This window comes from Chelonia mydas, chromosome 2 (genome assembly GCF_015237465.2).
Source record: "Chelonia mydas isolate rCheMyd1 chromosome 2, rCheMyd1.pri.v2, whole genome shotgun sequence".
Lineage (NCBI taxonomy): Eukaryota > Metazoa > Chordata > Testudines > Cheloniidae > Chelonia > Chelonia mydas.
In genome coordinates this window covers 216,567,241-216,639,329 of record NC_057850.1, presented here as the reverse complement: position 1 = coordinate 216,639,329, position 72,089 = coordinate 216,567,241, and the positions used below count along the sequence as shown (strand labels likewise).

Genomic DNA, 72,089 nt, shown 5'->3' with positions numbered 1-72,089 from the left:
GGGAGCTGGAGACAGAGCAGCAGCAGCAGTGCAGAGACAGAGTGGTGCAGCTGCGGCTAGAGCAGTCTGGAGCTGGGTCTGCAGCTGGGGAGAGCGAGGGGGACCCTGGGCAGCGGGCCCAGCACAGGGATGTTGCTGGCACCCAGTGCCGAGAGGCAAAACAACAGCAGGGGTTGGTTCGCTACCCGGTGTGCTTCACCCAATAATCCCAACGGGGTGGAGAAGCAGAAAAGTTTATTTGCAGCTGCAGAAAGGTACAGGGAGAATAGAATCTCAAATCCTGCACACAGAGCAGGAAGTTACACAGGCTTTTATACATCCTTTTTCCCAGCATACTTATCCAATAGCAAGCTGCCCTAAGTATCCATATAGCCAGCCAATCCAGTTACCAGCTAGTTCCCTTGTTTTTTGTATCATTTGTTAAACTATACATAAAGCTGCTTTATTCAGCATTGTTCTTCCATATCTGCCCTGTTTAGCCTTGTTTAGTTTCAGGCAGTCTGACTCTGCAACATATTGTTGCAGATCCTCAGCATAACTGCTGCAAGTGCCTCCAGGCGGGAGGGGGGGGCCAAGGACACTTGGGCCTAGTGCGAGGGGGCTTCATCGACACTCGTGGTCTTCCATCTCCTCGAGTTACCTAGTGGCCATGCCCCAGTGTCCCCAACAACTCCCTCCTTTGAGAACACTCAACAGCCTTGGCTCTGAGTTTTCTCACTTGGGCTACTTATTTCTTTACAATAGGACTTTGCATAAGCACTTTGTGATAGCCCTGAAGAGAATGACTTATTAACTTTTGCAAAAGGGCCTGACACATGATACTGCACAGCATAATACCATTAATACAAGCAATACAGGAAAGAGAAGTTTCAATAACAGGCTAAATAAACCACCAAGCCAAAACGACAAACCCGAGCCTGAAAACAAGGTTTGCAACCAATCGCTCTCGGGGGCAGTATAGGCAACCTGTGCTCCGGCTCGGGCATGGGCCTCAGCCTGTACTACCTTTTCATAGATTTCATAACTGCTATCATTTACATATACACAACATCGGGGCCCGACGAGGGCACAAACCCCTCCTTGGGATGCCAAGAGATAGTCCAAAGCCAGCCTGTGTTGGAGGGAAAACGTCCTGAGCTGCTGTACCTCTTTATTTAATGTTTTTACTGCTGACCCTAAATCACTAACCGAGTCCTTTAACTCTAAGGCAACTTTCTCAAGTACCATTTGCAGCCTTACAGTATAGCGGCCTATGCATGCCATGGCTGGCCCGGAAAACAGTGGCGCTATTCCCAGTACAGAGCACCCTACAAGCTTCTCGGTTGTGAGGGAATTCTTCATATTGCCCTCCAACGCCGTAGTTAGTCGCCGCAGGGTCTTTTCTCGTGACCCAACAGAGGTGTCTCGGGCATTTCTAATCTTTCCTTTGGGCAGTGTGGCAGTTATTGACAGATGAGGAACTCCATGAGCTATATAACAGCTACCTGTCCAGTTGGCTGGCAGCACCCTGTAAGCCTTTCGGCCACATACAAAATAGTGACCCTGTAGGGCCCAGTAAGGACTGTTTCTTAAGGGGATTCCTGGGATATTTAAGGCTGCTTTGGCTGCTTTTCCAAACAGTTCATATGCCCCTAAGGGGGCATCCCATCCTTCTGATTGGGTACAAGTGGGGGCGTTTCTAATTGTGCCGTTCAAATTACATAGGGACCACTACAAACCCACCATTGGCTTGCTACATTGGAGATATTAACTGGATGGCAAGTTATATTTCCAAACCCTTTTGCGGTAAGATTATTTGTAAGAGTTTCCCTAAAAGGGGAGGAACCATTACACCCACACTGCTGGCCTCCCCTTTTGGTCTTTATCCAATACCCATCAGCCCACTGTGTAATAACACAGGAGCTTTTTCCCACAGGACGCCCATAGTAATCAGATTGGTTTCGAGTAAAACATAATACTCCCTCAGTGAGTACTGCAGCTGAATATTCCTGGTCCTGATAGGTGGCTTGCTGTAAAGAGGTCTTATTCCAGAACGGCAGGTCCGTTCTTTCCTGCTCTTTGGTGGCGGCTAATTCTGCTAGGGTCAGGGGCAGCATGTCAAGGGGCATTCCCGTTTTGGGGAACAGTGGAGTTGGAGCACATACCCAACAATCAGCGTGGTTTGTTAAAGTAGCAACATGGTGCGCAAGCAAAACAAAGGAATTATGCTCCCAGTATGCACAGTTTGGAAATACCAATACAGAGAATGACAATGTTACCCAATTAATTATCACCAGAGTCTTCCCAACCCAGGGTCTTCAGTACCTGGGTGGGCCCATTTTGGCGTTAAGGTGTCCACTATTTGTGTCCTTTAAACAGTAGCTTTAGCCCGAGATCATTACTAGATGAGGAGTCAGCAGGTTGGATGGTCCACTGTTCTGCTGATGAGGGGGCAGGTACTGCCTTCAGACGAGAATGATGGATCCAGTTCTTGTGTCCCTCGATCTTTGCCGCTGTATGGGAGATCAGCAGGATGGTATAGGGTCCTTTCCACTTTTCCTGGAGAGGCTCGTCTTTCCAGGTACGAACAAGCACGGAGTCACCGGGCTGTAAGGAGTGGACGGGAGAGTCCAAGGGGAGAGGCTGGGAATCCTTGGTATACCTGTGAAGAGACAAGAGAACAGCAGACAGGGAACACATATACTGTGACAAAAAAACATTACCCAACTCCCATTCCCCTGACAGAACCGGGGTGCCATTCATAGGCCATGCCCTTCCAAACATAATTTCAAAGGGACTAAGCCCAAATCTACCCTTTGGGAGAATGCGGATACAAAGTAGGACGAGGGGCAAAGCATCAGGCCATCGCAGTGAGGCTTCTTAGCACACTTTTGAGAGGTGCCGTTTAAGGGTCTGATTGGTACGCTCCACTAACACCACTGGCTTGTGGTCTCCAGGGCGTATGGAGTTTCCAGGGGATCTGTAAGGCATGTGAGATGCTTTGAATGATTTTTGACTTGAAGTGTGTCCTGTTGTCAGATTCCATCCACTGGGGGAGTCCAAAGCGAGGAATGATCTCCTTAACAAACTTGAGGGCCACTGTTCTGACAGTGCAATTACGGCACAGGAAGCCTTCTGGCCATCCGCTGAACCGATCCACTATGACAAGGAGATATTTGAACGCTTGGGTCCGGGGAAACTCAGTAAAGTCTCAGTAAAGCCACACTTGTCCGGGGCCCGGAGTGGGTTCTAGAGCAGCTGGTGGCACAGGATGTCCCGGTTGGAGGTTATTCTTTTGGCAGACTAAGCAGTCCGCTTGTACCTGGGCAGCAAGGGGTCGGAGTCCGCAAGTGATAAAGTATGTTCCCATTAGCTGGATAAGTGCTTCCCTGCCAGCATGAGTGGTTTGATGTAGTTTCTGCAGCACCGGCTGGATCAGGCCCTTTGGTAAGAGGACCTTCCCTTCAGGGGAATGGAGCCATCCCTCCTTTTCCCAGAGACCAGGTTTGTCAGTTAGCTGTCTCTCCTCCCCAGAGTACTGAAGGGTTGGAAGCTCCCCTACTGATGGGATAAGGGCATGCATATGGGTGTTCTCAGTCTGAGGGGATGGCAGGGTGGCAGCATGCTTAGCCTCTCTATCTGCCCGGGCGTTACCTCTGGCCACATCTTGATCTTCCATTTGATGGGCTTTACAGTGTACCACCGCCACTTCCGAGGGAAGTTGCCCTGCTTCTAGAAGCCGGAGGATTTGGAGCCCGTACTTGACTGGGGAGCCTTGGGCTGTCAGCATTCCCCTTTGCTTCCATAGGCCAGCATGAGCATGTAGCACACCAAAAGCATATTTTGAATCAGTAAAAATGTTGACCCGCTTTCCTTTTGACAGTTCGAGTGCACGGGTCCGGGCTATTAGTTCGGCAAGCTGGGCAGAGGTCCCAGCAGGCAAACCTTCATCTTCCACAGTGTCATGGAGGGTCACAACAGCATAACCCGCCCTCCTTTGCCCATCTATTACAGTACTGCTACCATCAGTGTACCACTCACAATCTGCATTTGGGAGGGGTACATCCTTTAAATCCGGACGGCTGGAGTACTGGGCATCTATGATCTCTAAACAGTCATGTTTCTGTTCCTCTGTTTCTGGCAAGAGGGTGGCTGGGTTAAGGGAGGGGCAAGGCTGTAAGGTGACTTCAGAGTTCTCTAACAGCTTAGCCTGATACCGAGCAATCCGAGCCTGGGTGAGCCAAAGCCCTCCCTTTGCATCCAATAAGGCTCGGACCATATGGGGAGTATAGATTTGCATAACCCCTCCCAATGTTAGCTTCTTGGCTTCCTCAAGCACTAGGGCAGTAGCTGCGACCGCCCGTAAACATGCTGGCCAACCCTTTGCAACCTGATCCAGTTGCTTAGAAAAATAAGCCACGGGACGTCTCCATGCTCCTAACAGCTGTGTGAGCACTCATAGGGCCACCCCCTTTCATTCATGTACATACAACTGAAACGGCTTAGAGAGATCCGGCAGGCCCAGTGCCGGGGCTTCCATCAATTTCCTTTTCAAGATTTTAAATGCCCTGTCAGCCTCTGGGGTCCAATAGAAGGGGTCATGATCTGCTCCTTTTACACAGTCGTACAGGGGTTTAGCCCACAGTCCAAACTCTGAGATCCATATCCTGCAAAAGCCTGCCATACCCAGAAATGTCCTGAGCCGCTTACGATTACTTGGGGTAGGAACTTGACAGATACCTTCCTTTCTTTTCTTTTTTTTTTTCTGCTTGAAAGCTGATGCTCCCCTTGCCTTAGCTGTAACCTGATTCCGCTCTACCTCAGACAACAGGGTTCTCAGGAGGATATTACAGTCGTCTCAATCCGGCTTGTGACTACTGAGGCACTCCTCAAAGACTGAAATAAACTGGCTTGGGTTCATGGAGAATTCCCCAGCCTGTGTTTTAAAAGTTGCTAGGTGTATTGGATTGAATGGCACATGGGTGTAAACTTGCATAGTGGTAGCATGACATCCGTCTGCCCCTGGACAAGCCACAACAGTCTCAGTAATCAAAGGATAGAGTCCCACTGAGGGGGCAATCTCTGTAACCCGAGGCATCCTACCCTTATAAGGTGGGGGTGTGGGGGCCGAAGGGGACACCGGCTCTGCCATTACATTGGGGGTGGGGGTCTGGGGACTAACATTAGCTACTACCGAACCAGTCGGAGTCAAATTACAGCTCTGTTCTATTTCTTAAAGCCATAAACGCTTGTGCGTACAAATGTTCGTTCCATTTACCCATTCACTGACAAGACAAAACTAATTGGAGGATCGTGTTGTAATTAATTGACCCTCCTGGTGCCCACCACTCATAGAATCATAGAATAACAGAGTTGGAAGGGACCTCTGGAGGCCATCTAGTCCAACCCCCTGCCCAGAGCAGGACCAATCGCAACTAAATCATCCCAGCCAGGGCTTTGTCAAGCCTGACCTTAAAAACTTCTAAGGAAGGGGATTCCACCACCTCCCTAGGTAACGCATTCTAGTGTTTCACCACCTTCCTAGTGAAAAAGTTTTTCCTAATATCCAACCTAAACCTCCCCCACTGCAACTTGAGACCATTACTCCTTGTCCTGTCATCTGCTATCACTGAGAATAGTCTAGATCCATCCTCTTTGGATCCACCTTTCAGGTAGTTAAAAGCAGCTATCAAATCCCCCCTCATTCTTCTCTTCCATAGACTAAACATCTCCAGTTCCCTCAGCCTCTCCTCATAACTCATGTGTTCCAGTCCCCTAATCATTTTTGTTGCCCTTCGCTGGACTCTCTCCAATTTCTCCACATCCTTCTTGTAGTGTGGGGCCCAAAACTGTACACAGTACTCCAGATGAGACCTCACCAATGTCGAATAGAGGGGATCGATCACATCCCTTGATCTGCTGGCAATGCCCCTACTTATACACCCCAAAATGCCATTGGCCTTCTTGGCAACAAGGGCACACTGTTGACTCTCATCCAGCTTCTCGTCCACTGTCACCACTAGGTTCTTCTCTGCAGAACTGCTGCCTAACCATTCGGTCCCTACTCTGTAGCGGTGCATTGGATTCTTCCGTCCTAAGTGCAGGACTCTGCACTTGTCCTTGTTGAACCTCATCAGGTTTCTTTTGGCCCAATCCTCCAATTTGTCTAGGTCCCTCTGTATCCTATCCCTACCCTCCAGTGTATCTACCACTCCTCCCAGTTTAGTGTCATCCGCCAACTTGCTGAGGGTGCAATCTACACCATCCTCCAGATCATTAATGAAGATATTGAACAAAACCGGCCCCAGGACCGACCCTTGGGGCACTCCACTTGATACCGGCTGCCAGCTAGACATGGAGCCATTGATCACTACCCGTTGAGCCCGACAATCTAGCCAACTTTCTACACACCTTGTAGTGCATCCATCCAGCCCATACTTCTTTAACTTGCTGGCAAGAATACTGTGGGAGAGAGTGTCAAAAGCTTTGCTATAGTCGAGGAATAACATGTCCACTGCTTTCCCTTCATCCACAGAACCAGTTATCTCATCATAGAAGGCAATTAGATTAGTCAGGCATGACTTTCCCTTGGTGAATCCATGCTGACTGTTCCTGATCACTTTCCTCTCGTCGAAGTGCTTCAGAATTGATTCCTTGAGGACATGCTCTGTGATTTTTCCGGGGACTGAGGTGAGGCTGACTGGCCTGTAGTTCCCAGGATCATCCTTCTTCCCTTTTCTAAAGATGGGCACTACATTAGCCTTTTTCCAATCTTCCGGGACTTCCCCCGATCAGCATGAGTTTTCAAAGATAATGGCCAATGGCTCTGCAATCACATCCGCTAATTCCTTTAGCACTCTTGGATGCAACGCATCTGGCCCCATGGACTTGTGCACGTCCAGTTTTTCTAAATAGTCCCGAACCACTTCTTCCTTCACAGAGGGCTGGCCACCTCCTCCCCATGCTGTGCTGCCCAGTGTAGTAGTCTGGGAGCTGACCTTGTTCGTGAAGACAGAGGCAAAAAAAGCATTGAGTACGTTAGCTTTTTCCACATCTTCTGTCACTAGGTTGCCTCCCTCATTTAGTAAGAGGCCCACGCTTTCCTTGGCTTTCTTCTTATTGCCAACATACCTGAAGAAACCCTTCTTGTTACTCTTAACATCCCTCGCTAGCTGCAACTCCAGGTGTGATTTAGCCTTCCTGATTCCATTCCTACATGCCCGAGCAATATTTATATACCCATCCCTGGTCATTTGTCCAATTTTCCACTTCTTGTAAGCCTCTTTTTTGTGTTGAAGATCAGCAAGGATTTCACTGTTAAGCCAAGCTGGTCGCCTGCCATATTTACTATTCTTTCTACACATTGGGATGGTTTGTCCCTGTAACCTCAATAAGGATTCTTTAAAATACAGCCAGCTCTCCTGGACTCCTTTCCCCCTCATGTTATTCTCCCAGGGGATCTTGCCCATCAGTTCCCTGAGGGAGTCAAAGTCTGCTTTTCTCAAGTCCACGATCCGTATTCTGCTGCTTTCCTTTCTTCCTTGTGTCAGGATCCTGAACTCGACTATCTCATGGTCACTGCCTCCCTGGTTCCCATCCACTTTTGCTTCCCCTACTAATTCTTCCCGGTTTGTGAGCAGCAGGTCAAGAAGAGCTCCGCCCCTAGTTGGTTCCTCCAGCACTTGACCAGGAAATTGTCCCCTACCATTTCCAAAAGTTTCCTGGATTGTCTCCTGGTCCAATATCACTCAATATCCAATATCACTCAATATCACTCCTGGTTCTCTAGTTGATATTGAGGCCAGTCAACTGTACAGAATCGTTTTAATTGGCTCTTAGTCATCGGATCCGCACCAAATACCTTCCAGTTTGCTAGAATGCACTCTAGGGGCATACACCATGCCCTAACCCCCGAGCTCTGTCCCTGTCCCATACCTACAGGGTAACTCTGGGCGTCCCCAGGTTCCAACAGAGCATACAATCCGGATTTCAAAAGGTTCCTACCTTATCCAAGGGACCGGTTCCTCACCGTCGCCCGCAGCTGCTCTTCCCCTATGTCCAAGGGACCGGTTCCTCACCGTCGCCCACAGCTGCTTCTCCACTATATGAGCGCGTTGCACCGTTGTGCCCTCCGGGGTCGATCAAATCGCGTCTCCTCCGAGGCCCCCGATGAACTCACCGGTGTGCGCTGGGCGTCGGTTCTCGCCGCAATCCTCGACTTCCAGGAGGGGTCCGGGCAAGGCTAAATAGCAGCCTCGTCGCCCACCCAGGGACGCCAAAAGCTGTTGCTGGCACCCAGTGCTGAGAGGCAAAACAACAGCAGGGGTTGGTTCGCTACCCGGTGTGCTTCACCCAATAATCCCAACGGGGTGGAGAAGCAGAAAAGTTTATTTGCAGCTGCAAAAAGGTACAGGGAGAATAGAATCTCAAATCTTGCACACGGAGCAGGAAGTTACATAGGCTTTTATACATCCTTTCTTCAGCATACTTATCCAATAGCAAGCTGCCCTAAGTATCCATATAGCCAGCCAATCCAGTTACCAGCTAGTTCCCTTGTTTTTTGTATCATTTGTTAAACTATACATAAAGCTGCTTTATTCAGCATTGTTCTTCCATATCTGCCCTGTTTGGCCTTGTTTAGTTTCAGGCAGTCTGACTGCAACATATTGTTGGAGATCCTCAGCATAACTGCTGTGAGTGCCTCCAGGCCGGGGGGGCCAAGGACACTTGGGCCTAGTGCGAGGGGGCTTCATCGACACTCGTGGTCTTCCATCCCCTCGAGTTACCTAGTAGCCATGCCCCAGTGTCCCCAACAGGGAGACGCCTCAGCCAAGAGGCTCTGCAGGCCAGGCTTGGATCATAACCCCGACAGGGCGGGGGTGACACTGGGAAGAAGGGTCCTACCACTTAGAGCCTGAGAGCATGTGACCACCACCAGAGCAAGTGTCCAACCCACAGCATCCCTGCAGCAAAGCTAGGGCCTGCGAAGGCAGCCTGGGACTTACAAGGAACAGACTGTGAACTGCCCTGACATTCCAGAGACGCTATTTGTGATGTTCCCTGCCACAGAGCGGGTTGATGTGTTTCCTTTAACCTTTCCCATTTTTCCTTATTCTTTTTAAAATTAATTGTTGATTAAATAACTTGCATTTGCTTTAACTTGTATGTAATGATCAGTGGGTCAGAGAAGTGCCCAGTGCAGAGAGAGTACCCCAGAGTGTGGACACCCTAGCCCCTGTCCTAGGTGACCACAGCAGAGTTGGGGGTCGAGCCCCCCAGGAATCCTGGGCCCAGCCTTGTTGGGGTTACGAGGACTCTGCCAGACAGGAGAGTGGAAGGGGAGTCCTCAAGGGCAGGGAAGCCACTGGGTAAAGAAAGGATCTGATTCCTCACTCCCCTTCCACTAGCCTACTTCACCGGGGTAGTGCAGAAGCCAGGAAAGTTCCCCACAATAGCGGGACTATTCCCCCGCTTACATTGGCAGACAGCTCCCTGGCAGTGGAGCCTCTGACCATCTGCAGTTCTTAAACAGCTCTGGGCCGCTCTTCTTCCCTTTCACCAGTAGGTGACAGAACTGAGCTCCCCTGTCTCTCGTGCTTGTGACCACAGGACAAAGCTCTATAAACAGCAATACATGAAGTAAATTGTAAATTCTTACTAACATTTGTAATATCTAATGAAATGAAGTTTGAGGGGCCAGGGAAGCTAATGCTCCAACCAGCAGACCAAATTAGCTGATGAATCCTAGTAACATGCAGTTGGAGGTACGTTGCACATACGCTAAGAAGAATAATAATTAAAACATTAACATCTACAAATACCTGAGACGGTTACGGCCCAGGGAGTCTCTTTACCCCCAGGCCACTAATACACAAGCCAGGCAGGATACTTTCCTGGCCCTCCTTTTGTTCCTAGGCTGCTAAGCTGGAAAGTGGCAAACATGATGCCCATTGGCTATGGCCCTAACGGGGCATGGTCTGCAAACCCAGTAATGTAAATAGGTACTGGACCATAGGCAGCAGATCCCAGAAGAAGCACATGCTACTCCTTTTGAAGCAGTAGGAAGGTGTGCTACAGATCATGTCCTCTCAGCCCCTCCTGAGTCATGCTGTCCTTCCAGCATTCAAATTTAGACCAAGCCCAATCCTATTTAGTCTGTGTGATCTGATGAGATTGCATCCTGAAGGAATCATTTCAGGCACAAACTTGTTATTACACAGCATTTGTGCTCATTTCAAGAAAATAAATAATGAAACATCATATTATTGCAGACACGCCTCTGTTGGATTTAACTGTAACTGTGGGTGTTAGTTTCATTTTCACAAATTGCTGTCTATTAGCTGCTACAGTACATGTTGGGTTTCTCTTCTCTGGAAAGGTAAGTGAAGGCTTTGCATTTTCAATTTGAGTTAATTATTCAAAACCACTGTGTGTCTGTTTGCGCGTTCAACAAATAGCATGTAGGTGCACTAGAACATCTCCAAGCTCCTGTGACCTACACACACCACATATATTGAAATTAACATTCTAATTCCTTGTTGGCCTGCCTACTGAGCCTGCCAACTGGGGTTCCAGATATGATGCTAACACTGTATATTAGGAACTGGATGGGAATTACGGATTTATTTCATATGGGCCTCGGAACAGTTACTAGATAGCAACAAGAATCCCTTTCAAAAAAATCAGCAACTTTTAAAGATGGTGCATTATTGTAACATATGGGCACATGACATCTTCCTAACATTGTAATGAGCTGCCTGGTATATACATAGCTGAAACAACTAATCTGGAAATGGCTTTGATGGCTCCTGGTTTTCCTCCCTTCATCATCATTATCAATGGTTTATGGAGTAAGGGAAAAGGCTGATTTTATGGAGCTCCTTTTTCTGGCTTTCTACTGAATAGGTGCAGTTGAAAATGACAATTGGAAGTCATTTTCTATTCGTCCGAACTACATGTGCCTTCTTATGCTAGTTTGTGCAGTGATTGCTCTTGCTATCATGGGGGGATAATAATGATATTCAACAAATACACTGTGCGCTTTTTAAGCTTTTTGCTTTTTCCGTTTCAGCATGGTACACGTTGCCCAGACCACCACCAATGGGGTATTTTACTGTCTTTCTAAAACCAAAACATAACAATGTAAGTTTTGCATAAATTTAAATCAGAACTCAATCATCTGAGCCTGTCTACCGTATTCAAATTTTTGTTTGATGGTTTAGGATATGCCAATACATATTGTTTAGATTTGGACAAAATATAGAACAAAAGTAGAAAAAGTTGTCTGGCTGTCATACTGGTATGTGGTAATTACAGCTCTCTCTGGGTTATGTCTCAGGAAGAGATGTGCTAGAGATGGACCTTTTGTAGAATACCAGATCTGAATCATTGAACTTTAGGGATGCAAAGATTCATGGGAATTAAAGCTGGGTCCATGGGGCTCTGGGTGGGCAGTGCTTCTATGCCAGGCAGTCACAGCACATCCACACTCAATGCAGCATACATCCTGAGAGACCAGTCATTGCGAGAAGTGCCACCTATGGTAGGGGTGAATGGCAACCCATCCCATGACCTCTGATTGACCCCAACCTGCTATTTAAGCGTGGAAAGATTACCAGGGAGTTATCTGTACGACAAGGTAGATACCTGACCTGCTGCTGACATAGATTGTGCCTTGTTCCTGGTTTCTGCTACCTTGTCTCATTCTCAGGTCCTGCCTCATCACCCTGCCCTCTGGTTCCTGACTGCTCACTCTGGACTGGCCCTGGCTATTGACTCCAACTTGACCATAGGCTCTGGGTTCATGGCTATTGACCTTGCTGTGTCCTAGGATCCGGTCCAGGGCTATCAACCTTGGTGTGATTCTTGGCTCTGCACCCTGGCTACTGACCCTGGCTTAACCCCTCAGGCCCAATCACCTATGACTCTAACCACTGGACTTAACTGCTCATACCCTGGTTCCTGACAAAAGAATTTTGAATTTAGATCAAATTTAGTTCAGGCCTATCTGAAGTCTTGATTATAGTTAAAGCAAAATGAAAAAGCCAAGGAGGAAAAATATGTGCCCATATTTCCCCTTTTCCACCAGAATAAATAAATCAGCCATGTGCAAAAGTTCTTATTTTAATATGAGGCAGAGTAGCTATACTGTGTATCCTAATACTTTGAGATCTACTGTTGAAAAGCTCTATGTAAGTGCTAGATGTTTTTAATGGCATGCCTATTAAACTATGTACAAGGTTAAAGAAATTTAAAATAAAATATTTTATTTTAAATCTACCCTTTTGGTGGATGGATTTTCAGAAGCAAAATTAAACTAAACTCAGTTTAGCTAAAATACCTCATATTGTTTAATCCTGATACTTGTGCATGTGTCCCAACCTCTATCTCTATGGAATAGCCAGGTAAAAGAACTGTAATATATATGAACATTTATTGGATATGCTCAGTTGAACTGGACAAGTACATATGCTGGATATATCTGGTACATCCTATGAAGCAATTAAATGCATAGATGTCACTTGTACTCATAGATACTGGAACTAGGGGTCCAGGGGGTACCCTTGCTTGAAGTGGTTTCCATCATATACAGGGTTTACAGTTTGGTTTAATGGCTCTCAGTATCCCCACTATGCAAACTGTTCCAGCACACCTGCTGGTAGTAATTAGACTTTTTAGTTAACACCCTATTAACATGAATAGGAGATATCAGTACTTTTCTTGGTGTCATATTGCTTCAGTCTGCCTTGTTTAATTCTCAAAAGCACAATAGTGCACATATAAGTTTACATGTGAGAGTTACTTAAGGGCCCTTCCCTGTACTCTTTACTGAGATAAAAGTCACACTCACTTCAACTGAAGTTTTAGCCTGAGGAAGAAGAGCAGAATCAGCTTCTAAAGCTTCAGTCTAGAGTAGGAAAAAGTAGGTTTTTAAAAAAAGTGTTAGTAAACGTGTTTTAATTAAGTGGTGCTTAAAAACCCGAGGTGAAATCCTGGCCCCATGGAAGTCAATGGCAAACTCCCATGGGGTAAAATTTTTAAAGAGCACCTAAGTGATTTAGGCTCCCAAATCCCATTTTAAAAAGCAATTTAGGGCTTGTCTACATGGAATTTAAAGCTAAAGTGTGAATTTAAAACACAATAGCTATTCTGTAATAAGAATGCCTGCAGAAGGACTTATTCCACAATAGCTATTCTGGTCAATTTCCCCATGTAGACAAGCCCCAAGCCACTTAGGAGCCTAAACAGGGCTGGCCTTACCATGAGGCAAACTGAGGCGGCCACCTCAGGTGCCAGACTGTGGGGGGCGTCACTATGACCCAGTATGTAGAAAATTGGGTCTGCTGCTGGTGCATATGTATTCTCTCTGCTCTAGATGCACATAGATGGTGGAGTGCTGTGCTGGAGGAAGGAGGGCACAAGAGACATGGCAGGCAGGCAGGAGAAAAGGTGAGAGGGAATAACAGAAAGCAGCAGGAGCTGCAGGGAGGGAGAGGAGGGGAGCCTCATATGTACCTCTCTAGTACCCCCAGGAGCGTGGACTGATTAATACCAGCTTCTCAGGGAGTTTCCTGCTGCTTCCCTGAACCCACTTGAGGAGAACAGGCAGTCAACTGAAGTAGTAGGAGCCAGTTAGGCCCTTAAGATGCTGATATCTTCCCTCACTCAATCCCTGCTACCAGCCTGCTTATTTGTCCCCTTCAACTGAGTGTTGAGAGCCACTATAGCTGGCACAGAGCAGCAGTCATGAGTGAAAGAAGAAAACGCCCCTCTGGCGCAGCATTCAGAAAAAGAAAGAAAGCAAAGGAAGCTTTTCTATCTAAGCAGGAAGGAGCTCACCTGAGATACATAGACACAAATGTTCACGGTGAGCCTTCCGGCCCCAGTGAGGATGTGAGTGGTGAGGAGATGCCTCATCTTCCAGTTAGTCAGAGTGCAGGTGACCTGGCAGCTACTGCAGCATCCATATCTCCATCTCAAATGGATGTAACCGTGCACATTCCTGAAGAAAATTGTAGATCAGAGAAGAGTGTGGTGGAGGCGCAAGAAACAGCTGCTTCTGAGTTTAGTTCCTTAAGTCAAGGTGATCCAGGACTGTGGACCCACTTGAGCAGTAGCCTGAAAGACTTCCTTGTACTGTATGGGCCACAGCAAGTGAAAAACTTAATGTTCCCCAAAGACAATGAAAATAGAAGTTTTCACCCAATATATTACTGGCGTGAAATCCCCAATGGTGACAAAGTGGAGATGCCATGGCTTATGTACTCAAAAACCCAGAATGCTGCATACTGTTTTTGTTGCAAACTCTTCCAGTCTAATGTTCCAGCCACACTGGGTTCTGCAGGAACAAAGGACTGGAAAAATCTGGCTAGAAATCTGGCATGCCATGAGAAGGCAGCAAATCAACAGAGAGCATTCTATAGGTGGAAACAGCTTGATATGAGACCAAGGTTAAAGGCCACCATAGATGATCAGCATCAAGAGAAGATTGCATCAGAGTCTCTTTACTGGCAAAATGTTCTGGAAAGGCTCATTGCCATTGTGAGAGTGCTTGCTATCCAAAACCTAGCACTGCATGGCACTTCAGATCAGCTGTATGTGCCAAACAATGGAAACTTCCTTAAAATGGAGCTGATGGCTGAGTTTGATGCTGTACTCCAGGGGCATCTAAGAAGAGTCACCACACAAGTAATGTACACACAACACTACCTTGGGAAAAACAGTTCAAAATGAGATCATACAGTTACTGGCAACAAAAGTCAAACAGAAGATTGTGGCAGATCTGAAGTCTGCAAGATATTACTCTGTTATTCTGGACTGCACACCTGACATCAGCCATATGGAACAAATGACTTTAATGGTGCGTTTTGTAACACCAGCAGAACCTAGTGAAAATGTCCCTGCAATGGTGACTGTCAGAGAGCATTTCTAGAATTTATTGACATTAATGATACTACAGGAGCTGGTATGACAAATGTTCTTCTTAAAAAACTGGAAGATACGGGAATTGCGATCGCTTACATGAGAGATCAGGGCTATGGTAATGGTGCCAACATGAGAGGAAAGAACAGAGGAGTGCAGACACGGATCTGAGAGTTAAACCCTCGAGCTTTTTTTGTCCCATGCAGTTCTCATTCAGTGAACTTGGTGGTTGTGATGCAGCATCAGCTTCTAGTGAGGCTGCTGAATTTTTTAATGTAATTCAAAGCATCTATGTATTTTTCTCTGCATCAACTCATCAATGGCAAATTTTGAAGCAACATCTGGGAACATCCTCTGACACTGAAACCACTGAGTGCCACACAATGGGAAAGTCAAGTGGAGGCGATAAAGCCTATCAAACACCAAATTGGGAAGATAGATGATGCCATAGTTGCCATTATGGAGGAAATTGCTATGACAGGAACTGTTCGTGGGAGAACAGTGGCAGAGAGAAATGGAATCACCAGAAACATGCATAACTTCAAATCTCTGTGTGGCTTAGTGTTGTGGCATGACATACTGTTTGAAATAAATGTTGTAAGCAAGAGACTCCAAGGTGTTGACCTTGATATATCTGGAGCAATGGAACAACTGGACAAAGCAAAGTCATACCTACAGTCTTACTGGTCAGATGAGGGATTTCAAAATGTTCTGAAGAGTGCACAGAAGTTGGCAGAGGAACTTCACACTGAAGCTATTTTCCCACCTATTCAAGAATACAAGAGTCACTGAAGAAGGCGACATTTTGATTACGAGGCACGGGATAATCCCGTAAGAGACCCCAAACAACAATTCAAAGTTGAATTCTTTAACCAGGTGTTAGGTTGTGCAATATAGTCAGTTGAAGAACGTTTCATGCAGCTCAAGGAACACAGCAGTATATTTGGCATGTTGTATGATATTCCAAAACTCCTCACTATGCCTGAAAAAGACCTGCACCAGCAATGCAGGGCACTAGAGACAGTGTTGACACATGATGACATGCGGGATATTGATGCGAGTGATTTAGGTGATGAACTGAAAGCCCTTTCAAGATGCTTTTCAGCAGGATCAACTCCAAAGGCTGTTCTGGAATACATGTGCATAAATAAGATGACCACCCTCTTTCCAAATGCTTTTGTTGCTCTGCGCATACTTTTAACACATCCTGTAACAGTTGGCAGTGGAGAACACAGCTTCTCCAAGCTGAAGTTAATAAAAACATCTACACTCCACAATGACACAGGAGAGGCTGGTCGGCCTTGCAACCATGTCAATAGAGCATGAGCTGGCCTAGACTGTAGACCTTCAGCAGGAAGCAGTTCAAATCTTTGCAACCAAGACGACATGGAAAGCACCACTTTGATTATTCAAACAGATAAAAATGCCAGTGTTTACTATGCAGACAAGAAAAATTACATTTGCTGTTCAGGCGTTTGAAAGTTAAGTGTTACTTAAAATTTTTGAACAGGGCATTTTAAGTTGCTAGTTCTCCTTTATTGGGGTAGGTAGCAGAGCAGTACCATGAGAGGAGTAGAACAGGGAGAAGGCAGAATTGAGACCTTTCAAAGTTTTGGCCCAAGCGAGGGGACATGGGGGCGTCATTTGAGCTCCCCGCCTCAGGTGCCAAAATGTGGTGGGCTGGCCCTGAGCCTAAATTCAATTGGCTTTCTAAGTGGCAAAGTAAGTCACTTTTGAAAATGAGACGTAGGTGCTTTCAGATGTTTTACCCATTGCCTTTAAAGGGGCCAAAATCCCTTGCCTTCTCCCCCACCCCATGTAGAAAGTTTTTAACATGTTAAAAACCTGGTAGCTGGTCACAATCAGCCCTTGACTCCCTCTAGGCTTGTTTGAGACCAGCTGAAACACTTAATGGTGTTCTTATGTTTTTAAACAGCACTTAATTAAAAGGTTGGCTGGCATGTTATAGAACAAATTTTTTCCTCCTAAAGGAGGAATTTTTTCCTCCTACAAGGGCTAACAGCTTCATTCTTTGAAAATGAGAATTTAAATTCTGGAGAACAGAGAAAAATGTAAAGGAAGACTCTAAATCCACAAACAAGTGAAGATATTCACAATATTAGTGGATCAAAGAAACGATCTGTTTAATTAACATCTAGTTTATGTCCCTATGTTCTTCTCAATACGGGTCTGTGCTGATAGAACATTTTTATGTTGTTCTAGAATATTAATATTGCCTGGGCTGTGCTCTGCATCTGCAGCTTGGTAATGTGTATGTGTGAGTGTGAGTCATTTAAGGCAGGGGTCGGCAACCTTTCAGAAGTGGTGTGCCGCGTCTTCATTTATTCACTCTAATTTAAGGTTTTGTGTGCCAGTAATACATTTTAATGTTTTTAAATGGTCTCTCTCTATAAGTCTATATTATATAACTAAACTATTGTATGTAAAGTAAACAAGGTTTTTAAAATGTTTAAGAAGCTTCATTTAAAATTTAAATTAAAATGCAGATCTTATCAGTTTAGTGCAGTGGTTCTTAACCTGGGGTGCATGCACCGCCTGGGAGTGCGAGATGCCCTTTCTGGGGGTGCGAGACATGCCAGATTTTTTTAGAAGGTAAATCATTGAAAACACAAATTAAGCAGAGGCACATAAGTACAACTATTTTGTTTCATCAAACCTATGTATTTATTATTATACATTTTTAAACGATTACTGTAATATACAAAGTTTTTAAGTTTAAGTTTTTAAGCTAATTGTAGTGTAATTTTTGATAAGGGGTGTCATAAATATAAAGGGAAGGGTAAACACCTTTAAAATCCCTCCTGGCCAGAGGAAAAACCCTTTCACCTGTAAAGGGTTAAGAAGCTAGGATAACCTTGCTGGCACCTGACCACAATGACCAATGAGGAGACAAGATACTTTCAAAGCTGGAGCGGGGGAAAACAAAGGGTCTGGGTCTGTTTGATGCTTTTGCCGGGGACAGAACAGGAATGGAGTCTTAGAACTTAATAAGTAATCTAGCTAGATATGCGTTAGATTATGATTTCTTTAAATGGCTGAGAAAATAAGCTGTGCTGAATGGAATGGATATTCCTGTCTTTGTGTCTTTTTGTAACTTAAGGTTTTGCCTAGAGGGATTCTCTATGTTTTGAATCTAATTAGCCTGTAAGGTATTTACCATCCTGGTTTTACAGAGGTGATTCTTTACTTTTTCTTCTATTAAAATTCTTCTTGTAAGAAACTGAATGCTTTTTTCATTGTTCTTAAGATCCAAGGGTTTGGGTCTGTGTTCACCTATGCAAATTGGTGAGGATTTTTATCAAACCTTCCCCAGGAAGGGGGGTGCAAGGTTTTGGTGAGGATTTGGGGGGGAAGATGTTTCCAAACGACTCTTTCCCAATAATAAACCTGGTTAGACGTTTGGTGGTGACAGCGAAAGTACAAGGGCAAAAGGTAAAATAGTTTGTACCTTGGGGAAGTTTTAACCTAAGCTGGTAAAAGTAAGCTTAGGAGGTTTTCATGTAGGTCCCCACATCTATACCCTAGAGTTCAGAGTGGGGAAGGAACTTTGGTTCTCAAAATATGTTCTCACACCCCTTGTCAAAGGAGTGCAGGCTGCAGTAAAGGTTAAGAACCACTGGTTTAGTGTGATCCTTGTGCTTGCTTTTCCTTGTGAGTTTTCCAATGTCTGGCACATATTTGGATACTTTAAGCTGCACACAGGCTTCTGAGTGATCAGTTGTTAACCGGCTCCGAGAGGGACAGAGGACAGATTTCATCTGTGAAAATGCCTGTTCACACAGGTATGTGGATCCAAATGCTGAAAGCATTGCAAACGCAATTTTCTTCAAACAGTTAAATTTCACTGGCAGGGACGTCCAACAGGTCAGAATAGAGGCCCCATGATCTCTCTTGGTAGCTTCAAGTGCACTCTACAGATCTCCAAACTTTGCCCACAATTCTGAGCTTTTTAACTGAATGAGCTGCATTTCAAAATCTTCAACACCCATCTACTGAAACACAGACAATCCAAGTCGCTTTCGTTGAACTTTTCAGGTTTAATTAGAAAAGAAAACATTTGGCCAAATTGCTGGAAATCTTGAAATCTGTCAGAAAATTCAGATTCCAGTTCTTGCATGTACATTCCAATCTCATCGACTCTGACAGTGCCACGTGTCAATAGCTCTTTTATGTGTTGGGAGTAGCAGAAAGTAGAAGTTTGACTATCCCAAGAAAAAGCTGCTAGTTTTACAACAAATGCCTTCCAAGCTTCATAAAGATCCAGAACCGTTTGCCCTGTACCCTGGAGACAGAGGTTGAGTTTGTTTAGATGAGCGGTGATGTCAGTTAGAAACATGAGTTTAGACAGCCATTTGTCATCATCCAGTTCGGGGTAGTTTTGTTCTTTTTCCGACAAAAAGGCCTTGATTGCATCAAAACAGTTTACAAAGTGCACCAAAACCTTGCCACGACTTAGCCACCGAATGTTGCTGTGAAATGGAATAGTGTTCAGTGACGAGCACTGTCCAGCTCGTCTAGCAGTGCTTGAAATAGTCTGTGCGTCAAAGCAGATAGAGCAACAAGGAAATTCACAATTCGCACCACTGTATTCATCACATTATTAAGCTCTGAATTAGAAATTTTAGCACACAGGTTTTCTTGATGGATGATACAGTCAAATTTCACTGTCAGACGGCCAATTTGATCTTCAAGTAACTTTACAAATCCGTTCTGTTTTCTGACCACGGCAGGAGCACCATCTGTTGTCACACAAAATATTTTTCTGATGTCAACTCCTCGTTCTTCAAAATGGTTTACAAAACTTTGTTGTGCCATGGAGGGGTTTTAGGCAACAAAGTTCCTCTTGAATTTCATCAGAAGCACAATATCTTGCAACAGCTGCCAAACGTGGAATGTCGTTTATACCCACACTCTCATCAACTGCAAAGCTAAACACTGCTGTGTCTTTTAATGCAGTCGTCTGCTTTTCCTTTAATGTTTTCTGCCATTTCGCATATGCGTCTCTCAACTGTTCTGGCAGAGACAGGCAGTTCTTTTATTCTAGATATGATCATATCTTTATTTGGCAAATCACTGAACAAAATCTCAGAACTGCTGGGAAAAACATTTTATATATTCCCCATCTGTAAACGGCTTTCCTTTTTTTGCAATGCATGTGCAATCTTGTAACTTCCTTCTGTAGCTTGATTTTTACTTGCACTTAAGCTTTAAAAACACTGCTTTGCTTTTCATATCCTGCTACTGCCTTCTTGATTGATTCAGTCTTGTCTGCTTCGTCAACAAAGGTTTACTCGTGCTTTGTTTCAAAATGTCATCAAACGCTTGATGTGCGACAAACAACACTTTCACAACAGAAAGCACAAATAGTATGGTCCTCCTTTTGAATAAATCCAAATGTGTCTGTCCAAGAAGGCTGAAATGAATGAACATCTAACTTTGCTTTCTTAGGACCCTCCATTTTGTCAAATGTTCCCCTCAACTCTCAGTGGGGAAAAAAATGGCGACAGAGGACACACAGAAGGTCAAACGTGATCTGATATAAGCAGCAAACCAAGACTTACAAATTTTTCCAAGCCATTGGGATATTTTTAAGAGGGAGGTGCTGAGCTGTGCCCCCTCTTGCCCGTGTCTGCACTCCTCACTGCCCCAGGCTGGGGCCAGTGGGCCACAGCTGGGGGCAGCTGCAGAGCATTGGGCCTAGGCCAGGAGCAGAGCCCTGGGCTGGCTGTCAGTACCCCAGGCCAGCAGGAGGGCTGAGCAGGGCTGGAGGCCCAGCCCCCAACTGGCAGGGGGCCGGGCAGCTGAAACCCCAGACCAGCAGCGAGGTGAGCGGGGCCGGCAGCTGGCTGAGCGGGGCCGACGGCTGAGACCCCGGCTGGCAAGGGGCCGGCGGCCGGAGCTCCAGACCATCAGCTGGCTGAGCGGGGCTCACCCGCTGCTGGTCTGGGGTTCCATTGGCCGGCTCCTGCCAACTGGGGTCCCAGCTGCTGGCCCCCCTCAGCCCGCTGCTGGCCTGGGTTCTGTTCACCCAGGCAGGCAGCAGGCTGAGCGGGGCCGGCGGCCGGGACCCCGGCTGGTAGCAGCATTCCAGTAAAAATCGGCTCACGTGCCGCCGGTTGCCAACCCCTGCCTTAAGGACTTCCCACTCTCTTTAGCCCAGTGAAGGAACATGTTTTGTATATAGGGAAGCATGTAAAATCATACACAACAATGCCAATATATTGTCTCTTTTCAGTCAAGATCTATTATATTTTGACTCATGACAAAAGAGAAGCATTAAGGATTCATTTATAAATGCCAATAAGGTCATCAGAATGCAGTGGCTATTTATTTAGAAGAGCAGGCGTCACTAAATGTTTATCTTGACAAATGCAATTCTCAACTTTGGCACTAGGTGGCACTCTTGTAAATGCCACGTTTATACTATTCGATTATGACAAGCTGTTATTCTTAGGTGCTCTATTTATCTGTTTCTTTTCCTCCAACACGGCCCCATTAACTTGTTTAGATTACATTTGTGCTTTAATTGATCTGACCCACTGTGTTTTGCTCTGGAAATCTGAGCAAAGAGCCTGAAGAGAGGGTGTGTATATTATCTTTTAAGGTGGGACAGGACTTCCCTGAGTATTTTGGTATTTACATTGTATGATATGAATCCTTGTTTAACTTTTTATTTATATTCAATCCTGTGGTATTTAACTCCTCACTTGCTCTCTGGACATTTGCTGCACATGTGGGATTTCTTTATATCTAAGTTCTTCCTATAGTTTTAAGCGAGGAAGTTATTCTTCACTTTCTTTTTAAAAAAGCTCTTAGCACTGGCACAGTGCCTTTTAGTATGATAAGAAGTGATCCCTTCATAGACTGTTGGTAAAGCGCTTTGAAATCGTTTTGCTGCTCTTTATTGCAGTCTGGACATGCACAACAACCCCCAACGAAAGAAAAGCACAGTTGGAGCTGGGCTCGTCTTCCAGAGAAGTTGGACTCCTTTTATATGCTTTCTACTGAGGTACCACAGACAGTATTTTTATCAGGAATTGCATCCTGAACTGGGCAAAACCTTTTGTTTGAAGTGCTTTTTGGCAAAAAATGCAGATTCAGCAACACAAAAACATTTAGTGAATTCACATTGGATTTGCTGAACTGTTTCATTCAATTGGAAAACAAAACAAAAAACCTTAAATGTTTTGTTTCAACATTTTGGAGATGAAACATTTCAGTTTTTTGGTTTGACAGAACTTTTCAAAGTGTCATTTGTTTTTAATAAAATTAATCAACGTATTTTTAAAAATGCTTGAAATATTTCATTTTGGATAGGACTCCAGACAATTTTTTTTCAACTGCTCAATTTGCAGAAAATTTAAAAAAACACACACCCCACCCCCATTTTTTGGGTAGACCCGAAACTCCCCCTCAACCCCCCGAATTACAGAACAGAAAAATCCATTATTCACACATCGCTAATATTGCAAACATTTCTGGCCAGATTGTAATTTGGGGTTAAATTTTTAGGCAGTGGCAAGGATTTGACCATGCAACTTCCATTGATGTCATTAGGATCTGCACAGTTTAGAGGCCAGGCACCATACTAACAATTTACCTCATTGTTAATATGTAACACATATTCAACAAGACTGTTTTTATGCAGAGTTGTATTTGAATAGTTTGTGCAATTCAGCATTCAAAATCTCCTTTGTATTACTGAAGAAATTATACTGCCAGAGACATTTTACTTCCCTGCAAAGCCACAGCAACAGCTCAGTAAACTCATGACAGGAGATAATCAGGCCCATTATTTCCAGTTACACAGCATATCACTTCAAATACAAAACAGTTAGATGTTCTTTATTTGGGGCCTGATCAACCCCCATTGCTGTCAATGGGACTTGGACTGTGCTCATAGCCACTGACTTTTGTTTTTGCCAGTGGATGCTCCTCTCCTCCCCCACCCACCGTGTGAGCAGCAGGCTCGATGGGAAGAGGTTGAGTGGGAGCGGGGCCTTGGGGCAGAGTATGGGCGGAGTGGGGGGGCAGGACCATGGTCCAGGTGCCAGGGCCCACAAAAGATTAATCTGGGCCTGTGGATGCTGAGCACCCCCTATTTTTTTTTTTGGTAGGTGCTTGAGCCCTGAAGCACACAGGTAATACCCACAAGTGACCTGGGCTCCATGCTGCAGAAAAAAGCAAACTCCTGTCACTCCAAAGTCACCGCCAATCTGACCTGGGGAAAATTTTCTTCCTGGCCCCCATATACAGTGATCAGTTAGACCCTAAGCATGTGAGCAATTTAATACAAATTAATCCGCATCTAACCAAAAACAGGTTCCCATTGCAGCTTTGTGGTGTATCTCAAATATAACTATAAATACATACAAGGAAACAAAAAAGCAAATCTTTTAAATGGTCTCATTTGAGAGGTCATAAAAGGGAACCAAAAGCTTTTTTTTTTTATAAAGAGATTACAGAACAATAGCTTTCCTCTTCAAATTAGCTGTCAGATACCCTTGCAACACATCTATAATTATAGAAGCACAATGCTGTCGTTACTTTAACGTTTATTTGTTTGCAAGGAGTAGCCACGGTAGCTGGCCATATCTGTTCTGATTTTTCACAAGAGACAGAGTCAGTTTACTTTGAGTGGGAGTATTTATCCCTTTTACATAATTTCTAAGATACTAATTTTAATGGCTTAACCCTCACTGGTCGAGGCCTAAAGTACATCATTCTACAGGATTGGTAGACAAGTGTGGGCCAAAATTATACAAAAGATAACAGGCTGCCTTGTATACACTACCCTCCCACCTGTGAGTCACCCCCAACCCCAAAATCCAGAAGGGTGGGGTCTAGGATCAAAGTGCCCACCCACTCTGGCTACAAGTTTGGTGCTTTGGTCATTGGTACAAATTAAAAGTGTAACAAGACATTTAAGGGGAAGAGGAAAGTATTTTGCATGCTACCAATACACACTGCTAGGCACCCAGGAAACATCTGTTCTCTCTCATGATTCATACTATTCACTTCCTCACCCTCGTATTCTGCCCTGACACCAAGTGGTGGGACCTACCTACCTCACCTGAAAAGGGTGAGGAACCCTAGTGGGCCAGTCTGTACTCCACTCTGGTCCCAATGCCTACTGGAGATATCAGCTGGTGGCTCCTTCATGGAGCCATAAGCATTGGTGCGTACCCGGCACGGTTCACAAACTCCACCAACCCTTCTTCTTTCTGCAATGAGAGGGAGACCCTGGCGCATATCTAGGTGGAGTGTGTCAGATTGCAGCCCCTCTGGCAGCTCCACCAGAACCTCTTTCTGAGGTTCTGGCTGCACTTTTCCCTGCACCTCCTGATCTATGCACACCCCATCCACAGCCCCACAAAATCATGGGACCTCCTTGTCAACTTCCTCCTGGTGCTGGACAAGACAACCATCCATCATACCAGGAGGAGCAAGCTGGATGGGGGTGGGGGGTGAACTGCAAGTGTCAGGCCTGCTTATGTTCCCTTGTACAGTCACGCCTCTGAGCGGAGTTCCTCTGGGCTGTGTCCACTGACTCTCTAGATGCCTTTGAGGAGCAGTGGATGCTGTCGGGGGCTCTCTGCTTGAAGTCCCCTTCTGGTTCTTGCCCTCTGACCGTCATTCCCACCTCCATTTTCTCATTTGTTGTCCTCCCTAATTGCATATGGCCCATTCACTGGGCCCCTCCTCGCAGCTAAGGGGGAGGACCTTTATATATGGGAGAGCTTAGGCTTGCCATCTCCCAGACCTACAGTAGGTATGCACTGCTAGGTGTGCAAAGGTAGCCAAGTTGGGTGGCCTGGAGACAAGAGAGAAAGAGTCAGGGGAATCCAAGTAGAAGGTAAGTAGTATATTCTGAGAAGCTATTGAGCCAGGAAGTGCTGAGGAACATTGCAGCTCAGTGTCTGAGAGAAAGGGGAAGGAGAAAGGAAGAGGAAGTTGGAGTCTTTGTTCCTGCCTCTTTGCCAGCCACTGCTTCCTGTCCTGAGGGAGTCTGGAGGAAGGTGGAGACTCTGCTTCCTGTTCAAAGGGGCCATTTGTGTGTGGGAGGAAGATAAGATGGAGATACCTCTCTGCTGCCTACTGCATCCTGTTCTTGAGGGAATGTGAGGTGGGATGGAATCAGAACTGCTCAGCTGTGTCATGTGCCTTCTATTCCTAACAACCAACAGAGATTCTCCTTTAAATCAGGATATTATGATAAATAGCTTCCCAATAGGGGATTGTGATGTGCTCCCCACACTGACCCTGCAAGAGCTGAATAGGGTCAGGTGGGCTCAATCAGCTTGTCAAGGTTCCTCCCCCACTCTGAACTCTAGGGTACAGATGTGGGGACCTGCATGAAAAACCTCCTAAGCTTATCTTTACCAGCTTAGGTCAAAACTTCCCCAAGGTACAAAATATTCCACCCTTTGTCCTTGGATTGGCCGCTACCACCACCAAACTAACTGGTTACTGGGGAAGAGCTGTTTAGACACATCTTTCCCCCCAAAATACTTCCCAAAACCTTGCACCCTACTTCCTAGACAAGGTTTGGTAAAAAGCTTCACCAATTTGCCTAGGTGACTACAGACCCAGACCCTTGGATCTTAAGAACAATGAACAATCCTCCCAACACTTGCACCCCCCCTTTCCTGGGAAATGTTGGATAAAAAGCCTCACCAATTTGCATAGGTGACCACAGACCCAAACCCTTGGATCTGAGAACAATGAAAAAGCATTCAGTTTTCTTACAAGAAGACTTAATAAAAATAGAAGTAAATAGAAATAAAGAATTCTCCCCCATAAAATCAGGATGGTAGATACCTTACAGGGTAATTAGATTCAAAACATAGAGAACCCCTCTAGGCAAAACCTTAAGTTACAAAAAAGATACACAGACAGAAATAGTTATTCTATTCAGCACAGTTCTTTTCTCAGCAATTTAAAGAAATCATGATCTAACACGTACCTAGCTAGATTACTTACTAAAAGTTCTAAGACTCCATTCCTGGTCTATCCCCGGCAAAGACAGAATGTAGACAGACACACAGACCCTTTGTTTCTCTCCCTCCTCCCAGCTTTTGAAAGTATCTTGTCTCCTCATTGGTCATTTTGGTCAGGTGCCAGCAAGGTTACCTTTAGCTTCTTAACCCTTTACAGGTGAGAGGAGCTTTCCCCTGGCCAGGAGGAATTTCAAAGGGGTTTACCCTTCCCTTTATATTTATGACACAGCTAATTATGCTGCAAACAGGGCAGCTTTAGGCTGGAGGCAGCTAATTACAGAGAGGCTCACCTGTGCAGGAACAGGCAGGGCCTATAAAGCCAGGTAGCTGGTTACCAACTTGGCTGTTGGGAAAGGCTGTAGGAAGGTGTCTGTCTGTGAAGAGGCTTCTTAGTGCTGATACACCTAGTGAGTGGAGGGGAGCCAAAATGGTTGGCAGTAGTTTAGGAAAGGAGCAGTGAGGGCAGACAGAGAAAGCCCAAGGCTGCTGAGCTGAGGGTCCCTGGACTGGTACCCAGAAAAGAGAGTGGACCTGGGTTCTCCTACAAACCACCAAGGGTGTGGCATGGAACTGAGGCAGTGAGTGGGAAGACTGCCTATGATTGCTGATGGACTGGACCTTGAAAGGGGAATGCTGAGTGATCTAGACGGAGGGCTAAGTCATGAAGGAGACACTGAGTGAAAAGGAGTGAAAGGAGCTGCAGACTAGAGTCCGAGTGAAGGCGTGCAAACCATGGACAGGGGCGTCAGCCTCGAGAGCTAATGCCCAGAGGAGGAGGCCCTAGCCCAGCAGTGAGTGGTGCACCCTGTGACAGGAATGCTGTAGTATGATTGTGTGTAGGAATTTTGGGAACTCCACTTTCAGGAAGTGCTTGATAAGGTAGAGCAGTGTATGTGGAGGAAGGAATAAAGACTGAATTTTGCACTGACTTGGCTGCCTCTCTTTTTATGCTCAGACACTGAACACAAGAGGGAGTGGCCCATGGATAGTTCTGAATGAAGCAGGTAATCTGTCAATTTTATACTGGAACACTAAAATCTGTTTTATATACTTCTTTCTCTTGGACCAGATATTTATGCAGCCTTAATTTTCCTTTTTATTTTGCAGCTTCTGGAGCTCCAGGGCCTCTTAAATCATCTGTCACTGTAATCCAGCATGGACTCTTCTTGTGTCCTGCTTTCCCTTGCAGTTTTTTGAGGAGTGGCTTCTTGTCTTCCCTGCCCCCATCAAAGCACTGCTGAGTGGTGAGGATGCACCAATATTTTCTTCACTACTGTAGTGCAGGCTCCATTGAACCAGTAGGGGAAAGAAGGAGCTAGGCTGCTTTGGATTCATGTTTGATCAGATATGCTTAAACACAACATGAGACATATATGAGCTGAGAGGCATTTAAGCTGCATAACTGCTCCTCAGACTTCCTTTTTTTAAAAGCACTCTTCAACTACTTTTGTGGCAGCATATTCTAATATCTCTAAGTTTTTGTATGAATTGTAGGGGCACCACCTAATGGTAAATATTAAATGGTACAACTCCAAATTGTGCTTACTTATGTCCTAACACACACTGCTGCAAACTAACCTTTGGGATCATCCCATCACAAATGAACACTCAACTCTGGTGGACACTTTGCTTGTGAACATTAATATTTGTACAGGGCACAGGTGAGCAAGGCACTTTGCATACAAATATAAAATTACAGGGCCTTCCACTAGAAGTTTCCCTGGCAAAGACATTTCTGATCAAGTCCCAGCCTCTCCAGATAAACGTGGACTTGAACTGTTAAAATGGATGATCTCTGGTGGCACGGTCACCCAGTAGAAAAGATCAATTCATTTTTATGGGGTAAAATATTCTTCCACTTAATGCCAGAGAAAAGCAGGTAGTTGAGTCAATGAGGGGAGAGTGAAAAATGTGAGTATTTCCAATCATGCCTGCCAGCAGGGGTGGCTTCAGTTCGGTAATTCATTTTGTTATTGCCTGGGCTACTGTGGCCAAATGTAAACATTAGCAGAATATATTTGTATTTATTTTGGTACTTATATGGCCCTTGCTGTAGTTGTATCAAAAGCCTTGTAATCATTTAATGGATCTTATCCACAAAGTATCCCTGTAGTATTATCCCCATTTTACAAGTGGGGAACTGAGGCACAGGGTGGATTATTGACTTGACTTGTGGAAGGTGACATGAAGTCTGCGGCTGGGCCAGGATGTGAGCTCAGATTTCTTGAGGCCAAGTCCAGGATTCTATCCACTAAACCATCTTTCTTCCCCTGAAAAACTTGGGTTCTGCAAAGCTTTTGATCCTTATTAAATGCTTATTTATATCCTATGAACTTGTCGGCCCAATCAGGAGATTTCCCTTCTCAGTGACTGTCACCTTTGCCCTTCCCACAACAATGCTGGGACTTCAGGGATGGACACCATCAACAGTTTGAATTTGATTGCCGAAACAGTCATGTGTGTGTCTAGGGGTGGGCTTCATGTGTCACACCCATGAGGTTTAAGGGGTGATGTAGTGGAGCGGTCACCCCACTCCAGTTAGAAAGGAGTTAAAAGCAGCCAAGGGAGGCTGCTTGGGTAGTCAGCCACAGGTGTGGCTGACCCAATTAGGGCACAGCTGGCCCTGATGAAAGGGCAGGCTGAGAGTGAGAAATACTCTTGCTCCAGCTGAGGATCTGAGAGGACCAGGCTGCCTGGGAGAGCAAGCAGGTATCTGAGGCAGAGCAGGGCTGGGGAAGGGTAGACAGAGCTGAGGACCTCTGGCCTTGTGAGTCCCCAGGCTGAGGCCTTGCTAAAGGCCAGGGGAGGTACTAGAGCTGCAGGGAGGCAGCTGGGACTAGAAAGGCAGCAGGTCCAACCCCCTTGCCGGTGATGACTGGCCATTACACACAGCAGTTTGCCCCTGAGAGAAGGGGCTAGATGACAACTGGTAATAGCCACTGAGGCAAGGTGGGTATAGGAGGTTGGGGTTCCCTTGGGAGGGGAGACCCAGAGTGTGGGGGCACTGCTGTTGGGCAGCACCCAAAGATAAGGGGCACCAGGGTCCAGGAGGGACGTGGGGCCTGAAGTGCTACAAGTGGTGGAGATCAGGAGAAAGCAGCAACTAGTAGGGAGACACCAGCCAGCAGGAGGTCTCCGAGGCTGGAATCAAGCTAATTCCCAGATGGCCAGCAGGAGGTGCTGCGCCGCTGAGTCAGTGAACTGCTACAGGTGGGAACATTCTCAAAAGGTGCTCAAGGCCTGTGTTAAACATTCCCTAACACACCACATCATGCCTCAGAGTGGTATACAATAGCTCTTCTAAGAACAGACATAATGCTTCACAATATCTTATTACAGAGACTCTTTGTTTCTGGGTTGCTCTGGTCAGTGATCATCCTCATTATCTTTTGCCATCAGTTGGAGTCTGTGGTGGCTCAACCTCTCTGTCTGATCTTGAAGACACACAAATTTATTTCCCCACAGAAAATGCAATTGTTCACAGTTGACGGGAACATTTAAATGTCAAAGCTTACATCTCTATCTGGTTTCAGAGTAGCAGCCATGTTAGTCTGTATCCATTAAAAAGAAAGTACTTGTGGCACCTTAGAGACTATCAAATTTACTAGAGCATAAGCTTTCATGAGCTACAGCTCACTTCATCGGATGCATATAGTTGAAAATATAGTAGGGAGATCTTATATACACAGAGAACATGAAACAATGGGTGTTACCATACAGACTGTAAGGAGAGTGATTAGGTAAGGTGAGCTATTACCAGCAGGAGAGCGGGGGTGGGGGAGGGAACCTTTTTGTAGTGATGATCAAGGTGGGCCATTTCCAGCAGTTTACAAGAACAGTAGGAGGGGGAATAGTTTTACTTTGTGTAATGACCCATCCACTCCCAGTCTTTATTCAAGCCTAAGTTAATTGTATCCATTTTGCAAATTAATTCCTATTCAGCAGTCTGAGTCTGTTTTTTGAAGTTTTTTGTTGAAGAATTGCCACTTTTAGGTCTGTAATCGAGTGACCAAAGAGATTGAAGTGTTCTCCAACTGGTTTTTGAATGTTATAATTCTTGACGTCTGATTTGTGTCCATTTATTCTTTTACGTAGAGACTGTCCAGTTTGGCCAATGTACATGGCAGAGGGGCATTGCTGGCACATGATGGCATATATCACATTGGTAGATATGCAGGTGAACGAGCCTCTGATAGTGTGGCTAATGTGATTAGGCCCTATGATGGTGTCCCCTGAATAGATATGTGGACACAGTTGACAACGGGCTTTGTTGCAAGGATAGGTTCCTGGGTTAGTGGTTCTGTTGTGTGGTTGCTAGTGAGTATTTGTTTCAGGTTGGGGGGCTGTCTGTAAGCAAGGACTGGCCTGTCTCCCAAGATCTGGGGGAGTGATGGGTCATCCTTCAGGATAGCTTGTAGATCCTTGATGATGCATTGGAGAGGTTTTAGTTGGGGGCTGAAGGTGATGACTAGTGGCGTTCTGTTATTTTCTTTGTTGGGCCTGTCCTGTACTAGGTAACTTCTGGGTACTCTTCTGGCTCTGTCAATCTGTTTCTTCAGTTCTACAGGTGGGTACTGTAGTTGTAAGAAAACTTGATAGAGATCTTGTAGGCATTTGTCTCTGTCTGAGGGGTTGGAGCAAATGCGGTTGTATCGTACTGCTTGGCTGTAGACAATGGATCGTCAAGAATTATAACATTCAAAAACCAGTTGGAGAACACTTCAATTTCTTTGGTCACTTGATTACAGACCTAAAAGTGGCAATTCTTCAACAAAAAACTTCAAAAACAGACTCAGACTGCTGAATAGGAATTAATTTGCAAAATGGATACAATTAACTTAGGCTTGAATAAAGACTGGGAGTGGATGGGTCATTACACAAAGTAAAACTATTCCCCCCTCCTGCTGTTCTTGTAAACTGCTGGAAATGGCCCACCTTGATCATCACTACAAAAAGGTTCCCTCCCCCACCCCCGCTCTCCTGCTGGTAATAGCTCACCTTACCTAATCACTCTCCTTACAGTCTGTATGGTAACACCCATTGTTTCATGTTCTCTGTGTATATAAAATCTCCCTACTATATTTTCAACTGTATGCATCCGATGAAGTGAGCTATAGCTCACAAAAGCTTATGCTCTAATAAATCTGATAGTCTCTAAGGTGCCACAAGTACTCCTTTTCTTTTTGTGGATACAGACTAACAAATTTATTTGAGCATAAGCTTTTGAGAGCTACAGCTCACTTCATCGGATGCATTTGGTCATCTTTGCATATCAGAGGTTTGGATCAGGTATTACTTTCTCAGTAACCTCCTCCTCACATCCTAAGAGCCTGCTCCAAAGCCCATTGAAGTCAGTGGAGAGACTGACTCTACTGGGCCCTAAAAGCAACACACACACGTACACGTACAGGAGTATCTGTTGCAGACGATAACACCTGCTGCAGAAAGGTTCAGAACTTCCTTTATATGAAAAGAGCATTTTCTTCTCATCCATTAACAAGTCTTTATAATGCTGCAGTCTGTCAGAGCTGGTTTCACACACATCTGATTTTTGCAGCAAAAGTAACTAAATCATTGTTTAAATTATCACAGGAGGGCAAAGAGAATAAACAGAGTTTGAATGGGATTTTAGATCAGTGTTGTGTGTTTTTTGTTTAATAGCTATCAATAAACAGATGCAGCAAAAGACAAGTGAAGAGAATAATATAATATCAGCAGAAGGTGGATTGCATGCACAGTATTTGCTTTCTAATCCCATGGAAAAAACACGCACTTTTGTATAGGTGATATCTGCCATTTTGCTGGATGTTTTGTTCTGCAGGGCAATGTCCAATTCCAAGTAGATATTTTTTCTTCCCATAGGAGAACTCATTTTATTCTATTTCATTTTTTTTGCATTTTGTTTACTGTGTAAATTTTGCTTATAAAGGGGAAATGTGAACTTATACTACCATGTGCCAGATTATAGACGGTGGCGTGCATAGGCACATGACAAAGAACCTACAGTGGAATAATGGGATGGAAGTTGGTCAGTTCTGTTCTGTCCCTCCTGGAAAAAACATCTTCTGCAGGTCCTGTGTAGCAGGAGCTGGAAAAGGATTGAGACATAGGGGCTTCAGAGAGTAATCTAGGAGTCGGCAAATGGCTTACATATTTGTGTAGACCATGCACTACTTAACTGACAATGGTCTCTAGGCATAGCCATTCCTACAAACTATTCCTAATTGTAGGGCTACTCTTCCACAACAAGGATGACATCAGTGGTGCTTTAGTTTTGTGTGTGTGTGTATACACACTATTTGGGGTTCTATTATGCCTTTACTAGATGGCAGCCAGAATTTTGCTCCTTATTTGGAAATTTAACGTACTTTCTTTTGAATTACATCTAGATTTTTAGTTGACATTTATTGGCAAATAGTAATTGACATATTAAACACAGAAGCAAACCCTTTCTTTCTGTAGCTAGCTGTGGTTTTTCTGTGCAGGAGAGAGGCAGTAGAATAGGATGAACCTTTACATGGGAGCGTGCAACACTTGTGCTCACTAGAGCTGTGCTTCATTTGGGCTCTATTATGGAAGAGTAATTTTGTTGGTGGGGAGAGCCAGGCATACAGCCAGTAAAACTGGGACTGCTGACCAAAGTGTCCCATAATGGATGGTGCAGCTGCTGAAGACTGTAATGATGCCCATAGGTTGTAGTAGTAGCTGTGGAGCGGCTACCACAGCTACTCGGCAGCCTAGCTGGTGGTGATGGTAATGGAAGGGTGGTGGTGGAGCAGATGGAATCCCAACCCCAGATTCCTGAGAACTTCCCTGTGCACAGTCTGTTGGCTCAGAATTCACTCCACAGGAAGTCATGTAAACTTTTTCCAAACGTCTTTCCAATAATAGTTCAAACTACATTATCCATTGACATAAATACATACAGATATTTAGGTCCAGGGTTTCAAAAGAGCTCAGCACATGCAAATGGGGCAGATTTTCAAAAGACTTCAGCTCCCAGTTAAGCACCAAGACAAAGGTCTGATTTTTCAAAAGTGCTGAGCAATTAATGTGCTGAGCTCCTTGGAAAAAACTAGCCTTGAATGAATAACTGATATTTAAAAAAATAAATCAATAAATAAAAATAGTAGCTTTCTCCTTAGCAATATTGGCTCTCATCAATGACATTGCCTGTCTTTAAAGTAGTGCTGGCCAACATTTTCTGCCTAAACTGTTTTTTTACAGAAAATTGAGTTTTTGATCGAACAAAAAGCTGACTTTTTGTCAAATGAACACATGAAAACCCAAACAATTTTGATGCTTGGCTGAAAAATGTTGGTTCGTAAATGCCAGCATGGTGCCTCTCGGGATTTGTTGTTTGGATGCCTCATGTCTCCATCTGCCTCTCTTGACTGGGTTCTCCAGCCAGACCTCAGCTCTTCTTATGCAGGTGGAGTTCAGAGGTCTGATGTGTGCAACTTGGTCTCCAGAGAGTTGAGTATGAGTTTTTGTATATTATAGATCCGCCACTACTGATACATTCAAGAAATGGTAGACAACAGTCTTGTCTTTTCAATCAAAGACACAGTGGCACAGCAATGTCTGGGAGAAGCAAGGTGAGAACAAGTATTAATTTATCATCCCCTTTATTTTCAGCATGATTACATTTTTTTTTTTCTTACTGCTAATGGAAGAGAAGGCCTAGCTGGTATGAAACCAGAAAATGTACAGTTCTGCTCCCCCAAAACCCATCCTTTCACAATAGGAACAAATTATACACACACATGCTTAGACTTCAAGTGTCCTACGCATGTTCATACCCGTAACTGGCATTTCCACAAAACGGTTGGCTACTGATTTTCTTTAAAATGGTTGAGTGATCATGGGCCTGTGCTTGCACATATACAGCGCTATTAAACGTTACAGAATGCATAGGGTATTTGAAATTATTTTATTAAAATATGTATACAGGTATATTACAAAGGCCTAAAATAGATCGAATTAAGACTTATTCACTTAAAGACATTAATAGATGGCATAAGTTTACACAAGGTTGTTTTTATATGGAGAGAGAAAATCAAGAAAGCAAACGCTTTAGGAACAGTTGTACCTTACACTTGGATACTAGGCAAAAGTGTGCTTTAAATTGACTTCAAAGGTGGTCAATGATATTAAATTAATCCATGACTTTTAATTGAAGTGAGACAGCATGGCTAGGATAAGGGGTTGGGGGCCAGGAGACCTGGGTTCTTATTTGCAGCTCTGCCTCTGACTTACTAGCTTCAGTTAAGTTATTGCAGATTTACACTGCTGTAACTGAGAGCAGGGTTGGCTCTATGGGTTAAATCATATCCCTGAGCTTGTGGCCATGGAGAGATTCTTGGCAGTGTAGCCCGTGCTGGTCTGCTGCACAATGTGGGGCAGGATTCTGTGGGGCTGAGCAGCGGGAAACAGCGACACAAGTGTCCATTGCTACATGGATCTACCTTTTTCCCTGGCCCTCCCCATAGAAACTACCACTGCCCAGCCCTAAGGCTTTCTGCTCCAATGGGAATTTGCCCTTGTGCATTTGAGAAGAGTCAATTAAGAGGCAACAGCTAGAATTTAAGCTACAAACAGTCACTTGAGTGAAAAGACAAAATAGCAGTATTTTAAAATCAGGGTGCTGCAGTGGTGTTATAAACCAGTTTGTGTCACTGTACTAACACCTCCCCTTTTGTCCTGGGAGCAGAAACAAGTCCTGGTGCCCCTTCAACGATATTAAAGGGTGGCTAGATGCTTTGTGGATAAGCACTTCAGAACTCTCCACAACAGAAAGTTTTAGGAGAAATTCAAATATCCTACCTGCTCCAGAGGGGCAACTCAAAGATTTTGCACATTTCAAAATAGGGTGACCAGAGAGCAACTGTGAAAAATCAGGACATGGGGTGGAGGGTAATAGGCACCTATATAAGACAAAGCGCCAAATATTGGGACTGTCCCTATAAAATCAGGACATCTGGTTACCCTATTTCAAAACGTCCTTGACTTTTAAGACTGTATAAGTGGCTCTATATTTTTGACAAGGAGAAAGTTCTAGGGGATTGGACCACTTAGTTTCCCAAATCCTCCCAGTGACTTCAGAACTCTTAAGAGTTCTGGATAGATATGGGAACTTTCAGCCTGCCCTGACCCCCTCTTCACCATTTGGCTGGATCTGAAGGAACAAAAGGGTGATCTGTGGAACCAACAGTATCTTTGAGATCACCCCTCTACTTCCTTCAAAGCTGTGGAGCAGCAGCAATGAAATGCTAAATTCTCATTGCCTATAGTACAGAAGATGGCACCCTGATTCCCTTTTGAACTCACCATGGTAGGTGGAAATATTTACAGGGAGGGGAGATCGTTCTCCTTTAGAGAAGGAAACCGAGAGAAAGTTTAATAAGCTCCATACAGGAAATGAGTTTTTTATTGTTTTGAAAGCCTGCAACATTCCCACGCTGCTCTTAGTAAAGTACATAAATACTGTGTATCCGCCAGTTACTCGTAATGGAAATAATAGCAACCAACCCTAAACCTCCGCCTTATCATTTCCCCATAACAGGCTGTTACTTGGGTGGTTAGTTTGTTTTCCTTACAGAGACTCTATCCCAGAGCATAGTTCCATTTTCTACTTAGGCTCAAATGCCTTTTATATCCTGGTCGGTTCTAACTGAATCCATCTGTTTGTGTGACTAAGTGGTACACTTGCATTTCCATGCAGTATGGTAACAGCTGATAGCAGGATGCCTCAACAGAGAATATCTGCATTCCTATGCGGCTTCTACCAAGATGGTTCTTGGTCCTAATTGGAGCCTCCTGATGTTTAAGTGTTGATCTAGTCTAGCCACCCCTTCAGCTCACAATAATTACCCATAGATTAAGCGATATTCTAACAAATGGAAAACAGGCTTTCAGGGTGGGATCCACAAAACTGAGGCACCCAACTCCCATTTTTGGGTGCCACTGTGATCCACAAAACTCCTGCTTGGCTGCCGCGTAACCCAATCAGCTCCCAAACTCTCTCAGTGCCCAAGTTTTTGCAATAAAATTTCCCTAGGTGCTTATGTTTCAGCTCCTAAGAATGCACACTGCTTCCTCACTCTGGGTGCCTGGACACCTGTCTCCTGTCTAAGCCCCAGTGTGATCCACGAGCCAGGGGAAAGGCTGCTAAGTCGTGTGCAGGGCCCAATCCAGTAGGAGTGCTCAGAGGCTGCCTAACTTAATGCAGTAGCAACCATCCCTCTTAGAAACTTTATCCCAGTGGTTAGGGTACTCACCCAGAGTACAGAAGCCCCCCAGTTCAAATCACCCAGACCTGATGATGAGAAGGGATTTGAACAGGGATCTGCCACCTCCAGTGTGAGTGCCCTCACCACTGGGCTATCAAGACATTCTAACTGTTTTGGGGGCCAATTAATATTTAATTATTCAATTACTTAATTAAAGTGAAACATCTTCAATAGGAGAGATTGAGGAGTACCCACATCAGAACATCCCATAGCTTAGTGGGTAGAGCAGTCTCCTAAGAGATGGATGACACCAATTCAAATTCCTTCTCCTCATCAGGAAGGTGGAAACTTGAAGCAGGAGTCTCTCACGTTTTAGGTGAGTGTTCTAATCACTGGGCTAAGGGTTATAAGGGATGTCCTCTTCTTCCTTCCTCCCCACCCCCAGCTGTGGAGTTAGATAGCCTCTGAGCATGTCTACTGGATCAGGCCCTGCGTGTGCCTATTTCCCCCTAGTTTGTGGACCACTAGCAGAGACAGGTGCCTCCCTGCAGCCCAGACTTGCATTCCTATCTCTTTGAGAGGGGTGGGGCTTAGCACACATACCTCATCACCATCTCCCATTGGCTATTTTAAGCAGAGAGCTGCCTAGTATCCTGACTTGTGTGGATCACACTTTAAGGTGCTTAGTTCTCTCCATTCACTGTATAGCGAGCCTAGGTACTTAACTCAGGCTTCGTGGATTGCAGTGTTGTTCCCGTGATTGTCTAGGCACCTAAACGTTAGGTGTTGCAACTTTCCTGGATCACAAAGCCTAAGAACCTTTTGTGGATCTGGGCCTTAAGAGGATAAAAATGGGAAGACAGCTTACATGCAAAGGAAACATAAATTAATAAAAACAAAACATTCTGGATAACATACATATATACATTTTTAACAATGACAAATTAGTTTTTATAAATTGGTAAGTTACAGATTAAAGTTACAAGAAAAATTTAAATATTGCCCTTTTTAAGAAAAATAGGATTTATTTTTCAATCTGACACATTGTATTGTTTGTTATTGCCAATGTGCAACAATTTCTCTTTTAAAAGTCCACGTGAATGGAAAGTTTTAATACAATTTCCTTTCTGTGTTACAATATAACTCGCAAGGAGAGTCCTCTGGTCTGACTCCTAGGCAGCTATCCCAAACTTAACGATATAGTATTTATTATCTATATTTTCTTTTGGCTCTGTTTTCTTTTTGCAATTCAGAATGCAAAAAATCTTCAGCAATTAAAAAATCCCAGCTGTTTCAAGAAACCATTAGTTAAACAAAATCAATAACCAAATCCAGTATGTTCGGCGCAATACAGGAAAAAAAAGAATGGCTAGGTTAAGGAAGTATTATCATTTCAGAAATGCTAACTTAGTCCTTTGCCATTTTGAGAGCTGTTTACATTTGCTTTCCATTTCCAGTAAAGACACAGAAGTTAACATTTGTATTAGGATGTCTTGATTTGCTGTGCTTTCATCTTCATGTACCTCTAGAAAAGAACAGGACATTGATAGTTAGTGCCTGTAATGTTGCATTCCTTCTCTTTTTTTTTTTTTTTTTTTTTTTTTTTTAAAAACACTGTAGTAAACAAACTCAAAAGAGAAGTTAAATGGATCTTTAACTTTTATGCAACTTACAAGTGTAAATTTTCAATATGATGAACTGGGGTTTAGCAGTATGAGGCTCATTAATAGTGGTGATGGTTGTATGACTAACATGCTGTGCACTATGCTGAAGATTTACCCTGAGGTGTCAAAGTAGTTGTGGCTCAATGAAAATGGTACAGTACTTTCCAGAATGGTATTGTAGTATCTGCTGATACTGATAAGTTGACACTGATATTGTTCTCACAAATTCAGGAACTGGCATTGCTTATACCTTTAGAATGTCTGTGGATAAACTGTGGCATTAATTTAGAAGAGTAAAAGTTGTGATGGTATTGCTATCAGACATTCCTGTGTGCTACAAAGTGTAACGCTAATACAGCCAGCCTTCTTCGTGATTGTCTTGGTGATGAAAGTGTAGTTTTGGTGAATTATTAAAATATCCCTTGATTGTAAGAGTCAGAAAAGTTCTTCCAGACATACAAATGTGCAGTTTATATGCTACGTGCATATCATCATTATAAGCCACAGAGATTCTGAGCACCTATGGGGTAACTAGCATCTCAGCAAGGGGCACTGGCTGCCAGCTCAAGGAAAGAGGGCTATGGGCAGAAAAAAATACTCTTGGAGAGGGAGAACTTCTAGAGACATTTTTACTGGGTCCCCACTGCATGATCATTTTCACAGAGACTCTCGCACAATTACAATTTTTCAAGGCAACTTTCTACTCTTGTATACTTGATAAGCAGTTCTCACTGTGGTAGGATGCCAATGGTGCAGTGTAAATTATGAGGTTAGCTGTTTGCATTGTGTTTTCACAGAGGGAGGGACTGACTGAGGTACTGAACATGGGTAACAGAACAGTCAACCATTCCTGAGTCTCAGAGGTCTTGTTTTAAAAAGGTATGTGCAGTGGTGAGGCCTGCCTGGGCTATGCAAAAATTATACCACCCCAGTTAATATAACACATAATCATGGTGATTCTCTGGTGAGGTTTCTCTTTTAGATGCTGCAAATGTTTCAGCATGTTCATTCATTATCAGTAATAATGTACTCTACAAACTGTTAATGACTAGTAGGGACATGCTGAGTCAGTGCATGCTCTCACAAGCCTAGCGTTGAAATGATTGGGAAATGTACAGATATCCACTGCTCTTTGGCAGTCGGCGCAGCAGAAATTTGTGGCATAATAATGCCTGGTGTGTGTGTGTGTGTGAGAGAGAGTGTATATGAGAAACCGAGTTGGAATGAATGTGTTTTTTTCTTCATTTCAGATGAAGATTCTATGGAAGTCATAACAGCTTTCTCCTCTTAGACGAGATACGAGGTGTGAACTGTCACCAGTTGAAAGCTTTGTAAACTTTATCCTGTTACTGCCAGTTTCCCAGTTTTGTGTGTGGCAGAATGATGTGACAGTTTGTCATAGATATTCAAATTCACTCTAAGCAATACCGAGGGTGCATGAGCAGTTTGGATGAAAGGTTGGGTTTTATTAGACAATTCTGTTTATGGACCCATTCAGGCCCTCCACTAGCCACTGATGTCAGATTGTGTTCTGTGGTTGTTTACCCAAGGCGGGTGGGTGAGAGCAACTTCCTCAAAATGGTTCTCATGTTTTTATTTTGATTCTTTTTGGGGTTCTGCAATGTATGTGATGTGCAATGCCTAATATCTTGAAGAAATGGCCACTTTTATCTGGAATTTTCCAGACTATTGTTAACTTAAAGATTGCATCTTTTCAACTTGATTGGCCCAGATGGTTGGAGCCCCAGTCGTTCTTCACACCTGGCTTTGCTTGAAGACATCAAAGGGAGGTGTTGTAAGGTGAAGCGAATGAAGATCAAGACAGAAGGTGGTCAGTGTTCAAGCATGAAAAGAGAGAGAGCCAAAAGAGTGCAACATTCACGCTTTATTCCTTTCTCCATATATCCTGTCCTCTCTCATCAAGCAGTTTCTTCAAGTCAAAGCCTTGTAGGGTATGTTTACGCTTGGAGCTGGGGGTGTGATTCCTGGCTTGAGGAGAAAATACTTGTGCAAGGTCTCATGCACTAAAAATAGAATGAGGACAGGCTAATCACCTCGCGTGCCCATCTGAGATCCTCGATATGTACTTGAGTGGCTAGGCCATCCTGCTGGTCACCCTGCCATGGCTACTTTCTATTTTTAGTGCACTGGTTTGATGACAGCTAGCACTGGTATGTCTCCTTGAGCTGGGAATCACATGCCCAGCTCCAAGCGTAGATGTACTCCAAGTTCCTAGACATTACCCTGTACATAAGCGTACAATCATACCATAATGCCCTCATCGGGGAGCTATCTCTATCAAAACAGAAGGCCTTGTGTTTTTTTTTTTTTTTTTTTTTGGACCAGCAAAGACACTTGAAGAAGCTAACCCTCCTGCTTTCCCAGGCTGGTCACCTATAGAAGGAAGAGGGGAAGACTATTGCTATGGCCTACACCAGCCTGAAGTCTCACCGTTTGTGAAACCTTGCTAGCATAAGAATGGCCATACTGGGTCAGAGCAATGGTCCACCTAGTGCAGTATCCTGTCTTCTGACAGTGGCCAATGCCAGATGCTTCAGAGGGAATGAACAGAACAGGGTAATTTCTAGTGATTCATCCCGTTGTCCAGTCCCAGCTTCTGGCAGTGTATAACAGTGCTGATCCATCTATCACCTTGCCTGGTCCTGCAATGGCAAAAGCTCTGATGACAACGTGAGTCCGAAGACTGAGAGCTAATGAATCAGAGCCCTTTTAAAAAGTGTTTTACCTGTTTCTTTTGCTTAAGAAGCTGGGAGAAATCCTAGGCTTTTAAGGTTTTAGGTGTGCGAATGCATGTGCGAGCACCTGTAACGCCCTAAGGGAAGATGCTAGAAAGAAATATTCCCCAGGTTAAAATCACACTAATCGCTGTCTCTTGAATGCTACTTATAAAAGTGTTCTGTGCTGGAATCCTGAGAAATTGTAAAACTCTTATATGCAAATTATTGGGCAAGAGTGTTAAGTTTTTGCTTATCAGACAGTTTTGTCATAAGAACGGTCATACTGGGTCAGACCAAAGCTCCATCTAGCCCAGTATCCTGTCTTCCGACAGTGGCCAATGCCAGGTGCCCCAGAGGGAATGAACAGAACAGGTGATCCATCCCCTGTCACCCATTCCCAGCTTCTGACAAACAGAGGCTAGGGACACCATCCCTGCTCATCCTGGCTAATAGCCACTGATGGACCTATTCTCCATGAACTTACTTTATTCCTTTTTGAATAAAGTTTTCACTGAGATTTCTGCTGGGCATGGCGAGACGAACAGCTTTAGTCACCACTGTATTATTTATTATTATTTATTATCAATTTGTATTGTCATAGTGCTAAGGAGCCCCAGTCATGGACCAGGATCCCTTTGTGCTAGGTGCTGTACAGACACAAAACAAAGACAGTCCCTGCCCCAAAGAACTCACAGTCTAAGTATAAAACCAGAGACTACAGACTGATACAGATGGACCTACAGGAGAGTACAAGGAAACAATGAGACTATATTGGTCAGCATGATAGGCAGTGGTCTCAGCACACCAGCAGCCTAACCACTGTTAAGTTTTTGTATGCTTCATGGCAGAGGAGAGTTTGAAGGGGACATTGAAAGAAGCTAATGATGTAGCTTGCAGACACAAGTGTGAGGGGCACCATGGGTGAAAGCATGAAGATGCCTGTTTGAATATTTAACAAATAGTAGATGGAGGCTGGGATCATGAGCTGATGTGAGGTAGGAGCTGACCTTCACTTATGCATGAGAGATGGGGATAGGCCATGAAGGGCCTTGGAAATGAAGACAAGTAGCTTACATTTGATGCGATAAAGAAGATGCCAGTGGAGGGATGAAGAAAGCAGGGTAGCACGATCAAAGCAACAGGCTAGGAAAATTATCTTAAAATCCAAGGAGAAGGCTTTGATTGACTTTGAGATTGTAAACCAGACATAACCAGGTAAATTTGGGTCTCAGAATTATGTTATTTAACCATGAAAACCTAATTATACTGCTAGGATTAAAAGTTCTTTAGTTGGGATATGCACAAATGGGCCACCACCTTCTTGGATTCCTGTTTAGGATTTGAAAGGATTGATTATGTGCTGTATCAATTGCAAGAGCTAACTAATTTGATTTTTATATTAATTCATTGCCTTTGCCTTTGATTTCTTGATTTGATTTAATTTGATTTCAGTTAGATAATTGTATTAATTAGTTCTTAGTTTAGTAAAGTTTGTAGTAGTTGAGTCCTAGTGATATGTTTTCTTGACCTTTTTTTTAATACATTTTTCTTTCAAGAAGCAACTTGGGCCAGAACCATTCAGAATCTGAGACTTTGTCTACACTACAGGTTACTTCGATATAACTCAGTTGCTCAGGGTTGTGAATAATCTCTCCTGTCTGCTTAGGGCTCTCCACAACAAACACTGCAGCAGCGCACCTGCATCAGTGCAGCTGCACTACTGTAACTGCTGTAGTGAAGGTGTAGCCTGAGTAAAACAGCTTTTTGACTTAATAGCCCATTTGGGTCCCTTTAATTTCACCTCTTTGGCTGTTGCATTGAAATGGGTTATTCCTGCACGAATTGAGTGGTTGGCGCAGTTTCTTCCCCCCTCCAAGTAAGTTCGGTGCCATTTCATCTGTCATGCCACAAGAACACAACTGACTGCATATGACTGATCATCAGCACAGTGGAATTCAGTTCTGGCGATCACTGCTTAAATTGATCATTTGAGCTATAGGAATCTGAAATTACTTTTCCAAAGCCCTTTCCTGTTCTGATGTTTTAGCCCCTTGCTTATACTGATCACTGAAGCATTTGGTTGTAAGGACAACCATGGGACTCATTTCCCTGATTTATGCATGACTTTATGGATCACTTAGCTGCAGATTAGGAATTTGAAAGCTTGCAACAGTATCATTTCTAACCTGACTAACCTGCCTGGACATGAGTTCTGCTAGGTATATTAATTCTGGCTTTGTAAAATGGAAATTTTCCTTCTGTGCTGCTGTCTTATTTGAGAAGTTTTGTTTTCTAAATCTTGTTGTAGCAATGAGATAGAGCAATCAAAATGTGGTTGTCCATATTTATCCTCATAACTAAAAGAAGGGTTTTAACTGTGATGCTTGGATTCAAAGCCAAACTTCCATGAAGTTTAGGCCATGTCATCTTATAACAGGAATTCACTCTCCTTTTTTTGGAGGGGGCATGCTAGAGTGTGTGTGTGTGTGTGTGTGCGTGCGCACAAGGAGGCTGCAAGAGGAAGGATAACATGGGAAAGATAAGATCATTAGTCATCCTGGACATGCACAAATTAATTTGGTATTTTACATATTTAAGTTACATTTTCAAAAATGTGTACCTAAGATGTAAAATGAATAGCTCTAGGCAAACAAATGTTAATTGTTATTTCAATATTACTTCCCCTCCCCCCCTTTTTTGCATTTGCACACACTGCTCCATGTTTGAGTGCAGAATCTAAGTGTGCACTTTTGAAAATGTGACCCTTAAAGACTTTAATCTTATAAGCACTCTATGCTCATATAGTCACAGATACTGAGATCACAAAATCAACTAATAGATTTATGGTTGCTTCCTTTCAACCATAACAGAAGACACAATAGTAGGATAAAAATATAACATAATGGGGCTGTAACTTCTGTTGTTACCCAAGAAGTTATTGTGTGCTGTTGTTAATATACTGTGCAGAGCAAATATATGTCGAATAAGAAAGAATATAGATATTCACAAAGTGATTTAAGGCAGCTATATCTGTAATCACTTAAAGTGCACAGAATTTTTTTGCACTCTAGTATTTCAAGAAGTTTTATGGAAGTCGGTGCTTTGACAGAAAACAAGACAACCTTGCCATTGGCTGTGTAAACAAAAAGGTGGTGTCACCTGCCCAGCGTTCAGCTCAGCAAAACTTGTTAGATATTTCCAATCCAGTGTACTGCATGGCTTGGGCTAATAGAATACAGAACAATTAAGCCTCTAAATCATTGGTTTAAATCCAGCCCAGGGTACTGGGAACCAAGTGCTGTCATCATCTTGTGGCTGTGCAATGACCAATGAATAGTTTATTAAGTTGGCAGGGTTCTTAGTGGACCAATTTCTACATTACAAAACCCACCCCTACAATTGGTACGCTTGTTGACAGGCCTGAAAGAGAAGCCAAGGATTAAATTGAGAATGATTTGATCTCAATGGTTATTGCTGGGTGCTCAGCAGGTGTGAAAATGTGGCCCCTCATGTATGTGCCTCACTATGGATTTAGGAGCCTTCATTTAAATTTCTGTGCTTGAAAATCTTGGCCCCAGTTTTCCACAGATAAGCAAGTGTGGTGAGACTAAGGGGCAAATTTTGAGAAGAGCCTCTGAGAGAGTATGCAGGGAGAGTCAATGTAACTTACACCTTCTTCCCCCACATCCCTTGTGGTGCACATCATGCCAACTTAGCAGTGGGCTACAGAATTAGGTCTATACAAGGCAGCTTACATCAACCTAACTCTGGTAAGCATCCTCTAAAAGGTAGCTCCCACTGATGTAACTCGCCCACTGAACCAACTTAATAACTCAACCTCCGTGAGAGGCGCAGCGCATAAGTCGATGTAGTTAGGTCAACGCAGTGTCCGTGTAGACACTGCATTGTTTACACTGACTGCTGCTGCCTTTCAGAAGCTGTTCCACAATGCCCCACACTGACAGTTAAATTAGTGCAAGTGTTTCTGGCGAGGATGCACCACTGACACAAGGAATGTAGTGTGGACCTGCAAAAACAATTTAATTACTGCAATGGCTATACAACAACATAGCTTAGGTTGACTTAATTTTGTAGTGTAGCCATACCCTTAGATTCTCTTGCGCTCTCTCTGACGCTCACTCATTTACCAACATGTAACTTACACAGTCTTACCAATCACTTCTGGATTTGTCTCTAAGTCTTTGGGTTACCATATTAGTGCATATAGGGACTTACTCTTGATGATCTTCCTGTTGCTCTGGAATATGCTGAATAACTTCATAAACTGTACTGTGTAAATCCTGCCCTTGGACAAAGTCAGAGCCAGAAACAGATGGACTTGGAACCTAAAAGTAACAGGCAATATTTTTGCTATGAGTACAGACGGGAAAAGCTGGCGCAGGAACGAAATGTACAGAATAACCTTCCCTCCCCTCTCCCCCCCCCCCCTTTTAGGACAGATGTTCTCCACTGATTTTGTTCACATTGCATAGCTCAATTTAATTAGTTTCAATTTGATTGTTGAGGAAGGGAATTTTATCATACTTACGATATGGCATTTCACAGACTTAAATGCAGTTAGAAACCCAGAAATTTTAGGATGCCCCTATTTATTGCATGTAGGGTAAAAAGTGCTTTACATTACTGTACCACAAATAATAAAGGGAGAAATAAGCTGGTGAATTAAAAGCTGGGGACAAAGGACAAAAGTAGTCAGGGAAATGATTCAGGATACATTTAAAAAAAAGCTAAGAAAGTCAGGGCAGTGTGCAGTCTACAACATCTAGATTCAGCCCTCATCAATACAGAGTTTACTCAATCTGCATGCTCCCAAACTCCAATTCTTAATGATTCATCTTTCACCTCTGTGTCCCTTTCCTACTGAGCAATATGACTGCAATGGGTTAAATACTGATCTCAGCCACACTGGTGTAAATCCAGAGTGACTGCACTGAAGGTAGTGGAGTTGCTCCAGTTCCAGAGTCCAGCCCACTGCCTCTAATTCTAATTCTCTGGTGTACAGTCTCTCCTCCTTCACTCTCCAAGGCCCTGACTCTGTAAAGTATTTAAACACGTGTCTGACTGTGAGACATGACTAGACCTAGTGAAATCAATGGGTTTACTTGTGTGTTAAGAACCTTGCTGAAGTGGGTCTTAAACCCCTGACTCCCACCCTAGTCCTGACGTGCCTCCTATCTTCATGAACACTCACAGATGCTCTTCTTCCTTCTTTAACGCTTTCACCCTTGGAGTGGCCTACTGTTATCTAGACACTTAATGTTAAAAATTGTTTTCCTTGTCTACACTACAGGTTACTTTGGAATAATCCACATCCCTGAGCGATGTAAGTTTCATTGACCTAAGCGCTGGTGTAGACAACACTATGTCGCGGGAGAGCTTCTCCCGCTGACAACTCCTGCCTCTGCAATGGACGATAGCGATATTAAGCTGATGGGAGAGCTCTCTCCCATTGGCTTAGTGCATCTCCACCACAAGTGCTACAGTGGTGCAGTTGCAACAGTGCAGCTGTGCTGCTGTGATTGCTGTAGTTTAGATGTAGCCTAAATGCAGGATTGCTTAACAGAACTAACTTCTTTGCACCGCTTTGAACCTGGGCATGTCCCTGCTGCTTAACATTGATGTAAATAAACACAATGCTGATGAATAAGTCATTGAAATACCTCCAAAGAGGCATCTCATGTGGCCCTTTTGAGCAAGCTTTATAGAGATTCTAGTGTAAATACTACATACATTTTAGTGAATGAAATAGAGCCTTAATTGGTTGGCTACTGATTTACTGGTAAAACACATACCACAGGAACACCAGTGGGGTCTGGAAAAGCAATAAATTCATATATTCCAAAGTCATCCATAGCATTTTCATGCCCTAAAATTAAAAAAAGAAATTAATAGGTAACAAATGCAAACAGGAACACTTCATTATGGATGGGCAAACTCATTCAGCCTAATTTTGAACCCTCCCTGGATTCGGAGACTTTGAAAGTTCTGCTTCTGTCTTCTACTGTTCCACCCCACCGCTAGGGCTGGCTCAGTTCTCAAAACTTAGAGCCGCCACACTGATGTTTAAACTATGCTTGGCTGCATCCAAGGGGCCATTACACCGTTGAAGATAACTGGAGAGCAGTAATACTCTGGCCATCCCCCTTCACTAAGCCAGCTTTCACATTCTCCCTACACTGGTCTATGAGGAGCAATTTCCCTATGCTGGGGAATACCCATGTAGCTAGTGAAGCATCTCTGTTGCTGCTCCACGGTCTATGGAAGGAAGATTCAATCTAATTTAACTAATCTATCTCAGTATTTATATCATGCTCAGCACCAAAGTATCTGACCACTGGCATGATCCAGTACTTTCCCCCATGGCACTATGAAGAGGCCCAGCCCTGTTCAGCAGCGGCTGGGGGGCTTGAATTTGGCCTTATGCTCCTGTTTCGTTCTTTAACATTACCTGAGAATGTCTGTGCCTTTCTGTAATCTGCTCCAGGCCTAGAAAACATAAACATGACTTTCAGTTTGATCTCACGGGCAAAGAAAAGAAATATAGCCCGAAACCAAAAAAACCCTCTCCTTTTTTGGGAAAGACACAAAGCCATAGGAATGATTTATTTTATTACCTGCTCTGCAGCTTCCGTTGTAAAACTGAAAAAAGAGATAAAGGAAAATCAACCTTTTTGTTATAATGTCCAGAATGCATCTGGAGTGTGTTTAAGTTTTACCCACCTTTATGTGGCTGATATCTTTTCCATAAGAATAGAAGGGACATAGATAGGATCAAAAATAATGAAATTCCTGTTATTACTGCTAGAGGTGACAAAGATTTTCCTTTCTGGGCAAGCTTCTCCAGTCCTGTGCCAAAGAAGAACAGATTCATAGCCTTCATAGCTAGTCCTTCACTATATATAACATGTTATTGAATCTTCGCTGAAGAAGTGTCTCCAGACATGATTTGTGGCCCGCAAGCCTTGCAAACAGGTAACTCTTGAATTATTGTGAACTAGGTAATACAATGTTTTTCAAAGACATACCTGAAATGGCAACTTGGTACGATAATTATATGCAGAAACCATTCCAAAACATGTATGGTACCGGTAATTAGGTGGAAGCCACTATGAACATTATGGCAAACTGCACCAAATGTGAAAAAAAGTGCATCTTACAAGTATTTTTGAATTTAGCCTCACAGCTCCACGAGGAAGAATGTAAATAGTCCTGTCCTATGCACAGGGAGATGGAGCCCAAGAGGGAATAGATTATTTGATCAAAGTTACACAGGAAATCAATAGTGGAGTTGGGACTAGAAACCAGTTTTTCTTAGTTCAAATCCTGTGCATTAACCGCAAAACCCTTCTTCCTGTGTAAATTGTTATTATAAAATATACACTTTTTATGTGCCCATCACCATAGTATCTAAGCACTGTGTACAAGGCTCAGATACATCCACTCTGTAAGACCACTTTCTCTTTCCCTTCCTGGGTTAGTACCACTTTCTAAACAGAGATACTTTAATTAAAATGAACGTAGAACTGTTTGTGTTTTATCATTGTCTTCATGGTAGTATACAGTAAACAATATTATTAGACAATAACATACTATTAAATCATTGTGTCTGTAAATCAAGACCAGAATTTGACAGCTACTAAAAAGTTCTCTCCTAAACATACTGGGGGGGATAGCCTGTCCCCACTGAAGTCAATGGGAGTCTTGTCATTCCCATGCTTTAGGGTTTCTTTTTTCTAAAATTTGTCTTCTATTGGCCACTTGCTCAATAGTGATTGCAGAACCATTTCCTGAAGCAGGAAGCACAACTCTGAAATGCAGAGCCAGATTCAGGCTAAGCCCTGCATAGATAAGGGGCCTTGCAAAGATCTCATCAGGGAGCCTGGTCCCTGAACCTTACGAGCATCCCATTTGGCACTAGCTGTCTCGTACTCCTGTGTCCTGGCTAACAGACTAGATGGGCACAGAGCAGTGGGCTCACTGCTGTCTCTTTAAGGGTACTAGAGCTACCCCTCGGTGTGTGCTCCCAGGGAAGCTCAGGAGGAGCTTTGGCTGACTCAGGCAGTATGCACCCTGCGAGTGGAGTCACAATGCTGTCTGTACAACACCCAGCGGTGCCCAGGGCAGAAGTTTGCCTTAGTCTGGGGTACATACGTAACAGGGAGTTTGACAAGCACTTTATAATCTACAATTCAGAGAAAATCAGTAGTTCAAGTGTTTTGGACACACCATGAAATAAGGAGAAAATTATTTATAGTTGTCTCAGGTCAAGAGACTGAACGTCTGGTTTTATTATTTAACAGGTGAGTAGGGTAAAGCTATTGGTAAAGACTTACTGTAACTATCTGATCTAATTTCAAGAGGGTAAAATGGTGTTTCTCCATGCAGTTTCACTCTCTCATGCGTAGCTGGAGGGTGACCACGCTCATTAGCGCTTGTTATAGACTATGTCTTCTTTTGTTTTGCAGCTATTTTATGTTTATGCATAGCAAGAAATGTTGCTCGCAAAGATTTGGAGTTGAACTTTGCCATTCAGTTTCCAAACCAGAGAACTATGGACTTCCTCATTTCAGTCACAGCACTGAAATCAAAACCATGAGGGGAATTTTTGTCAGTAATTTAGTTTTCTGGCCTTGTTTGTGCCAGTGCACAGGCCCTGCCTCTTCCTCACCCACTTTGGGGCACTGATTTCCCCCATGTCGAAAACGAAGGGAGCAGTCTCTTGCTCCCTGGAGATCCAGAGCTATAATTTGGCCTAGTCATGACTCATAGGATACTTTCTCATGTAACAATAGTCTTACCGGACGTGTGATATGATTGTTTTTACAATGGAAACATTTTACTCCAGTTAAAGAATCAACAAGACTGTATTAACAGAACATTCCGACTGTCAGTAAGTGCTGTGTTAAAGCCATTCCATGTTGGGCCTACGTGCTGGGGCTGCATACTGCATATTCAGAGTGGCACATATACTGCAGTGCCTAAATACAGAGGGAGTCATAACTTAATTTCCTTGCCTTGGTTTCCATCAGTGTGTTTCAATAGATTTGCGTGTTAAGGGTATATTTACACAGCAATTAAACACCCACAACGGGCCTGTGTCAGCTGACTTGAGCTCGTGGGACTTGGGGTATGAGGTTGTTTAATTGAGGTGTAGATGTTTGGGTTCGGGGGAGGGTTCCAGAGCTGAGGCTCCAGCCCAAGACCAAATGTCTACACTGCAATTAAACAGCCCTGTAGTCTGAGCCCCACAACCCCCAGTCAGCTGACATAGGCCAGCCGCAGGTGTTTAATTACAGGTTAGACATACCCAAAGACTCTTCATCTTGCATTAAACTTTGAGGAAGCCAACTCCTGTTTGCAGCAAACCACATGTAAATAAAATCTGCTGTGTTCTCAAAGATGGAGTATTCCACTCCCATTATATTTAAATACAAAAGATTTGTATCCAGTTTTTAGATAATCCTTGTTCTTCCCCTCCCTGTAGCTCATTAGGTCTCCTGTTTGGAGCAGACCTCTGAAAAGAACTGCAACTCACCGGCAGTACTTGTGCTGGGTATATTTTCCAGTTCACTCGTGAAAGGCTAACTTGCCAGGTACCAGTGCAAATGTTATTTGTCTCTCAAAGAGTCTGTTCTTAGTTAAATAAATAAAATGAAATATCTCACCAAGTGCAAATATAAAAGAGATATGGGGTATCCATGGCATCACACAGCAGCAAATGTGTTTGATTACATGCAGTAATATTATAACCATATGCCATAGCTTGTAAAGTGCAGTGGTTCCATTTTGGCATTGCTAATAGGGTCAAGAATTATAATGACAGTAATTAGCAGACTGTTTCCAGACTGAAGGGTGCCAGTCAAAAATAAAGAATGACTCTGGGAGAAGTGAAACCAATGTGGATTAGGAACAGGTGCAGCATTGCTCCCAGTAGTCATGCCAAATATGACAAAAAAAATGATTAATGGATATATTTTTGGGTCATATTATATATGATTGTAATAATACAGCATATCAGTCATCATTAGGGACTGAACCAAGATCTCCAGAGCTGAGGGTATGTGTTGCTACAGCTTGAGATAAAGTACTAGGTTTCCTAGCTGACCACTGTGACACACTCATAGCCCGCGTGAGAAAGATGTGTGATATACACTGAACAATGGGTTACATATCCAGAAGTATTCTGTTGACTGATGGTTTATTAATGGAAATGTTCACAAACTCCAGTTTTATAAACTGTAGCACTATTAGATGTGATATTTGCTATTCTTCAGTGTTAAAAATGTTTCAAGCTTGCAGTTAGGAATTTGAAACAATATCATATGATTTAAGTGACTAATCACATATCACAAATAACAAATATCAAACAGTTGAAGTCAATAGTTTCCAAATGAGACAAGGAAAAAATTGTTAGCATGAACTACTCTGTGAGTCCATGTTAATCAGGAATATGTGTAATTTTAGGATGGGTCTGCAAACTATTCAGGAACAGAAATATAGGCTAAATTTGTTGAATAATGTAGTCACAATTCATAATTTGATCAATTCTAGCTTTCAGGGATTTCTACATGTATCAGGACTGCAGTTCCTTTCTGCTAGTACAGATATGGAAATTCTTTAGCTTATTACATGCTGAAGGTACAGCAAGTTGGTCCTTGGGCTGGAAGTGAAGAAAGAGATGTTTAATTCCCAACTCTGCCACTGTGTAGCTATAGGTATGTCGCTTTACCTCTCTGTGCTTCATTTTTGGGATTTATAGATCATTGATAGGTTTTTGATCAGATTCTCACACAAACTGCTAAATTATATGATTCCCTAATATTAGTACTGCTGATCTTTGTTTCCTTTGCTCGTATCTGTTGCTGTCACACTAAAGCAAGCTTTTTCCAATGAGACTTATATGCACATCATGACCAGATTGTGTGTGTGTGTGTGTGAAACAAAAATTATGTTAAAAGATCCAAATTTAGGTTTCAAAGTTAAGCACTTGAAAGTTGGGAATTGCCAGATTTCTTTCCCCTTGTGCCCTACATGTGGCAGGGGTCATGTAGAAAAAGTAGCATGTGATCATGTAAGTAAAGACAATACCATAATGCATAAACACAAAACAGCACTACAAGCTGGTCATTACCAGTTTCCCCTATAATGGAAACTTTAAATTTGTAAAAAGAAAAGGCGGACTTGTGGCACCTTAGAGACTAACCAATTTATTTGAGCATAAGCTTTCGTGAGCTACAGCTCACTTCATCGGATGCATCCGATGAAGTTAAGTGAGCTGTAGCTCACGAAAGCTTATGCTCAGATAAATTGGTTAGTCTCTAAGGTGCCACAAGTACTCCTTTTCTTTTTGAGAATACAGACTAATATGGCTGCTACTCTGAAACCTTTAAATTTGTAGTATTTATTTACATGTGTTTCTACCTGAACTTCTCATAGTGCTTAGGGGTAAAATTCATCCATTCCTATGTAGATGGGCAACACAAGATCTATGCACCATGTAAATCCACTTCAAGTGTTATATTGGCCTGGGGCTGATCTTCTATACAGGGCAGCATTTCACCCATGGTCAGTTACAAGGTTAAGTATATGAGCATTAATCCAAACATGTACAACAAACCTTCACAATTCCAGCCAGAAAAAGTTCCATCCCATCAATCCCCTCTTTCCCAATCAAAGCTCTCCCTCACCCAGAAGCCTGGGGAAACAGATGAATCTTTAAAGGAACCTTTAAAAGAGTAACTTCATTTTTATAGCCAAATAAAATTCATTCCTACAAAATCTGTATAGAAAACAGCTGTGCTGTTAACATAAATTTAACGTTATTCCATCTTGGTTCAGTCCTACAAGGTAGTCTTGCAGTTAGTGCTCAGCACCTTGCAGAATCATGTCCATAATTAGATAGATGCCTTTATTTTAAAATCTAACTCTCTAACACTTCTTGGCTAAAATAGAATACTTTAGTTGACCGGATGAACTGTTTATAACTGTTCTCTTTTTAGTTCTCTTGGTTTTAGTTGGACATATATGTACAAAACTCTATAGGCGAATTTCAGCCCTACTTGCAGAGGAGTTGCTGAAGATCTTCTGAAACATCTAAATTCTGTGTAAATACCTTAACTGGGGTTTAAGTGTCGTGTAAGGCTTTGCACAGGCTCTCTGTCTTGAGGAGTGGGGACACAGAATATCTTCCTTGGAGAGTAATCATTAATCAGGTAAAATTACCATTAAAGACTTCAGAGTTTGGTCCCCAGGGAGAAATTCACTGGGTGTGCATATTTTTGAGGCCACACTCAGGCAGAATTCCCACTGAAATTAAAGGGAATTTTCCTGAATTAAGGAGTGTAACCTGGGATCCAGGGTTTAGTATTACTGGAATAAATCTTCAGAAACAGGAAGAATGGTATAAAATGGAAAAAGCTGATTATCTCCAAAGTGGTTTAAAATGCCATGGGATAATTTAACAAAGGAGATCTGCTTTTTTTTTTTAAGTACATCTAAACAAAGAATATGCACCATGTGGACTTTGCTTTTTATCAGGCTTCAAAAACAAATCTCAAAATTGTTGCTCATGATTGTGAGTGTGTTTATTTATACACACAGTTACTGCAGGAGTCCTGGTTTACTTTCACTTTCAGGAAAAATGCCGTTTGTATTCCTAATGGAACACCACCGCTCTGTTTGCATTCCCCCCCTTCTAGTCATCACATTGTTTTATTTTAAACTGTATTATTTCCACTGAAAAACTGTAAACTGTTTTCTGCCAGGGTGTTTGAAACCATTTGTGAAGATTACCTTAAATCCATCTGAACAATAGACACCTGCTGTCCTTGTTTATCTTAATAATAAATATATGAGCTCTTTGTCTGGTACCAGCAAAACAGGTTTGTGAAACTTTCTAAAGGCAGCAGTCTGACATGTTACTGTACATTAATAATATGGCCACATTATCTGAAAAAAAATCTATTGTTCCTTAGTAATTAAATTATTAACGACCCAGAAAATGTTTTCTAATTAGCAATGAAAAGGCAGTAGATAAGGCAATTACAGACTTTAGCAGCATCGTACCATTTACAGTTACTTTTCATTGGGATTCTCTGACAAAAAATTGCTTTGCAGTCATTTAATTTTGGCATAGTATTATATAGGACTTAAACCTATCACGTATTGAAAGTAAAGGAGAAACTCCATACGTCAATACTTAGCAATAAATCTACATAAGAACACATGGGAAAAAATAATTTCCATATGTATCTTGTAATGAAACCATTGATTCACCAACACCTTTGTTCTGCTGCAAAGATAGCTTGGATTACCATCACACACTAGACTCAGAGGTATGTTCTACCAAGTCCCAGAGGCCCTTTTGATGCCCATGTTTGTTGGTCCCTAATTGGCCATTCGAGCCATTGTTGAATGACTAGAGGCATCATACCATGGGCTGGTCATACTGCCTGCACAGCACTCTCAGCCCCTGCTAAGAGAGGGAGTGAGAAAGTGGGCTTTGGAATAGAATCCAGGTGCCCTATGTGACAATGCAAAGCTAGCAGTCTAGCCTTAGAGCTCACTGTATTTTTGTGTATTTTTATATTTCTCCCAATATAGCTTCCTTTCTTATACTGAAACAACAAGGAGTCTGGTGGCACCTTAAAGACTAACAGATGTATTTATACTGAACACACTCAAGCAGAGGTGATAAAAAATGTGTACTAATTCTGCTTCATGAATTGGTTATTATGGTAGAAAGCAGTGGCATTTCTACTCAAAGGACTAAGTCAACTACAAGACACAACTGTGGTGAAATTCTGACCTTATTGAAGTAAGTGGCAAAACTCCCTTTGACTTCACTATTGCCAAGATTTCACCCCTAGTCTCTACCCTCTTGCTGAGGACAGGGAAGTTCAAAATATCAAGACAGTGTACTGATTCTTCACCTGGCTTGCACTCCAGTTGCTTGGTTCCCCTTAGGTTGGTACTGTGTTTATGTGTTATACTAGATCAGTATTTGTTATGTTATACATTTTATGTTCTTACCTACAGAAGTAATGATCACTGTGAAATGAGTTTCGTCCCATTTTCCAGTCACATTGTTGTAAGCACAGCACATATAATCTACTGTTGTCTGGGCCACTTTTTCAGATACAACTTCCAGATGGGGTCCGTATTTGATAACATCTGTAGTATTGTCAGCCCTTCGGATCCAGGAGTAAGTATTTGGTGGATTTGAGTCTGCCGAGCAATCAAATAGGATAGCTTCTCCTATGTCAACCGTAAACACCTCCCCTACTTTCAGCCCTTTATCTGAATTAACTGTAAGTCCGTAAGGTCCATCTGCATTAATATGAACAACAAAAATGATCACAATGGAAAAAATTAAAATCAAAGAATAACTCTCAAAAATTCCAAGGATAAGTACAGCCTTAACCTTTCAAATGGCTGCCATTAGGTTCAATTATTCTGATTAAAAGGCTTCCAATTCATTTAATCTGTCCTTATTTAGATAGATTTGTAACAGTCTTATCACAAAAAGAAAAGGAGTACTTGTGGCACCTTAGAGACTAACAAATTTATTTGAGCATAAGCTTTCGTGAGATACAGCTCACTTCTTCGGATGTCCGATGAAGTGAGCTGTAGCTCACGAAAGCTTATGCTCTAATACATTTGTTAGTCTCTAAGGTGCCACAAGTACTCCTTTTCTTTTTGCGGATACAGACTAACATGGCTGCTACTCTGCAACCAGTCTTATCACAGAAAACACCCACGTAATATTGATCTGTTTGGGTGAAATTCACCCAGACACTCAGCACCCAGGCAATGTTTAAAGCCCTCAAAAAAACCGTAGTGGGACTGAAGCAGCATAGGTAATGTAGTGTAATGAAGCAGTAGGCCTTCTTCTGGCTGTCTGTACAAGGGTGAACTGGACTCTTTCTACTTAGATGCCAAGGTTACTGGCATAGCTTATCTCTGTTTACACATAAAGATCAGTAAAATTGCACTGAAATATACCTATGTAAATTAGTACTTACCACACAATACTTGCTTATGGAACTATCCTCCCCTGAGTAAGACATAGCATGGTGTGTCTTACATAACTTCAGACAGTTGTTTTTCATAAATGATCCTTAAAGCACATGTTAACCTTCCTCTCATCCCCCTGACTTTTGCTGTGTTCACCGTTTAGTTCCTGGGTTTCCATTCTTAGTGAGCTTTCCCCTGGGCAAGGGGAGTTTTCCAGGAACCCAGCATAGGCACCTTTTCAGGGATCAGAAGACCATAGAGCTTTTTTTGTTATTGGGTCAGGCTCAAAGACAACTTCTTTTTTAAATGCAAAGCAAAACATTCAAAATCTACTAATTTTAAGAATGAACTTGCTTTTTTGCTTTTTGAAACCATTCAGTAGTTCTCACCCAACCCATTACTCTCACTGCCTTGGGCTTTACATTCTCCCAAACACAGTTTTCATTTAAAGGCCCTTGTCCCCCTTGCTCCATTTGGAGATTGTCAGAAGCAGAGGAATCAGAAACCTCTGTCTAGGTCTAAATTTGTTCTAACAGTTTCTCACAAGCCCAGAAGAAGGAAATCTCAATTTATAGAGCCCTGCACGGATACAAAATTTCTATCCACATCTGATCCGTAAACATGGTCTGTAGATATTTGTGGATATAAAGCAGATATCTGCAAATTTGCAGGGCTCTACCAGTTGATCTCTTGAACTCAGATTTCCCACATAGGTCAGCAGTTTCTGCGGCAGCAGCCACACCACCGGACTAATAAATTCTCTCCCAGTGTTGTATAGATTTATTTCTGAATGAAGCTATTTAACTGTTAAGTGCTTTGTGATGTATTATTATTACAATTAATAGACAAATCAAATAATGCTAATGAATAGGGATGATCAAAATAAAGAACCTTTTTGATTCTGAGTGCAACAGCAGAGTAATTCCTTCCTGGGATCCTACATTCTCCACTTCTCTTTTCCAGTATCGTTCTCAGCAGAAATGAGTCTCATGTTTCAGTGAAGCCTGTTTACTAAATGACTTGTAAAATAATAAATCACCTGTTCTTAGTAACAATTTACTACTCTGTGGGAACACTTCCAATTGCTCATATCACCATGAGACTGTTATCCATCTAGTTTCTGAGCAGATGGCAGGTATTTACCGTGAGTGACCTTTTTTATCACACACAGTAACTCCCCCGCAGCAATGGCATATGGTGCATATAGACCCTGAGGCCTGTACTGGATTGTTATTGACAACTGCTAACTCAAACACAAAAATTTTGTGAACTACTGGCAGAGAGAGGTTAATCTGAATTACCTGACTTGAAAACATAACTCACTGAGTTTGACTGCTAATTAGGGCATGGGAAGTAATACAAGAATATTGGTCTTTCTTAGCCATTGGCTCAAGTTTTAGAATTTTGCAAAATCTTATCTCAGCAGAGCAAAAATAAAACCAAGTTTTTGGTAAATGAAAATTTTTCATAACATGCTTAGTAATGTTTTTGAGAAAAACTGGAAAACAAAGTATTTTTAAAACTGAAAAAACATCAGTTAATAAAAAAATAAATCTCTTTCAAACACTTTGACATAAAGTCACTTTGGAATTTCATTTTTTTTTTCATGAAAATCAGTTTTTGTTTTTCAACCAGCTCTCACACTGACATGAGAACCAAGATGCCACCTGATTCTGAAATAAAGCCCAGCATATAGGAAAGTGCTGCATGGATGATATTTTACATCCATAGAACATTAAAGCCCATGACTCATTGAACTGGTGTTATTGCATTGGTGTAGGAAGGTTGTCAGGACATCCCTGGATATAGTGGTTCTGAGCCTTGTCCCAGTGTTTTGTTATCTCTCTGTTCAATGTGTATGTACCATTTATTTCTCATCAAGGTCCGAAAAGTGGTATGGGCAACACTTTCAGAAGTACAGGCACAGGCAAAGTGCACAGTGGAGATAAATAGACAAGCTCTTTTTTCCCCCTCAGAACAGAAATTATTAAAGAGCCAGGATTGGTTCTTTGTCTTTACAGCCTACCACCATGAGTACTCCGCTTGGTGTGTGAGGAAGCTCTATTTCTCCATAATGGAACAGCTACCTCCAGCTCCTTCATCTTCATCTCAGAGAAGTGTAAGTGCCTTTTGTCAGGTTCAAAATGTAATTGCTCTAATATTTTGGTTGGGGTTTAGCTAGAGTGATGTTTCCCATAACTCATTTCATCCATAAACTCCATATTTGATTAACTTTACTAGTTTTCTCATGCTGTTTTGGAATATGCATCCAACACGTTGAAAATCAATGGGTTTGCTTAGACTCAGTTTAAACGTTTTTTTTAGTAGAACATTTCATAGCAGGGTCCTTTATCAGTCATAATTTTGCCATTATCTAATCAACTGCATAACTTTAGTGCATTATTCCTTGTCCAACATGATCTGTTGTCTTTTTTTGTCACGCCATTACAGGTATACTCTAGGCCCTGATCCTGCTAATATGCACATGCTTAATGTTTATGCACATGAACATTCCCTTTCAGTCAAAGGGGATTACTCACAGGCATAAAGTTAAGCATGTTTATTTGCAGCATCAGAAACCTTGAGTGTTAGACCTTCAGGAGAGGGACTTTGGGCCTGAAACTTTGTTCATTTACACCAGTGTAAATCAGGAGTTATGCCTTTAATGTCAGTGGAGTTACATCAGTGTGAAAGTAATGTAAGTTAAATCAGAATCAAGTCTCTTGATTTTTTTACATATGCTTGTGAAGCACCATGCACATCAATAATGCTATAGACATAGTAAAAGGTAACGATGACTATTAGAGATGGTCTGAACCAAAACCTGAGATCCAAACACCCATGTGGGAGCTAGAAATCTGAACTTGGATCTATGTCTAAATTTTGTGGCCAGCCCTTTTTATTATAATGGGCTGAGCAAAACCCATCGATTTGAAGAACTCTACACTTTGAAATCCCAACCTCAATCCTGCAGCTCAAGCTGATCTTTAACAACTACATAAAGTTTAGCAAGTTCTACATTATATTATCATGGAGAGGGTATAGATGGACTGTTAAAGACCAATCTACCGTGAGTGAAAGCCAAAATATAAACTTGAATCAACTGCTTTGTGCCCATTCCATTGTCAGAGGCTCTCTCTCCAGGAAGCTCATTTAGAGAAAAGTATGCACAAATATTTTATATACTCACAAAATATAGTTGGTGCAATTATCTCACTTTCCATCATGCTCACAGGATTGGTTGCCAAACAGCTGTAGTTCCCAATGTCTTCTTTCATGACAGGGACAATTAAAAGTGTGTCATGGTTTGAGGAAAAGGTGTAACTAGAACTGGCATGCATAGGTTTCCCATTTTTCATCCACTGGTAACCTACCCTTGTACCTTTTCTAACAGTACAGGTTAACGTCATGTTCCCCACATACTCCACTACTCCCGTAGAAGGTTCGATTTGTACAGCTGGCTTTGTGACAGGAACTGTAAGTTAAACAGATATGAACAGTTATAAACAAGATTTGCTATTTATATTAGGAGAATATGTCATTTACTGCCCAGGTGATATAAATGGCATTTGTCATCCTTTTAAGAAAGTACTTAGATTTCAAATTTTATACTGCTAAAAATGAAAAACAAAGGGTCTTATCCTTAGCTGGTCCAAATGGGCATACTTCCAGTAACTTCACTAGAGCTAGGATGACTTATACTAGCTGAGGTTATGACACAATGGCTGGAAACAAATATTCCGTTTTAATTAAAAGAATTAATCAAGTTCATGCTGCAAGCATTTTTCCATTTCCTGCTCTTCTTTCTCTGTGCATGTATAACTCCCACTCACATGAATGGAAGCTACATATGTAGGAGAAGAACAGATTCATATTCATATCTACCTATTGATCTAGAGAAAATGAACCACTTTCATCAAGTGAACCACATGAGCCTCTATTTAGGGCCAAACTTGCCCCCCAAACCTTATATCTTCTTTGTTGGGTTTTGGGCCACCTGCCTACCACCCTCCAGCATCTAGACAGCATGAAATCCTGAGCAGGCAGCTGCCTCCAGAATTTTCTCAAAGTCAGGTTTCCAGGTACAGAAAAAAGCTCATGCAAAAGTGAATGTAGCCTCAAGGTGAGTAAGGGTGGCAGAACTGGGCCTTATGAAAACAGATTATTTCTTGAGATCACTATAGTTCATTTAATTTCATAGTAGTTATATGATGCCTACAAGCCCAGTTTAATATACTCCCAGGATTAATAAGGCACCAATCAATAAATAAAATTTGTTGAATAATTAACCATTGCAGATTTGAAAATAAGCATGAAATGACTTGAGTGAGTTGATTTATTCATACACAGCCAGACTGAATCACACAGAACTGTAGCTGGATTCCAGGTGATTAGAAACTTCACAAAAGTTGTAATTTTATTTGCAGCACTAAAATACGGTATTTTATTGACTTACCATCAACAGTGACTTGAATCTTTTGATTGGCTGATATTGTCCCATTTCCATGGACATTGACTTTTACAATGTAATTGCCTTCATCAGTGACATGTAATGGATTGATCATCAAAGATGCATTAGGTGGTATGAGGGTAAACTTGTGTTTATATTCCAGGTCTGGTACTACTGACTGATTCACAGAGCCGAGTAAATATTTGGGGATACTCTGAGGTTTCTCAAATAGCCATATTATCTGGATTTCAGAAGCTGTAGTGTTGAAATTGTAGTCAACTGTAAGATGGAGTGGTTGTCCTTCAATGCCATGTATAGTATGTGATGGTACCGTCAGCCTTAGCGCAGAACAAATACCTGCATAAAAATGGAAAGAAAACAAAACTAGGAACACTGGAAATTCTAAATGGAAACTCTTATGGAGCTGTGGTTGTTGTGTTCTCAAAATGGTCCTGATCCAACTCCCACTGATGCAAATAGTAAGACTGGTATTGACATCAGCTGGAGTTGGATCAGATTTATAGCCTGATTTTCAAACCATTTCTCCTATCTTATACAAAATAACACTGATTTGCCTTAAATTAGATGTCACTTTTCATCCTAGGCTAGGATATTTTTTAAAAATTTGACAAAACTTAGAAATGGAGTTCTAAGGTTATTGTGTTTGTAATAATTTCCTTTGTTGAAAATGTTCCAAATATTTGTGAGACAAAGTGGGTGAGACAATATCTTTTATTGGACCAAATTGTTTTGATGAGTGAGAGAAGCTTTTGAGCTTACGCAGTGCTCTTCTTCAAGTCTGGGAAAGTAAGGGCAGGTCTACACTTAAAACACTGCACTGGTGCTTAAGAGCTCTCCTGTCAGTGCAGTAAATTCACCTCTGCAAGAGGTGGGAGACACCCTGCTGTCGACATAGCGCTGTCTACATGGGGGGTTAAGGTTGGTATAACTATATCTCTCAGGGGTGTGCATTTTCCACATCCCTGCGTGACACAGTTATACCGATATAGGTCTGTAGTGTAGACCTGGCCTAACTCAAAGTGTAACTGCTAAATACAAGATTTGAACAGATTGTTTCATAGGAGTAGTTAATACATATTTCAAGGGACGATTCAAGGTAAAGTGGTTTCCTCCAGTCATAGGGAGGAAAGGGAGGGGGAGAGAGCAGCTGGGAGGGGTTGTTAGTGGGTTATAGACTGTTGTAATAAACCATAAATCCAGTGTTTTGATTCAGTCCATGATTTTTAGTGTCTAACAAAGTTATGGCTATAAGTTCCCAAGCTCATCTTTTCAAAGTGTTGTGCAGGTTTCCTTTGACAATGAGGACTGATAGGTCAGATAGAGAGTGATTGTTTTTTGAACAATGATGAGGTGTTTTTGTCTTTTATCATTTTTCTGTTTGTATTCATTTGAGAGTTTAGTGATTGTCTGGTTTCACCCAGATAGTTGCTATTGCTATTGGGGCATTTAGTGCACTGGATGAGGTACATCACATGTTGTGATAGGCATGTGTAGGACCCATGGATCTTGAAAGATGTGTTGTGGGGGGTGTTGATCATAGTAGCAGTGAAGATATGTCTGCAGGTTTTGCGTCTGTTGTTCTGGCAGCATCTGGTGCTGCTTTGAGTTGGTGTGTCCTGATCTATAGGGAGCTTTCTTCTGATGATGGGCTTGGAGAGGTTGGTTGAAGGCCAGAAGTGGGGGCTCAGGAAAGATTTCTTTCAGGATGAGGTCACCATCAAGAATGGGTTGTAGTTGTCTCGTGATAACCCATATGGGTTCCACTGTGGTGTGGTAGGTGACAACTAGGGGTGTGTGGTTAGAGGGGATTTTATATCTGCATTGAAGCAGGTTCTCTCAGGGTATTTGGGTGGCCTTCACCAAGCAAGGACACTCCCTGGGACACTCATGTGGTAGTCAGCAGGGTTGGAACATTTAGATCCGCCAGAGGTGGATGCATAGCTCTCTGCCACTTGAGCTAAAGGAGTAACTGATAGCAGTAGTAGGTTGTCATCCTCTCTGCGGATCAGCACGAGAGGTGATGAGACACTTTGTCAGTGGGTTTCACAGACAGTGGCTAACTGCAGAGGAATGGTGAGCTCAGGAATCTTGGATTCCATTCCTGGCTCTGGAGGGGAGTGGGCTCTGGGGGCACACACTCTTCTGCCCATTTCCCTCAAGCTTGATCCCTTCTGCCCCTTTCCTTCCAACCTGTGGCTGCCTCAGTCCTGTCTCTTTCTCACCCTGGCTCCTTGTCCCCATCCCATTCCCCTAGGGTTACCATATTTGAACATTAAAAAAAGAGGACACTCCATGGGGGGGTAGGGTATTTGCTCGCGTTCCCCTGCCCCGCTCCAACTCCACCCCTTCCCCGCCCCAATTCCACCCCTTCCCTGCCCCATTGGACCCCTTCCCCAAATCCCCACCCTGGCCCCACCTCCTCCCCTGAGCGCACCACATTCCCCCATCTCCCTCCCAGCCACATGAAACAGCTGTTTTGCGGCGCAAGCGCTGGGAGCAAGGGGGGAAAAGCAGGCACTCTCTCAAGCGATCAACATTCACTCTTTCTTGAATGATCAACTCTTCTTTGGGAAAAAATAATAATGGCAAAATCCCGGACGTTTTTAGATATCTAAAAATTCCTCCCGGATGGCAATTTAAGAACCAAAAAGCCAGACATGTCCGGGAAAATACGGACGTATGGTAACCCTACATTCCCCTCACCTAGCCATTCCCAGTCTCTACTCCTCAGACTCCTCATCCCCCTACTGGGTGGGAGGTGTGTGTTTACCCTGAGAAGTGGAAGATTGCTCCAAAGGCCATCCCCTCAACTGGGTTATAAAGACTTTTTATGTAGAACAAAGGAAAATAAGAGACTTCTGAGTGTAAAATCATTTTAGTATTGGAGTACAAAGAGAGGCAGGGACAGAGATAACAGGTGATCTTTAACTTGTCCACAGTTAATTCATGGAGAAAAGTGGCTCCTTACATCAGTTTGTGGAACACTGAGCCACAGTTGAGGAATACCCATTAGCAAAGCAGAGAGGAGATTAAGGAGACAAGATTTGTTTTCACTTTCAAGACAAAGGGCTGCAGGGAGATAGTCTGCTAGGGTGGGGCTCTCACAGGCTAAATGCAAAGTTTACTGTTCTCTCAAAGTATGCTCTGATGATTTGATCAGGTGTGGGAACAGTGTGTGGGAACTTCTGCATGGTCATGGGGAAGTGAGGACTGGAGAAGTTATCAGACAAGTTGTTTCGCCAAAGATTAATATTTTATGGGAGCAATGCTGGGTGACTCTTGGCTTCGTAAAAATAGAGATCAACACTTCATCAGAGTACAATCTGAAATATTAGAGCCATTTCAAACATTTATACTTCTAATTAAATTAAAGCAACAGAATCTTATTATGACCAAACTTTACATTGTTGTTACCCTGTCATATTCAAAGAGCTACTAAATATTGTGTTGAATTGAAGTCAATGGACCAAATCTTTATTAATTTCTTATTGATGTTCCCATCAGGCAAAAGTCCCATTAAGTCTGCAGTTAACATGTCCCCAAAGATTCAAGTGACATTTTGTTTGACCTTTTGTTGAAGATAGGCAAAACTTCCAAAAATGCCTAAGTAATTTAGAAACCTAAGTTCCATTAAAAGCCAGTGGGAATTCAGTTCCTAAGTCACTTTGATGCTTACTCATCACTTATATTGGGTGAATCCCAGGAATAATATACTATTGTTCACAATAATGATGGTATGTTTGATCGGTGAAATACCTCCAGTGTGGAAAAATGGTTCTCCAGGGGCTTGGAGTTACAGTACTAAATATGGAAGTTGGCCAAGATTTTAAAAAATTACTTAAGTTCAGGCTTCTAAATCCCTTCAATTAATAAGTGGTGCTTAAATAGATGGCCTGAGTTTCAAAAGTGTTGAAGCTCTGAATAGCTCCTATTAAAGTCAATTGGATTGCTGGATACTCGGCATTTTTAAAAACCAGGCTACTTATTTTATAGGTTTCAGAGTAACAGCCGTGTTAGTCTGTATTTGCAAAAAGTTTCCACAGTATGCATCCGATGAAGTGAGCTGTAGCTCACGAAAGCTTATGTTCAAATAAATTGGTTAGTCTCTAAGGTGCCACAAGTACTCCTTTTCTTTTTATTTTATAGGGTACATCTATACTACAGCTGGGTGGTGTAATTCCTAGCGAGGGTAGACACACACATGCTGTCTTTGCTTGAGTGAGCACTTAAAAATAACAGCATGGCCATGGCAGCAGAGATGATGGCTCAGGCTAACCACCCATGTACGTCCCTCGAGGGGGGTCAGGCAGGATTGTATTCAGGTGAGTAGCCCAAATCACCGCTTGTGCTGCCATGGCAATACTGCTATTTTTAGGTGCTAGCTTGAGCAGAGCTAGCCCATGTATGTCTACCTGAGCTGGGAATTACATGTCCCAGCTACTGCATAGATATAGCCATAGACACCTAAAACTGACTTAAAGCCTGACGTTAAGGAATCATTTTTGAAAATCTTGGTTGTCTGTTTAATCAGTCACTAGCATGCACTAGTTTTAATTTTGTTCCTGCCTGTGATATGGAAGATATCTTTATGAAACTCCTGGAATGCATCATAAAATGTAGATGGATAAAAGGAAATATTTTTAAAATGTCCTTGTTCTACAGAGCCACGAAATTTTACCTCATGCAGTAATCAAGAATATTCCAAACTTAAACATATTGCTATGTATAGCTTGCTAAATAATGCATGCATTTTCCCAGCAACACAGACCTCTTAAAACCAGCTTTTCTGTATTGACTGTAAACACGTTCGGTTTTACCAAAATGACCTCCAGCTGGAACTCAAAGCAATCTATGTTTTGCTTCCATATCACTATTCAAAGTATTAGCAAGCACAACAGAATCATTGTTGACAGAAAACAAAGTATGCAGCTTTAGTTTAAATAAAAACCATGACTTCATATTCTGAGTTGACTGCATAAACAGAAACCTACCTAGGGAGGTTTCATTGTTCTCTGGATTCTAAAGCACTAATCACTTTATCATCATAAAAAAAAACTAGGTCTGTTTCTCAACTGCTTTGCATCCTGTGCAAAGTGTGAGTAAAAGGCTACCAGTTCTCAATGGATCATTTTTACACCCATTCTGCAAAAATGTAAATGCATTTACATGGTGCAAAGCAGTGGAGTGTCAGACCCCTAGTATTTATGATGCCAGGAGTGCACACACATTCATAAATCCATAGATTCCAAGACCAGAAGAGAAAATTATGATTATCTAGTATGACCTTGTGTACAGCACAAGCCATAGAACTTCCCCAAAATAATTCTGAGCACATATATTTTAGAAAAACATCCAAATGCTTGGTCATTTGGGTCAGAGAGAGTGAGCGCACATTGTTTACACATTCTGTTTATAGGGCCAAATTCTGCAGATTCTGCCAAATTCCTAGAGCAAAATGTCTTTTGACTTCCATAGGAGTTTGGCTTGACTAGTATCTGAGCCAAAGCCCACTAAAGTAATTGGAAATGCTGACATGGTATTCAGTGGGCTTTGGATCATGGCCTCCAGGGCAGGAAAATTTGACCCTTGTACTGATAAAAAAGACAATTAACATATGAGGAAGCTTATAAAGGTCTGTATCTGAGACTGTATGGTATGTATTAATACAGATAGAACAGCAAATAAGAAATATTAGCTTTTTGTATTCACCTAAAATATGGGTGTTATTTTAAAAAACTCAAACTAATAATCTTAATTTTGGTGGCGCAATGGTACTGGGAGAGCAGAACTTTGTGGGTACAAATCTGCAGACCTGACACAAACTCTCCTTCACTCCAAATGCTGACTGATGAAATCTAGCAAAATAGTCTACAGTATATTGAGTTCACAAAGATATAGGAAAGCAACGTAAAGCAAATATCCCTTACATTTAGATTACATGAAGATACAATACTCTTGTAATGTTACATATTCCTTCCGCTGGAATCACATAAACATCTAAATAAAGCAGAAGTTAATTCTAAAAAGCTGTAGAAGAATTGTTGGAGAGATTAAAGTACAATTTTATCTAATATCTAATCACAATAGACTCTTATGGAAGTACATTGGACATCCAATTTTATCCAAAATGCATGGTTGACAAATATCTGCTTATAAAAGTAACACCCAAGATACTAAACAGAAGTTATTACTAACGGTAATATATTCTTCAGTTCACCAAGTGACAAAGTTAGAGCTTTTGGTAGTGGTTGTTACAAACCTCTTCAGCTTTAATAGCAAAAATATTTTATTTTCCTTTTTCCTTTCCAAAAATAAAATCATACTTATGCTAAATGGTGAATATTAGAAAAAAAAAGAATCCTATTCTTTAGGATGTAAAACCTAAGAGTGCAAAAAAAGTCAAACTACAAGATATTTCCTTGAGATCCAATTTTCTGTGAAATCTTTCCCTCAGATTACCTGGGGAGGATTTTTTTTTTTTTTTTGGTCAGGAACTTCCCTAATCAAAATATCATGCCAAAATATGTTTAAATTATACAATCTCAATTTTAAATATTTACAATCAAGTATTATATGGAGGGATTAAAAACACAATACCTTCACTGTCAAGCAAAATAAAGCCACTTTCCAAACATGTTTTTGAACAGATAATAGCAACAACTGCCATGCTAAAGCTTGACCTCACCCTGCTAACCTTTACCCATGGTAAATCCTTACTCAAATTAGTAAAGGTTTGCAAGATTGGTCCTAGTGAGAGCTAATTATTTTCATCTTTGTGCTGCAGTCATTAAAAAGAAAGTATAATGTACTGTACAGTACTTAGTCTACAGACTTTCTGCTTTTCTTACTAAAACAAGATCTACTATTGGGTTACAAACTTCTAGGCTGATTTAAAAAAAATCTGACAATTTAACATAGAAATTCCATTAATTTTTTTAAGTATTAAAAATGAACCATATATCCAGAATGAAAAATCAACAGCCATAATAATACATACTGTATCTTACCTAAAAGCAGAAAATATATATTGCATTGTAAGTCACAAAATGTGTTGCTAAAGGGCTCCATGAAAGCATCCTGTCCCATGCAAATACCACCTTCTTCTCCGTGCTAAGTCAGTGCTTGGTCCAGCAGCTGCTGGTTTATTTGCCAGGGAAATCAGCAATGAGTTAACAGACCCTATCCTGTCTACTGCCTTGTGTGATTTGAATATGTGTATACCAAGGACACAGGGAGTGGGAACACCTGTTAGCTTAATACGCAACATCTTCATTGCGTGTGACTCTATCAGAATATTGCCCTGGTATATTCACAGCAAATATGGAGTGTGATAAATGGGGTACAGAGTATGAATCACTCTACTTCCATAAAAATTAATGTGAGTAAAATTTATATAGGTATTTATGCCATATTTTGTTAGTTACAGTAAAAAAACCACAGACTTGCTAGATACATACGCTAACTTCAGATAAGAATCTTGTAGTCAGATATGGAAAAGATCTGTTCGATCATCCCACTGAGCCCCTTGCAATGGTAGGATCTCTGCTGTCCACTGCCATATGGGATATTAAACACCTTTTACAATGGATCTCAGCCAAAAAGGCAAATGAAAAATTCATACAAAAGAGTTAAGATTGTAGATAGATCTATTGTAAAATGCACTCTTCCAAACAATTGTTGCTCTGCAGTTATCTTTGTATTTCCCTTAAAATATTACAGAATAATGCTTATTTTGGGATGGCCTTATTCCCTGAGTTTTTTTTTATCCCTTTCTGAGTGTGAAGTCTTGGTTGGGTGTCTACAAGGTATATCCTAACAAAGAATCCTCTGTCCAAAGTGTGAATCTTACTCAGACTGCCAAGCTAGCTGCCAGTCAATATGTGTTCTGCATTAATTTATTGCATCTTAAATTAATGCTCATATACAATCTGGATTTTATCCAAGGCTGTCACTCACTGTGCAAGTCTAATCAGCCGCAAACCAAGGCAACCCCCTTTCTGCCCTCCTTACATGTGCAATAATTTCCAACAGCAAATATTTACACCTACATAGGTGGTTATAAAAATATTAAGTTTTCATTAGATAGCACTTAGGCAGACACAAATAAATCTCTCAAATATTGGGCTAGGTTGTGCCCTGCCTTGTGTGGGAGGGAATGGTTGCAAGGAGCCCTTCCCCACCTCACTCAAGCCCCTGTGCAGAGGTGAGGGACAATCCCTGTCTTTGTGTTCAGAGGGCTCAGTTGTGCAAGGTGCTGAGCCACTCATGGTGCTAAGCGTTCTCAACTCTCCCTGAACTTAATAGGAGCTGAAGGCACTCAGCACCTTCAGGGATGGTTCAGCACCTTGTAGGATCAGGCTCCGGGAGGACAAGGACTGCTCCAGGATAATGACTATAGCTGTCAGTGTCCCCAAAGGGGATGGAAGGAGGTACGCCTGGGCCATGGCGCCATCACCCACTAGCCAGCGGATGAAGAGCATATGATACCCCCTCACAAAGCATGTAATAGTGCCTGTACTACTGCCCTCTGTTGTGGGCTGTGATTTGTAGCCTCAAATTAATCCTCTTAATAATAGGCTAGGTGTCTTTAATTTGACCACTTTTTAGGATCTGGTTCAGAAATGAAGAAATGTTGGTCGTAAGGGCCTGATTCATTTCTGACTGAAGTGAATGGGAGTTTTGACACTGCAATCAATAAAAAATGGATGTGGGATAAACTCCATTTTGGAGTTTTAAACAACATGTTGTGAGCAAAGGAAGTTCGGAGGAGTAGCAAAGATTGGAATAGTCATTTTACATTGTACAAACAAGAGCAAGCCTGTAAAAGACCAGGGTGTAAGCAGTCTGGCTTAGTGGTTACTGCTTGGCTCGTGTCGCAGAGTCCAGAGATGGCTATGAGGTGGTGGTAGGTGAGCAGGGATCAGAGTAGTTGTGAGGGCCAAAATCAGCAGGCAAGAATAAGGGTCAGAGTCAGGCTGGGGTCAGAGCAAGGCAGCGCCGAGACAATCCAGGTCTGGAGCCACAGCAAGCCAGAAATCTGCACGGTTGCCCAGATAACTTCCTGAGCCATGCTCCTGGGTTAAATAGTAAATATAGGCCAAGCAGAGGGCCACAGGATGTGGTCACTTTTGCTCCTTTGGGTGGTACTTTCTGAGGTGCCTAATCTCCACGGTACTCCGTGGATGTGGCTCTACCTGGCCTCCTGGTGGTGACATGAGACCATCAGTTACCCTGCAGACCCGGTTCTAGTCCCAAAGATCTTTACATTACCTCCATCTTTCAGGGGTGCCTTTTCTTCAGATTGGGGCTAGGTCCTGATGAAACCAAGGAATTCGATGCAATAAGAATGTTGCCGGTTTATTATATAAAAACATGCTCGGCCAAAAAGATGATCCACCTTGACATATCTTCTGTCATATATTGTATATGTACCCTTATTTGTTAGCTATTTAATTGTGCACTATTTGTGTTTAAAGACAACTCAGTGTTATTGAATTGTGCTGGATTGACAACCTTGGAAGCTGAAGTTCTTTATCCACAGACTAGTTAGTGGAAAAGTGTCTTTGCCGAGCTGTTCTGCCGCTATGCCTACACCCTAACTTGAAGAGACCAATTCTAGTAAAAAGGCTTTTTTGTTTTCCTTGCCAATTCAGATGAGTTGACCTCTCTTGAGATGGCCAAAAGAGCTGCAAATTAAGGTCAGTTGTAGTGGTGACTTTTCTGATGTGAATTTCTGCGCAAGTCAATTAATTACAAATCACTTGGTGATAATGAAGGTTTAATAAAAGTATATTTCTGTAAAAAAAAAAAAACCAAAAAACCAAAACACTTTATTTCCAACAACAATAGTATAAGGTACACAGAGTAACATGAGCACCTCAGTGTCTCTCATCTCCAGTTTCAGCTGTTCCAGCGGCCACGTGATTCCTTTAGATGTGTGTCTTCAAATAAAGGAAGAGCCTCAGGCAATTTATTTATGCAAATGTTTAACTCAGGTGCCACATGTTAGAACTCAGAGCTCTATGCCTAATCCAAAGGAAGATCTGCAGGTGCTGCTTTAGTGGAATGGGCTTTGAACCTCTCACATTGTACTGTGTGACTCTGGTTTGCATGCACACCATGTGTAGTATGATAAAGTGCCACTTCTCATGCTATTTCATCACACATCTTTCTGCGAATATAGACCCACTCTACACCAGGAAGTATTCCTGTCAGCGCAAGCTCTAATAAAATGTTTCCTGCTTGCTTTCCTTTCGCCAAAAAAAGTATGAGAGAACTTTAGAAACAGATAGTCTTCTAGTTCTAGCAGCACAACTTTTCGGATAAATGATTTGAATGGGATTTGCTTTGTATCCAGTAGTGCAAGTAGAAATCATTTCGCATGGGAGAAACACAAGGGAGGGCACGTGACCTCCCCACGTGACCCTCCATGTGACTCCTCCCCGCCCCTCCCTCAGCTCAGGATCCCCAAACTCTCCCCGTCCCCTCCGACACCCTCCTTACCTGTCTAAAATTTTACAACTGCATCTGTGAAACACCTGTACTTCCAGGTGTCATGAGGATCCAGAAGCACCCCAGATTGAAAACTTCTTAAATGAACGAAGGATAGGAAGGACAATCACCCCACTTTCCCTTAACACACTATCAGTGCCTCCCTTATGTCCAAACTAAGCTTCTGCCAGCTTGCCTTTATCTAAGTATTGCTCTCCACCAGGCTGTGCTGTCTGGGTTTGATGGAAAAGAGGCATAGAACTGTGCATGCCAAGTACATCTTGATAGAACTACAGCCCAAATTGTTGTATTATTTTCCTCAGCATGTCATACAGGAGAGGCAATCAAAATCAGCCTGGCAGAACATGCACGAGAACTGTCTCTGAACAGATAAGCAATTGATCAAAATCACATTCTTTGATCTCTTGGGGCCAAATCCTGTTCGCATTGAGATCAAAGGAGTTTTCCTATTGAGTTCAATGGGAACAGGCTTTGACATTGGAGAGGAAAGAACAAAACCACTCAAGCAAGGGCTATGTTGCTTATACCACAGGTATCAAAGGCTGCTGACTCATGTGAGAAAGTCAGCAGATATCTGATCTTTGTCCATTGCAAGGGCGAAATCAGCAATCAATGAGTCTAGAACAGTCTCTGTACCATATCCAACTCATAAGTCCATCTGCAAAGGATCAGGGAAATATGAAGACTCCAGATTACCTTAAAGTCTTTAGTCCCTTGGTTAGAATGCTCCCATTATTATATGTTCATAGTCCAGAGGCTGAAGTAGGAAAGAGGCAAAATGGATATGTTTCCAGGCCAGGGCGTTCTAGCTTCTGCCAGGTGCCAAGTAAAGGGAAATCTTTTCTCACTGTGAACGATGGTGTTTGGAGTCACATGGGTAAGTTACATGTTCATCACCCTCACCCATATTCTAGTTAGAACATTCACAAAAAGTCCGTTAAGTGTAGACAGGCGTTTTCAGGGTCCATTGTGATCTAAGTGTTCCTTAATGGGCCATTCATCTTGACTTGTCCCTTCGTGTGTTGGCTAAATACCTTGTGGGCATTACCACAGGAGCAAACGTAGTAAACATAGCTAATAGTCATAACTTCAGATACCAAGATGAATATACATGTATAGAAGTAGCATAATCATAAGTACCAGCTATTTCACCTACATGACTATTCCCAAAAGAGATTCTGAAAAATCACACCATGTACCTGAGACCCTATGTGCCAGCACCATGCCTCACAAGAGCTTTGTTATCTGTTATGTAACAACAGAGATGGAACCAGTGACATAACTCCATTTATCTTAAAAGGGAAAGGTTAATTTTTAACTGTTCAGGTGTGACTGCACCTTCAGTCATTGAGGGCATACTGGCTGGCACACATTCAGGTTAATGGGCTTCAATGTTCCTTTGCAGTTAATGTTTTAATGTTCATAAACCTGGTATGTGCTGAGGTGGTTTAAAGCATAACACAGGTTTTTAGGTTTGCAAATCTGTGAACCTCTGCCTCTTTGAGATTTTATTA

The 72,089-nt window shown here is 42.5% G+C and overlaps 1 protein-coding gene across 2 annotated transcripts; it reads right to left on the bottom strand.

Annotated features, from left to right (window-relative positions):
- Window positions 1-33,225: 33,225 nt before the first annotated feature.
- Window positions 33,226-67,270, bottom strand: HEPACAM2 (HEPACAM family member 2). 2 transcript variants are annotated; one of them, XM_043541200.1, is made up of 10 exons: window positions 67,071-67,270; window positions 60,049-60,399; window positions 58,783-59,067; window positions 54,609-54,905; window positions 47,298-47,423; window positions 47,192-47,216; window positions 47,026-47,063; window positions 46,370-46,443; window positions 44,793-44,902; window positions 33,226-37,679 (listed from the first exon to the last, which is right to left on the bottom strand). In XM_043541200.1, the coding sequence occupies exons 1-10, from the start codon at window positions 67,147-67,149 to the stop codon at window positions 37,670-37,672; spliced, it is 1,395 nt and encodes a 464-aa protein (XP_043397135.1). In that variant the 5' UTR covers window positions 67,150-67,270; the 3' UTR covers window positions 33,226-37,669. The 2 variants fall into 2 exon arrangements, with proteins under 2 accessions (XP_043397135.1, XP_027678529.2); XM_027822728.3 differs by lacking the exon at window positions 33,226-37,679 and having other exon boundaries at window positions 44,789-44,902; window positions 67,071-67,250.
- Window positions 67,271-72,089: the final 4,819 nt, after the last annotated feature.

Excerpts from the sequence above, each read along its gene's own strand:
- HEPACAM2 (XM_043541200.1), bottom strand. The coding sequence starts at position 67,149 with ATGGGACAGGATGCTTTCATGGAGCCCTTTAGCAACACATTTTGTGAC. Across the intron at positions 54,906-58,782 it reads AATTGCACCAACTATATTTT|ATGGACCTTACGGACTTACA; the intron begins GTGAGTATATAA and ends ATATTAATGCAG. Across the intron at positions 44,903-46,369 it reads ACCCCACTGGTGTTCCTGTG|GTTCCAAGTCCATCTGTTTC; the intron begins GTATGTGTTTTA and ends TGTTACTTTTAG.